The sequence below is a fragment of the Phocoena sinus genome, chromosome 4 (assembly GCF_008692025.1).
Source record: "Phocoena sinus isolate mPhoSin1 chromosome 4, mPhoSin1.pri, whole genome shotgun sequence".
Taxonomy (NCBI): domain Eukaryota; kingdom Metazoa; phylum Chordata; class Mammalia; order Artiodactyla; family Phocoenidae; genus Phocoena; species Phocoena sinus.
Window position 1 is genome coordinate 67,746,782 of NC_045766.1, and position 72,089 is coordinate 67,818,870.

Here is a 72,089-nt window from a genome sequence, read left to right on the forward strand (position 1 = left end):
TGAAATCCTCATTCATTTGCTAGGCCTATAATATATTAAAATTAAACACACACACACACACACACACACACACACACACACACACACACTACCAGAGATTAGAATAAGAATAGGAAACAGTAAATGAATTTAAAGCTAGGTCAATAGAAACTATTTCAACTGAATTATAGGGAGAAAAGATTTTAAAAAAATCAGACCTTCCAAGAGGTGTAGGACAATATCAAATGATCTAACATTACATGTAATTAGAATAACAGAAGAAAAAAGAAAGAATGAAACAAAAAATATCTGAAGAGATAATGGCCATTTTTTCCCCAAAATTAATGAAAGAAAACAACCAGGAAACTCAGAAACCCTCAGGATGAATATAAAGAAAAATACAACTAAGCACATCATAAAGCACATCACAGGTGAAGAGGCTTCCAGTCAGACTACACAATACTAAAGAAAAGCTATCACCTCAGAATTTTACCATGAGCTATAATAAAATTTTAAAATGAAGATAAGTTAAACACTCTCTTGGACAAAAATACAATGAGACATGTTAAGGAAAGTTCTTCAAGCAAAAGGAAAGTAGTACTACTTGGAAATGTGAATCTAAACACACACACATACACAAACACACAAAAAGCAGCATCAACAATGGTAAATATAAGTTAAAAAATTTTTTTGAATCACTAAAAATTATTAACTGTGTAAAACAAATATAGAAAAAAGAATTGGGTTTATAAAACAGAAAATTAAAATGTGTACGATAATACCATAAAGAATGAGAGGGATAACATGGAAGTATACTATTGAAAGATTGTTACACAATATGTGAAGTGGAAAAATATGATTTGAAGGAAGGCTGTGGCAATATAATGATGCATACTATAAATCTATAGCAACAACTTAAAAATAAAACACAGGTATAAACTATAATCCAAAATAAAGTAGAATGAGAGGAAATAAATGAGACAAAAAATCCCAGTTTTTAAGACAGTAGTTTTAAAAATAAGTATATCATGTTAAAAAAATAAAGTATATCAATAATTGCAGTAAATGCAAGTGATCAAAACACACCAATTGCAATTTAGAGATTGTCAGATTGGGAAAAAATTAGCAGAAACCAATTCTATTCCGTTTATAGGAACACATTTTAAATGTAATGGGATAGATTGACTGAAAGGAATATGATGTGGGGAAAGATATACCATGCCAAAAATAATCAAAAGAAAGCTATATGAACATATTAATATCACACAAGGTAAACTTCAAAACAAAGAATTTTATTAGGGTTAAAAAGATAAATTACATAATGATAAAGAGATATGCACCTAATAAAGAGCTTAAGCATTCATAAAGCAAAAGCTGATAGAACTGAAAACAGAAATAGAGAAATTTCTCAATGTACTTGAAGACGTCAGCAAGTCTTCCTCAGTAATTGAAAGAACAAGTAGACAAAAATCATTAAAAATATAGATTTAAACATCAGCCAACTTAACTTAGCTGAGAATTATAGAACACGCCACTCAATAATAATAGAACGCACGTTCTTTTTAAGCCCACATCAAATGTCACCAAAGTAGACAGCTATATTGTCAGTCATAAAATAAATCTTGACAAATTTAAAAGAATTGAAATAAAACAAAGTGTGGTCCCTGAGTACAAAACAATTAAATTAGAAATCAATAACAGAAAAATATATGGAAATATCACCAAATGTTTGGAAATTAAATGACAAATATCTAAATAACCAATAGTCACAATTTTAAAGAAAATCAGAAAAAGTTCCAAATCAAATAAAACCTGAAAACAGAGCATATCAAAATGTATAAAATTTAGCTAGAGCAGTGCTTAGAGGAAAATGTATAGCACTAAATGCTTATATTAGAAGAAAAGAAATATCTATAATCAATAATCTAAGCATCCATGTTAAGAAAATTAAAAAAGATGAACAAAGTAAACCCCCATCAGAAAAAAAAGGAAGGAAACAAAACATAGCCAAAATTAGTGAAATAAAAAGATGAAAATCGAGAAAATCGATGAAAACAAATGCTGATTCTTTAAAAAGACAAACAAAATTGATAAAATTCTAGAATGATCAAGAAAAAAAGACTGAAGAAAAAGAATGCCAGAATTAAGAATAAAATAGAGGATATCATCACAGATTGTACAAATAACAAAAGCAAAAAACAGAATATATAAATCATTTTAATTTAATAGTTTAATGAAATGGACATATAATTTGAAAAATGCAAACTATAAGAGTACACTCAGGAGAAGAAGATAAAATGATTAGCCCTACACCTATTAAAGAATTTGAAATTTTAGTTAAAAACCTTCCCACAAAGGCAACTAATGTCACAGATGACTTCATTGGCAAATTCTACCAAACATTTCAGGAGAAAATAACACAAATTCCATACAAACTCCTCCAGGAAATAGATGAAGGTTGTTATGGGCTGAATATTAGTTCCCCGCCCCCCACCAAATTTATATGTTGATATCTTAACCCCCAATGGGATAGTATTAGGAGGTGGGGGTATTTGAGAGGTGATTAGGTCATGATGGTGGAACCCTCATGAATGGAATTAGTGCTCTTATAAAAGACACCCCAGAGACCTCTCTCATACTTTCTGTCATGTGAGGACACATTGAGAAGTTCATCATCTATGAGCCAGGAAGTAGGCCCCCAGTAGACTCCAAATGGTCAGACACCTTATTCTTGGATTTCCCAGCTTCCAGAACATGAGAAATAGATGCTTGTTTTTTAAGCCTTCCAGTCTACGGTATTTTTGTTTTAACAACCTGAAGGGACTAAGACAAGGGTATAATTCTTCCCAATCATTTTATGAGACCACCATAACTCTCATACCAACACCTAAAAAAATATATTTTAAGGAAGTGAAAAGCCTATCTCCTATCTCCCTCATGAATAAACATCTTTAAAAAGTTTTTGCACTCCAAATCCAGCAATGTAGAAAAAGAATAATACGTTGTGATCAAATAGAGTTTATCTCAGAAAAGCAAGGTTACAATTCACTTTCAGAAAACTAATAACAGAAGGGAACTTCTGCAGCCTGATAAAGGGCAGCTATAAAAACCCTACATTATCATATTTAATGGTGAAAAATGAAAGCCTTCTTCACCCCAAGATCAGGAACAAGGCGTGGATGTTCACCCTCCACTTCTATTCAGTATTGCACTGGCAGAGCTGGCTGAGGCAATAAAAAATTACATACAGGTTGAAACAGAAGATACAAAACAGATTTTCTTCCCAAAGAAGAGAATTTTCTATACATAGAAAATCCTGTTTAATCTATAAAAACCTACTAGAACTGATAAATAAGTTTACCAAGGTCAACATACAATAAGATCAATATACAAAAAGATCAATATACAATAATCAATTGTATTTTTGTAAACTAGGAATGTCCACTTGGAAATTGAAATTTTAGAAATTACATTTATAATAGCATCAAAAAACATCAAATAATTAGTGATACATTTAACAAAATACATACAAGATTTGTACAGTTTTGAAATTTTAAAACATTGTAAAGAGAAATCAAAGATCTAAATGAAAGAGAAACATACTACGTTCACACATCAGAATACTTTTTTTTTTTTTTTTTTTTTTTTTTTTTGCGGTATGCGGGCCTCTCACTGCTGTGGCCTCTCCCGTTGCGGAGCACAGACTCCGGACGCGCAGGCTCAGCAGCCATGGCTCACGGGCCTAGCCGCCCCGCGTCATGTGGGATCTTCCCGGACTGGGGCACGAACCCGTGTCCCCTGCATTGGCAGGCGGACTCTCAACCAGTGCGCCACCAGGGAAGCCCCAGAATACTTTTAAGATGTCATTTTTCCTCCAATTGATCTATAGATTGAATAAAATCCCAGATAGTTCTTTTTTGTACATTGATAAGCTGATCTTAAAATCTATACGGAAATGTAAAGGACCTAGAATAGCCAAAAGAATTTTGAAAACTTCTCGAAGGAAACACAAGAAAAAAATCACTACAAACCTGAGTGAGGGAAAGATTTCTTAGGGTACATAAAGCATGCTCCATTTTTAAAAGATGGCTAATTGTACTTCATCAAAATTAAAAATGCCTGCTCTGTGAAACGAAACTATGAGAATGAAAGACAAGCTACAGAATGGGGAAAAAAATTGCAAAACACAAATCATAAAAATTCTTGTATCTAGAATATATAGCGGACTCTCACAACTGAATATTAAGCAAAAGTTTTAAACAGACGCTACACCAAAGAAGATATACAAAGGGGAAGTAAGTACGTGAAAAGATTCTCAACATCATTAGTTTTTATGAAAATACAAATTAAACACAATAAGATACCAGTATACATTTATTAGAATGGCTAAAGTTTTGAAAATGGCAATGACTGTCCAATGCTAGCAAGGATGCTGAGTGATTGGATCTCTCATACATTTCTGGTGGAAATGCAAAACGGTAGAGCCACTATGGAAATCAGTTTGACTATACCCTATCAAGTTAAACATACACTTGCCACATGATCTAGGAATCCCATTTCTATGTATTTGCCCAGGTGAAATGAAAACATATATCCACTCAAAGACCGCTATATTAATGTTTATGGCAGCTTTATTCATAATCACCAAAAGCTGGAAGCAACTCAAATTTTCACCAACTGGTAAATGAATAAGCAAATTGTGGCACATCCATCCAATCGAACACTCTCATTATTAAAAAGAAACCAAGTGCTGATACATTTAACAATATGGATAAATCTCAGTCAGAAGCATTATTCTAAGCGAAAGAAGCGAGACACCAAAGACTATATACTGTATAATTTCTCACAGCCTTCTGGAAAAGGCAAAATTATAGGGACAGAAATCAGATTGTTGGTTATCAGGACCTGGGGGTGGGGTAGAAGATTGACTGTAAAGGGCAGGAGGGAAATTTGGGAGGCGGGGTTATAGACATGGTCTTTATCTTGATTGTAGTGGAGGCTACATACTGTCTACATTTGTCAAAACTCATCAGACTGTGCACTTTAAAAGGGTGAATTTTGTGTATGTAAATTATCCCTCAATAAACCTGACTTGACAAAAAGCATTAGGAAGTATGGCATAAGAGTGTGGGTAATGGTGGCATTTGCAGTCACGTTGATCTTTACAAAGGAACCCATTTGTATGTCTCAGTGCAATTTTGAGGTTAAACAATGTGCTGGGTCCTTTATCTCTCAGGGTTTGACCAGAGGTAAACACAATAGGAGATTGTATCCAGGAAGCAAAGTGAAATGTCAGTGTTTGTCTCCTAGGTTCCCTCCCCTGTAGATCACTCTTGACTACCTGTGTCCCTTGATGAAATGTTCCACTTCTGCCAGACAAATTTCTCCACTAAGATCCCTCTGTTCTGGGTCCCTGTAATCTCACTTTTAATCCTTCAGGTTTAGGAATACCTGGCTATTAATGGGGGTTCAGTATACTGCATGATACTTTCTGGTTCCTCCACACCTGCCCACATTAAATTATTCTCAAATTTCTCAATTTGAGTGTGCCACCTCTTTCTTGCCAGAATCCTGACTGATAAAGAAAGCGAGATTCAGCTCCTATTCTCATCATCAATTTTAAGCTGTGAGCACTTGGGCTATCCCTTTCACATATTTGAGCTTTAGTTTTCTCATCTGTTATATATGAATAATAATACCTCATTAGCAAGGTTATTATGAGAATTAAATAATGATATAAGTTTTCAGTATTTTTTTTCTTTTTCATGTTAATCTCTTCATCTATTATTGGGTGTTTATTCTCTTTCTATTTCTTCATATGCTTCTATTTTAGTCTCTCTTTTAAGTAACAGAATTTCTTTATCATGTATAAATGCATAAGTCATTTACATAGGGCTTTATAATGTGCAGAAGCCCATATGAATGGCTTAAATGTACCATGGTTTTGTTCCTGGAATAAACTGTTGCTAAAGAACAGTTAAGTCAAACTTTTGAATTAGGTCAACAAAATCCACAAATAGGGTGGAATCTTTGGACTGTCTAAGCAGGGACAGATCTGGAATAAATCAGCCACAGATATCACTTGTCAGCATGCTAAGGGAGGCATTTCAAATAAGGGTAGAAGGTACGTCAAGAATATTGGCTTCTAGTAGCATTATGATGAATCCGTTAAATCTATATTGAGAGTTTCCAGCATGTGGATTCAAGTTAACGTAATTGTTTTATGGCAGTAATGTCTAAACAAGGACACGATTAGGCTGTATTTTTATCTTGACTTGTGAACTATCACTGCCAACTACTCAAATTTCAAGCTTGTTGAGACATATGTTATCCCTGGAAGCCCTTCACAAAAATGAAGCATTTTACTGTCCCACCAATTCAGTGTGCTCCGGTCAGTTCTCCATCTAGATCTAAATTAACCATGTACTAGTTCCTATACAAGCGAGTAGCATTTTAAATGCCTTTTAAAGCAAAACCAAAAAGAACAAATTTATTTCTATTTGTGCAAAAACGTAATCTGATTTGGATTCTCTTTTCCAGCTTTTTAAATAGTGAGACAGAGTGAAGTCGTGGGAAGAAAACTGGGTATGGAATTACGATCCGTGTTAGAAATCTGGCTCTGCTGCTACTTCCTAGCTGTGTGATCTCATTAACTCATGAGACTCAATCTCTTTATCTGTTAAATGGGGATCTACTGGTGAATTAAATGAGCTAATAATCATCTGACAACATATTACCTTTAGGACTTAATAACTTATAATAACTTATTTTTTATAATTCGTGTATGTAAAGTTACAAATGTGATTAGTAGGAAATGGGAATGAAGGAAAATTTCAGACACAAGCAGGGATGTTTTGGTTAAAAGGAAATTAAAATACTGGAGAACAAGAGCAAGATAAAAATGATTACAACGACTACATTTATAGCCCACATGTCCAGTTCAGTATTTATAGGTTTGTTAGTGACAGCCTTCCCAGTATAGCAATGTTAATTACAAAGTAGCTGTCAGTTTCACTGACAGGGCTGCTGCACCTGACTGAGGCTGAAACTACTCACCATTTCCATACATGATCGTTTATTTAAGGGTCCAAAATATACATCAATAAATCAGTTTGCATTTCTGATTTTGTTTCCCTAAATCTTACTTTGAAATATCCTAGTGACTTTCTTTTTAATAAATCTTAGTGCATTTTATTTCCCAAATATGATTTGTAATTATCAGAGCTGGACTAAAACCTCAGGAAGAAGTGATGGGTCTAGGGCTGAATACAATACTAAATGTATACCTAAATTTTCCGGAGCCCATGCTCCTGTTGCTACTTAAATTCCATGGTCAAAGCAGTAGATAGAATAAATATGGAGAGGAAGGACAGGAGAGGGAAACAGAGAAAGAGAGATAGAGACTGGGAAAGACAGAGGGAAAAGGATGAGAGAGAGAGAGAGATTGAGGAGAAGCTTGGGAAAATGTTCAGTGGAAAATCTGTAGAAATGATGTAAGAGAAAGCAAAGGCAGGGATTGGAGTAAGGGGTGTATAACTGAGACTATAAAAACTCAGAGCAAAATCTCACCATCAGAGCTGAGTTTGGGAGAAACTGCACAGACAGGACTCTAAAGTGAGAATCTCCTGATTTTTCACAAGGTAAGTTAAATATAAAAGCTGATAAAGAGTTAGGCTTTTTCCTTTTAACTTTTTAAAAAATTTTCACATACTTTTTAAATGTTTTGATTTTATCTTGATTTAGCTAAAGTCAGAAATGTTTTTGGAAATATTTTCCTCTCTAAAAATGAGTAAAAAATCTAAGATATTTTTGTAATGCAAACTTAGGGTGGAGATAATTGTTTGCTCAGGCATTTTATATTTATTACATTACTTTTGCTTTTCTATTCTATTTTAAAACAGAGAGAAAGGGAACTCAAGATAATAATCCTATAGTGTGTTAGATGTATTAATTTTGCTTTCATCAAATATATCCAGTGTTAGGAAATTCTTAAATGTACAAAGTAGCCTCATTTTAAAAACCTAGCTAGAAAAGAAAGTTTTTCTCTTATCTGTATTTCTATTACAATTGGAACTTAGGAAACATCCCTAAACTAATAAAATTCTGTATTCTATATTCTTCAAACCCATATTATCACCTGATTTTATGGTTACAAAACTCAAATAGGCAAGTATAATATTAATAACATAGCTTAAAGTAGACTTAGATCAATGTCTATTCTTCAATATTTGAAGTGCTCTTACTATTAAGTTATTGAATTAAGAGTTAATCTGAAACATACATTTGAAGTCTGTTTAAGAAGAAATTTAAAATTTTGTTTCAGGTTTTGACCTGTGGAAATAGTGTACACTCAATAAATTCAGTTCTAGCAAAACAAAATATAGCTCCTTTGAATTACAATTATAGATATTATAGGTTTAGGAATGAGATTATTATTTATTTATGAGTTATCTTTCTAGAAATTACATAATTTAAACAATGCTTTATGATGATTTCAGTGCTCATGTAAGCTATAGAATTGATAGCACTATATTTAATGGTCTCCCACAAGCGTCAGCACATTTTGTGTCTTCTCTTTACTTTGGTACTACTCTTCATCACTCTTCATAGAACTTTTCTAAGAAGAGCTTCCTGCAGATATGCATTCATCTCCTCTTTCTAAGTGAATTGTACTGTGGCTTCATTCAATAAGTTATTTAAGGTATTTAAGGTTATTTGCTTTCGCCCTTTATTTCTCAGGGTTTTAAACTGATTCTGATACAACGAATCATGGGCAGTAAAGAAGCAGATATGTTTAGTAGACTAGGTATGGGGACCTCAGGGCTATAATTTTAACTTCTTATTCAAATACTTTCAACGATTTGGACATTAATTAATACAATTAGATTGGTTGAGCTTGTCTCAAATGAACAGAACTCAAAGTAAGCAGTCTCGAAATATTACCCCAACCGTGTCACTATGTAGTTGTGCAACTTCATGCAAGCTTAAGCACACAGTAGGGCTCGACAACATTTTGTTATTATTGAAAGAGATGAAAGAACTAAAAGTGCCAGTGATACTGAATGTGAGAATGACCTGGGGAAGCTCCCATATCAGTCACTTTTCCCTATATTAGAGAATGAGGACTCAGTATCACAGAATCTTGGGGCTAATCCTTAGACATCATCTAACTTAACCTCCTTGCCAATATTTCATCCACTGTGATCTCTCCACATCAGACAATGTTTGCTTAGGTTCAATGGTGTTATCAGAGGAACACACGCTTTGGAGTCAGGAAACCAGCTTTGTAATCCCAGTCCTGTCTTCAACAGCTTTTACTCAGCTTCCTAGGGGCATTTTTCTCTCCTCAGTAAAACTAGAGTCCGTGTGGGTACAAATGATGAGTCACAAGTTCCCTCCTAACCCTAGGCACGTCCCTACACAGGCCAACTCCCATGTGCCTAAAGATCTCTCTGACTAGAGATATTTTTAGCTGAGTCCTCCTTCTTTCTGCAAATAATTTTCAGGGTACCTCTCTGGAGCAGTGGTTAGCATCACCAGCCAGTAATTGCTGGTGCCTTGGCTGGTTTGAACTGGCTGTTGCTCAGCCTTGCCTCTTCTCCCTTAACAATGCCTCATCTGCTCTGGTCTCAGAACAAAGCACCCGCTCCCTCCAGAAACAACCCCTCTTCCATGCCTCCTCCTCTTAATCCATTTTACATCTCCCCTTCATTTCCTCTCCCTCGGACAAGTTAATTACCTCTGAGTCTGGCTCTCTCCATCTATTGAGGGTGGTAAATTCCACAGTTTCTAATGAGAGCCTCCTTCCTTTCTAAAACCCTATGTTCCTATGACACATAAGACTCTAAACATGTGAAAAATGCACCTTTAAAATATCACCTGGGCCACCCTGAGAACTTGGCTGCTGACCCACCAAGTGATAGCTGTGGCTTTCCATGGACCTCTCCATGGACCTTTCCATGGACCTCTCCATGGCTTCCCTGTAGTCCCACTTTGGTGGTTGCATTTCCTTGCAAACTCTGACTTGTCCATCCATGCTGGGGCACTAAGAGGTTTAGGAAGTGACATCTCCTCCTCTACCTCCTTGGCAGTCCATCCCTCCCTGACTGTTCCCATGCTTGTGTAAGGTCTAGTTCCTGTAACAAGCTCCTTAATTCCCATAACACTCAGGCTGGCTCTGCTTCCATGACACAGCCTGACTATGCTACACTGTCAATATTACAAAAACTATGGGAAAATCATGACTGTGACAACATAATTAGTGATTTTTAAAAAAATGTTTAATAGAGATATCTTATGAACTATAAAACAAAATATAAATGATATAAAATCATATTAAAATTCAATTAAAATTTAGTTTTGTTAATATAATTAGAGTTTGAAGAATAATTATGTTTTAAGTATAACAGATTTCTTCCCTTTGTTTTCTTCTCATTATAATATTCTTTATAGTCGTATGCTAATATTTTCATAAAATATTGTGGCTGAAATTAATGATAATGCATAATATACTGTAACATTAAATGTTAAGAGTGATTTCCATTTATAACTCTCTTTAGTAAAATTTCCTTCCCCCAATCAATATTACTTTCTTTATTATATTTTATTTTCTATCACCCTGCTATAATTCTATTTTATTAAATAGTATATATAAGTACAAAGTGGGGTAAAGGGTGAAGGAGGTGGTAGTATTCCACACTACCCTGATGCTAATATATGCCATGTTTAACTGCAGTTATCCAACTTTACCCTTTGAAAGCCTTTTTATACCACATAAAAATGACCTCCGTATCAAATGGCTAAACAGAATGTTTATGTGCAACTCTACCAGCTTTTCCCTATCTCTAGTTTTGAAGATTCTTATTTTTCCCATTATTCATTATTAGAATTAAAGAACAAATTCCCTTACCAGAATTGCACACAATCATACACCAAGTTCTCTTGTCTTTCTAGATAACATAGTTTTACATGAAGAAACTTATAATAATTCAGGGATCTGAGCACAAATTAGTGTTTGATAAGGAGAAATCTGAAACTTTACTGGTATAATGATTAGGGAATTATGATGCATGTCTCGTTCATTAGAATGAGAATCTGTGATGTGAAACATTAATGGACATACCGGGATTTTGGCATGAACTTCATCATATATTACTGTAGGTGTAAAACTTGGGCAAATCTCTTCCCATCTCTAAGCCTAAGTTTCCATATCAATAAAACTGGGAAGTTAATACCTGTCCCACATTTCTGTTTACCTACTACATAGGGCTGCTTCATTCATTCATTCATTCAACACATAATGTTGACTCTCTGCCAGGCGTTATGTTCGGCGCTGAGATACAATAGTGAACATGTCATAGTTCCTACCGTCAAGGAGTTTACAGTAACATTTAAATAGTTTGTTAAACATACATACCTGGGCTTCTTAATAGTGGGATCTTACTAGTGTTATTGTAGGTTTCTGCCTTCTTAACTTTGTGCAAGAAAGATACTAGTAGTATGATTGAGAATTCCAAATAGAAAAAAAAAATTGAGATATTTAACAACAAAATTTTATGATTTTGGAAGGCAGTAGTGTCTGAAAAAGAACAAAAATGTTGTCAGACAGAATAAAATCAGTTAACACATGTATACCAGTAAATAATCATTCTTCCTGATTTTTAGCATTCAAGGAAATTCATTTCAAAGAATTTTTTTTTTTTTTTTTTTTTTTGGCTGTGTTGGGTCTTCGTTGCTGCACGCAGTCTTTCACTAGTTGCGGTGGGCGGGGGCTATTCTTTGTTGCACTGCGCGGGCTTCTCATCGTGGTGGCTTCTCTCATTTGGAGCACGGGCTCTAGGTGCACGGGCTTCAGTAGTTGTGACACTCGGGCTCAGTAGTTGTGGCTCGCGGGCTTAGTTGCTCCGCAGCATGTGGGATCTTCCCGGACTAGAGCTCGAACCCGTGTCCCCTGCATTGGCAGGCGGATTCTTAACCACTGCACCACCAGGGAAGCCCCCCAGGGAAAGTCTTTTTAAAATGCAGGTGTCTGCCACATTAAGAACACCTCACCCATAAACATTTGACTTTATAAGCAATCTGTTTTGGAGATGGGAAAATGTTTATACTTTTACAAATAAGTTATACTTGAAGGAGCATGAAACTGAGAGTCTGACAGCATTACATTGTTGTTCTGGCTCTTCTTCTAACTGGCTATGTGGCTTCGGAAAATTAACTACTGCCAACGGAAGAGCAATGAGAAATGAGAAAGAATACATTCCTGACATTTTCATTTCTTAAAAAAAAAGGAAATGTTAAATTTCTCAGTCTCAATTTGCACCTTCCTTTCAAAATCACACTCAAAATATAAAGCAAATACCCATCACACAATCTACTGAAAATAGCAAATTTCATAAAGAGAATTTTAAACAAACGGCTAAACACCATGAGTATTTCTCAGATGTATTTCTGTGAGAATGATATAGATTATATGTATGCTAGTGACAAAAACTACCAGTTGTAATTCAGTTGCTCTTGGGTGAAAATCCTCAATGATTTTAAATCTAGTATTTGACTTTATGAGGATCCAAAACTAATCCCCACTTCTGAAGTTATAAGTGCCAAAGCCACACTTAGTTCGCTTGTTTGTGGAGCCGATTGCACCATAGGCAGTGGAATTGCAGCACCAATAAAGAAGAGACTCCAGCGTCCAAGTCTCTGCTTTCTAGCAGGAAAGTGTCTCAAGCATCTGGTTGCTTCTCTCATCAATGAAAACTAGACACAAACTTAACACCCTGTTCAAATGTCACTCATTGAAATATCAAGATTATCTGTATCATGTCAAACTGTTATGTATCCTCTTGATTGTTTAACATAAGCTTTGCTGATTGTCTCTATGAATGGCCCCAGATTCCCTAGGTGGTGGTTGAGTATAAGCTTTACTTTCCTTGGAAGGACTTGTCATCAAACACTTGCCTTCAGCTCAGAAATAATCATTTTTATACCATGTAGTTAATCTTTCCATATTATCTTATAGTTTTCAAAATGTTTTCATGCAAAATTTAGAGTCTCCATTGAAAAGTTCACCTATGATAAAATAAGAATAAAAATGATGCAGTGTTTTTTCACAGATACATGTATATCTTTATATGTTTTAATAAATAATATTAAATATGAAAGTAAATGTTTTTATTGCTCTTATCTGGCAAACAAGGCAAATCCATAATGATTTGTGCTATTTGTAAATTAATTAAATAATTTTAAATTAAACAAAATTAATTAATTAAAATGTGAGTTCATAAAATGAGTTTTATTAGACAATTTTGACAGTTTAAGCATCTTGCTCAAGGTTACCAAGCATAGCACGGACACTTATCCCTATCCTTCAAGCCTAATTCTGAGTTTTTCCTCACCATCATAGAAATATTTTTCTGATGATGAATGTCCATTTATTGACTGAAAATTTTTATTTTTAAAATACTCATTAGTTTATCTAAAGATTTTTAGAAAAACATTGTGTGAAAAATATATGTACATATGTGAAAAAATATGTGTATATGTGAAACTGGTGGTGTTTCAGATATCTGAAAATTTCTATTTTCAAAAATTCCTATTTTATAACCCAAATAGGAGCTTTTGATAATAGTGATTTTGTATACACTAATACTAAGACTTGTGAGTACTCTGAAAATATACAAATGATTATTTTCCTTTGATAGACTATTAACTACAAATGCAGAGGAATAAGGAATCAATCAAATCTTTAAATTTTTTAACATTATGTGATTTTTAAAATTTATAACTGATAATGCATTAAATATTGTACAATGCTTTCTTTCTCTGACCCCATAAGAGCAGATATAACTGCTGCATGCTAGGGAATCTGGATCCTCCCTCAGCTCTAACAATGTTTATTTTGAAAGTATGGGGGAATTGAGTATACTATCTTAAGCATGATGAAAAAAAATCCAAGTAAACATTTGAAAGTAAATAGATATAGCATATTTCATCCATTCTGTGCACATTTAACATCTCTGAAGTTGGAATGTCTTACACTTGATAGCATGGCATAATTTAATCGGTAGCATTTTTTCTTTCTTAAAATACATTTATAAAATGGGATTGCTTACCATAAATAAAATCTTAAAATCAAAGATTTGAAGGCCCTGTCTTTTCAGCTAGAAATACTTAAAATTCAAGAGGAGCATATTTATGTGAAAACCTAGATGCAAAATCTTATGTATAGACTCAGCTGATTTGAGGGACAGCAGAAAGGTTTTCCCAGCCAAACCTACACCAACTATTATCATTACCTACATACAGAGTCTGTGCTTCCACCAGAAAAGAGCCGGATTCAGAAACGGACTTTACAAAAGCTAAAAGCAACTTTAGAGGTCAGGGAGGCTAACCTCAGTTTACTCAGTCTAGAGAGGAAAGGGTTTGTCCAAAATCATACAGTGAATTAGCAGCCAAGCCAAGGCAGGGCCTGAGTCTCAGAACCTCTAGATCAGGTCTCTTTCTATCACAGTGAGCCACACAGACTGTGTTAACCACTGCCCCTTTTAGGCCCGTCTTTAAAATAAAAAATGATAGTTATTCTGCTATCTACTATCCTGGAAGCTTTCGTCTATTATCAAAAAGACCTGGGTGACCACGACTTTATGGGGCAGGGTAAAGGGTACATTGAAGAAGAACTTACTCCGTTTTACAGATTTACTGCGGGACCAAGATGATCCACCACTTGCCTAGAAGACCACCCCCGTTTTCAGAGAAAGAAGATTTGGGGAGTGTTGTGTGCAGGTACACACGGTCATTTCCCAATGTCAGAACTAGAGACCCTTCATAACATGTCCTGTTAAATCTCACTTAAATGTCTGCAATGCCAAAGCAGAAGAAGAGGATTAAAAATAATAATTACTTTTTCAAAGTCCTTCATCTTTAATTAAGGCTTTATTTTTAACTTCTGTTGAAAATAGGGTGGATAGAGTCTATCTGGAATAGTTCTAATCAAGAAATTATCCCAGAAGTTATCAAGAATCAACCCCCAAACTCAGTCCTTTTGTGAGTTTCTAATGGTTAGATCTACTATCCCTAAGTCAGATGTTGTTGAAGAGAAATTTCCTTCGTCACCTGAGTGATTTGTTTTTCTTCAACACCAGACCTCAAAGGCAGATAGTTTGGATCAGTGGCAACCAATCTTTTCTTTTTCCCACAGAGCCCATTTGAGAGATCATTTTTCACAGTAACAATGACTCATTGCAGCACTGATTCTCAATAATGCAAACATCTTTCTTCATTTTAACAGACTTCTCATTTAATCCTAGTTTAAATATAATTAAACCAGTTACTTTACTGCTGGACTTTCAGAGCTTAATCTTCTTATAAGGCAGATCCCATGCCCACTGTCTCTTTTGAAGCTCCTCACATTAGAGGAATGTTATTCAAAAATTACTCAATGAAAAGTATAGCTGTACTAAAAGAAATTGCAAACACCTCCATTATCATGTATTCACACAATGAACATCCTTTGAGTGTTCTTTCTGTGATCTGGAGTGTACATGGGGCTGGGTAGATTTTTAGTCATGGGCTATATTTATCCACTATCAACAAAATAGGAAAATGGAGCTGAACCTGGTCTTTTCCTTCCCTCCCTATAATTTCCTCTGTTTCTAATTTTGTAGCAATCAAGTTTCAACTAGTTAATCAAATGTCTTTTGTGTGGCAGGTGCCAGGGTGTTTGTTTTCATTAGTGTACCAAATGCCATATTTAGGAACTTGGCCTTTCCGTTAACTGGCTGCAAGCATGGCTTTAAACCATTAAATGGGTGTATTTAAACTCAGCATTTATTTTTATATCTCCCTATCCAAATAATCAGGATGTGGTTATCTGTAAGATGATACATTATGACTTTTTTCCTATATACACCCAAGCACAAAAATATATGCCTCAGACATAATCATCAATATTACAAACACTCATCATCCTGTACCTTTTATAAGATTGCAGAGATGAAGAGAAAACTGGTTAGTAAAATGTGCATAAAAATAGTTGAAGGCAATCCACATGGGAAAGTTCATAAAATTGAGCAATTTCACACTTTGTAACCTGTTTTTAGCAGGATAAAAAAAAGTGGAAGAAAAACATCACAACGGTAGTTTATCTTTGATTGAATGAAAGAGCTATTTAAAAAAACAGATATGCCAGAAATACGAGCTCATTGTAAAAATACACTTATGTTTTTGACATGTCTTCCCTTTTGCTGAGGGAAGTCAGAGACAGCAGCAAAATCAGAAGGAAGAATGATTCAATGGCTGATTTTCTAAAGAAATAAGTAATGCAGTGTTTGGTTGGTATTTTTACCAGATAACTTTTACATTCATGCTTGTTATTTTTCTCCTGTCTCAATTTAGAGAAATAATCATGATTAGCTGTTTTTAGATACTTATCAAAAAACTCAAATATTAAATATAAGTTTGTCAGAAAGAGAACACAGAATGTACTGCTCCCTTCCAGAAATTGTGGAATACAGAGAAACAGCTAGTGAACAACATTGCATGACTAGATTGCAAAGTAGAGTAATTGATGACATAATGAAGAACTAGTTTAGGCTGCATTACATGAAAATTAAGATTATATTTGATAAATAAATGTTATAGACAATACTAAAATATTTTATATCCGTTTTAAGTATTAATACACATTTAATACAGATGTTACTCTGTCTAGGTCTTATTTGTCTGTATTCTAGCAGATACATTTATAACTAAAATCCACACTGAGGTTTCACAGTAACACCATTTTAAGGAAATGTCATAAAGAAAATCTTGGATCACACCAAAGAGAATGTAGTTATTGAAGAAATATTTAGTAATGTCTCATAAATGTTCTTTCACTTACAAATTATAAATGCTATATGGGATAAAGAGGTTATACATGAATTAATCCAATCCTCTCAAAAAGTTCTTCTGAGGTCAGAATTACTCCTCATTTCACAAATATGGAAAATAAAGCTCAAGTAGGTTAAATGACACACACTCAACGTCACACTATTACTAAAGTAAATATGAGTCAAATCCAGTTCTTCAGATGGATCCTAGGATCCCTTTCTTTTTGCTCCCTGTAGGTTTCCAAATGGTTTTTTTTAAGGCAACAGAAGTTTACTGAAACTTCTCATTCATGAAGGATGGCCTGGGGGACTTCCCAATGTCATGTGCTAAGTGGTGAAGTCAAGCCCGTTCTGTTGGTAGCTCACAGCCCGTGAGCTTCTCCCAGCAGGGCAAGGCCTTCTGCTTTAACCAGTGGCAAGACTGGCATCCCGCAGGCCTGATCTCAGTTGTAGATAAGCTTTAATTGGATTTATAGTTTTTTTTAATGTAAAAATTCATAAATGATATACCTTTGTGCTTACTACACAGAATTAACAAATGTAATCTTTTAACATGTTTGCTTTACTATGTATATAGGGAGAGATAAAAACTGAGTTCCTTATGTTTTCTCCATAATCTCATATACTCCCCACCCTCCCCAGAAGTAATCATAGTCATGAATCAAGTTCCATTGGTTTATATTTTAATTATATGTATAGATTTCAAAATATATGAAATTGCTTTACGTACTTCCAATTTAGGTAAATGGTAGCATGGCATATGTATTGTTCTAGAACTTCTAATCTCCCCTCAAATCTGTTTTTTTAAATCCTTGCATATAATTACACATAACATTCAGGTCATTTGTTTTTAACAGTAGATAACATCCATATTTAATTTATTTGCGTAAAGTCCATAGTATGAATTTACCTCATTCGATCAATCCATTTCCTCTTGAGTAGGGTACTTGAGTTGATTCGTTTTTTTACTACTATCTAAAATGAAGCTATGAACTTTGAGATACATATCTCCTTATAAACTTTGGCCCAGTTTTACTTAATTGTGAGTCTGTTTTTAAAATTTTATTTATCAGAGTTATTTAAATGTTTCAAATGCTAATCTTTCTTTGTTATATCTGTTGAAAATATATTCCATTTTTAATTTGTTTTTTATTGTAAATTGTTTATTGTATTTATCATGTAGAATTTTTCAATTTTGATATAGTGTAATTCGTTAATTTTTTCCATGAGATCTACCTTTTGTATCCTGCTCAAGAAATCCTTACATATCACGGGACATAAAGATAGTCTCCTATTGGAACTGTGATGTTTCTGAAATTTTGAATTGAATTGCTTTTAGACTCAGCACATTCTCTCTTGCTCACCACAAATCCCACCAGGCCTTAGTCTCTCATACCTAGTCAATTTAACACATTTCCCCTTAGGTACATGAGGTTGTAGTCTGTGGATTAGAGAGTCAAAGAATAAAGTTACACAAACTAGATTTTTCAGACTTGGCTTAGAGTTAAATTATGATTATAGCTCTACAACCCCAGTCTAGGTTTCCATGAAAATGAAGTCTTGATAGAATTCATTCTGGGAGATTGACAGCTTCTATTAAGTATTATATAAGTTTTGCAGAGGTGCATTCCAACGTATAGTAGTTGAATAATTTGGTTTATTACCTGCCTATAACAAACTTTATAGACATTTTTGTTTTCTATCTTGCCAGACTAATCAATGTTAACCCTGATGTGTATGACCCTTAGATGCTGGACTGGAGATTGGCAAGTGCACATTTTATCCTGGCTGCGACGTTGGTGGTCTGGAGCTCAGGAAAAGTGCTCTCAGTGGATGTCACAGCAGAGGTAATGGAAACTAGCTTAAGGGACCATACTTCTTTTATGAACATAAGCCATTTTGACTAATGTCAGAAGCAGGTGATGCTGACAAGTAGGGAGAAGGTTTGATAACACAAAAATCAAGTAAATAGGCATTTCTTTCTATACCTTGTCTTCACCATGGATTCAGAGAAAACCAGGTATCTAAATGTTAAAAAAAAAAAAAAAAAAGCTGTAAGTAACAACAAAGATTTGTATTCCATAGACCAAAAACTATAGGAGAAAATTCATTATAATTTCAGCCATATTTATAATTGAATCAATTACATGAAGATAAAGTGCTTTTATGTGAAATTTGAAGTCATTTACATGTCAAGATTTGAGTAGTTGGGCCAAAATTTTATCACTCTACAGATGTTTTCTTGCTGCCAAGACTAAACTACAAAGGAAAAGAAATGTGAGGACATCGCCACACAGAGAAAAGTTAATTTGGCTCATTTGATCTTAATAGAAACATACATTCTTTGTGCTTCTTAAATAACATAAAGTGAGAATCTGAAATGTGTTTTACTGAAGGACAAGTTTTATGCAAGTTTTGTGAATTTTTCCTGATGATTAAGAATATTTTTAAAAAGAAACAAAAATCTACTTTGTATATACGTCAGTTGGAAGAATGAACACATAGTTTTTGGAAGAAGCTCTGAGAGATAATAAAAGATCTCCTCAATTTGCCCTTTGGAGGTTTGCCTCCTGATCTTAAGAGTTTCTTTCTCATGATTATAACATCCTTCCCCTCTTTAGTTTCTATGCTGCCAGGCTTATGTAGGGAAGTAACAGAAGTTGAGGTTTTCTTTAAAGTTGTGGACTTTGAACTATGAGTTACAAAGAGCTATAGAGATTTTTAATGTTTTTATATGATGAAAGTAGTGTTCAGGGATAATTAACTTCATGGCAGTATTCAGGACAGAATAGAAAAAAGAGAGAGAGAGAGAGGAGATAAATAAATTATACGGTGATTGAGAGTGTACACTAAGCAGTGAAGAGGACCTGATATAAATCTCTCCTCATGGGAATCAGAAAGCGCAGGGCAAGAGGGGTTTTCCAGAAAGAACTGGCCAGACTTAGAGCAGATTTCACTGGTTTAGGAAAGAAGGAGCTCAATGACTTTAGGTCTCAGAGCTTTGAGGTGGACTCTAAGTATTGCAAAAGAGAATTGTGTGAGTCAATGATGAAAAGGCTTGGAAAGTACTACCGTTTCATTTTATTGAGAAAAAAATGAAGGGAATAGAAAGAGAATAAGAGAAGTAACTCAAAAATAAAGACAGGAAGTGAAGAAAAAGAGTCTTTCCCAGACCAAGAGTCTGGCAAGAATGTGACTAAAGGAGGAAAGGGAAGAGACCCCTGTAGTTATTAACCCTTCTTCCCACGGGGGAATAGTCTCAGGCTCTTGGGAAAGAAGTAGCATCCCCTGCACAACAAAATGACCCCAGATTTCTAGCAGGAACATTTTCTGAAATGCTGTGACTGCACCTGAGAAAGGAAGACAGACTTCACAAACTGGAAGCTTACACTTTTATGGTTTGGATGACATGCCAAGTGGCAATATGTGTAAACAAACAAATAAACAAGAAATCTGACATGGGACAATAAAGTCCTTGGGATAGCTCTGACTCATCGTAGACACTCATTAATATTTGTTAGTAAATCACATGGGTGGAGATGGTAAGCTCCTTCAGGGCACAGACTGGATTTTACTCATTTTTGGATCTCTTGGGTCTAACGCAGGACCTGCACAGTGGATGTTTAGTGGCTTGAATCAGTAAGGAATGAATGAGTGGTGAAAAGAAAATAACATGAGGTTTAGACTTTTTCAGAATTCATTCAATAAATATTCAGCAGAAATTTACTGAGTACTAACCATGAGCAAAATACTGGGATAGGCATTGAATAGAGCAGATAAAAGACTAATTAGACATAGTCTTTGCCCTCAAGTTACTCACAATCTAATAGGCAATACAAATATATTGTAGCTAATCTAATACAAGGGAAAATGTAATGATGGCAGTGATGAAAGAAGTATAGATAAAGTGCTTTTGGAGTAATAAGGAAGGATGCAGTTGCTACTGGGAAAGAATCTGAAAGAATAATCAGTTATACTAAATATTAGAGGCAGGCCTCCTTTAGAGGAGTTTACCTTTTTTTTTTCTTTGTGTGTATGGGTATGTGTGTGTGCGTATTTAGTTTCCCTTTCATTTCTTTTGGATAAACCTCATCTCTATGTGTTTTTGTCCCCAAAAGTCTTTCTCTCTGGATCATAACTCATGAGAAATCAAGGTTCATGACAGGCATGTCAGCTAAAAATAGCAAAAGCCAAATGCAGATGATTGTATGTATTTTCTTCTCGTTAATGAATGGAATCACCTTTCCTGCCCTATAGGCCTTTGATTCTAGAGTCTTAGACGTTCAGTCACCACCCACAGTCAAGGAAGAGAAATCAGCCACTGATCTGGCAGCAAAACTCTTACTTCTTGATGAACTTGTGTCTCTGGAGAATGATGTGATTGAAACAAAGAAGAAAAGAAGCTTCTCTGGTTTTGGTTCTCCCCTGGACAGACTCTCAGCTGGCTCTGTAGATCATAAAGGTAAACAGAGGTAAGTGAACTCTTAGAGAAGGAACATTTTCATTTTCTAATTCTTCCACTCTGGGTTCAAAAACAGAGAAGTCCACATTAAAAAAAATACAATGAAAACCTTGTAGGTAAACAGATTTAAAAGTGTCTTAGCTAATTTCTGAGTTTAATGGCATCATTTTAGAAATAATGTTTAGGGAGCAAAATAACTGCTACGGTACGCACAAATATTTTTGTCAAAATGTTTTCTGGAGAAGATTCTGTTGCATGTAAATATAAAGTAGTTCTTACAAGACATAACAGCATTTGGGAAGCAAGGGGAAACGTGCGTCCTATGAGATAAATGTTCCGGTCAGTTGCATTTTCTAGTTAATAAAGGTAACCACAATACCATTTTATTTTTACCCTTGTTACACAGCATTCCAAATGATGTGAATAAGTCCCCTCTCCTATACCAAGAAGGCAGTGAAGAGCTCTCAGGACCTGGAGTCAGGACACATATGTTTAAGTCAAATTTCTAAGCATTTCTAGCCATGTGACTTGTGTAAGAATCTTATTCTCTGTGATCCTCAGCTTATTTATCTGGAAAATGGGGATAATTACTTACCTCTATAAAAAATCAAATGAGTACTTTGTAAACTGTTAACTATTATAACAGAATTAGAATAATTAAATCTCTCTTTAATCATTGAGTAAGTGTCAGTACTTTAAAGCAGTCATTCCAAACTTAATTCACTTTCTACCCCCTCAGTATCTGTTCCTCATGCTGTACATTTCACAGCAGCAGTGACACAAAAGATCACCCAATTCCCCAAAGTCTGGAATTTGGGGAATTTACTAGGATCCGTTTTGCTCACCAGCATTCCATTTGCTTACATTAAACGTTCCATTATTCACTAAATTCTCTAAATCCTACTTGTTTTATATGTTTAATATCTCCAGAATATCCTTTTACATTAAGGCTTTCCTAATTCTGGCCTAAATCATCTCTTTGACATGTTTTCTTTCTCCAGTCTTTCCCCATCTCCAGTCTTCCCCCATCTCCACTTCCACCACCATCCTCACCCCTTTATTGGTGAATGCATCCTTTACTCTGCTACCAGGGGGATCATCTAACACAAAAATCTTTTTCTGAGGGCTTCCCTGGTGGTGCAGTGGTTGAGAGTCCGCCTGCTGATGCAGGGGACACGGGTTCGTGCCCCGGTCCGGGAAGATCCCACGTGCCGCGGAGCGCTGGGCCCGTGAGCCATGGCCGCTGAGCCTGCGCGTCCGGAGCCTGTGCTCTGCAACGGAAGAAGCCATAGCAGTGAGAGGCCCGCGTACCGCAAAAAAATCTTTCCATGAAAAGTTCCCATTGCTTACAAGATAAAAGCAAACTCCTTAAGGAAATTCTATGAAAATTTTCATAATCTGGCACCTCTTTTCTTCCTGCACTCATTTCCACATCCTTTAGTCCTGTTTCACTTGGTTACTTGGAGTTCTAGGACACATCACATTTGTTCCTGGTCCGTGACTTTGCTTTTGCTCGATGATTCTCATCAATACAGGATGCAATTTGCTAGACTTCTGAAAGATTCTCAGAGTTACACTAGTAAATAAAATCATCACTTTGGGACTATAATTTATCCAACATGTACTTGAAAAAAATACCACACATGTATTTTGAAATTCAGATCGTATTCTAATTAAACAAATACAAGTTAGTTCCACTTATGTTCTAGGCACTGTGTTGGGCGACGGTGGAATAAAGGAAAATACAGTCTTTGTCCCTCAAAGAGATCACATACCAATAAGAAACATAGAAATATTTATAACAAATTATAACACAAAGCAAGAAGAGAGGCAATTTTTAAAGAAGGTTATAGAAAGCCAAAGGTTAAGTGGAGAAAATATTGTGCCTTCTAATAAATAGTATTTCTTTGATTCCTGGATCTTGCAGTACAGTCTACAAAATAATTTGAAAGTCAACATGTAAACATTTATGTAAATATTTATATATGAATTTATAATAGCATACATAGCATATACACCAAATATTTATTACATAAATCTTATAAATATATATAATCTACATTGAGATTCCATTATACCAATTTCCTTAGGAAGTGTCATAAAGAGATACTATATTAGGAGATATAATCTATCTAACATAGCTTGGCTTGTAAGAAAAGGAAATTGGCAAGCACTTAGTCATTTGAACAGATTTTCACATACAAAGGCTAAAAATAAGCTATTATAAGTGTGTAAAAAATTAGGGAATATTGTTCTCATGAGTACTTCCTGAGGAAGCTACTGGATGAAATTCTTCAAACAATCAAAATGACTGGAGAGGTAACATCATAAGAATTGGTGTGAACGTAACTTTAGAATTAAAGTGTGATGATGGTTACAAAAAAAAAAAAAAAGAGTGCCATGTGTTATAGTTATGCAGTCTGACAATATAGAAACAGCGAAGTATCAAGCAACTCAGGGACAGTAGGGGGAACATATGAAATTTAGAATGAGTTTTTGATGGCTTCGTGGCTATTAACTGAGCATAAAAGGATATTACAACAAATCGTTGCTGTAGACATGGAGAAGAAGGAAAACGTGGAATTTTCTCTTTATAGAAATTGTGAAGAAACAATTAAAGCAATGAAGAAACAATAGAATTAGTAGATGTAGAAATTCTCCTTTATAGAATTATTCCAGCTAATAAATGGAGAAGGAGTGGTAGTATTAGAATGTCTCTATTTTGCAAACCCTAATGAAATGATGGCTCTAGACAGTGATTGTCAGTTTCTGCTAACAACACAAAAGGAAAAATAGTGAGTCATTATACGCTCCCTGATGGAAGAACTCAACACTACCTATATAACAGAATTGAAAAAAAAAAAAATTTCTTGCTTCTAGTTCTACCTGCCAATTTCCAGGAAATATAGAAGACAAAGAAATGACTTCAGAAACATTATAGGGAAGCAAACAGCAATTCAGACTGTAGAAAACAGCAGAATAAATAACCTAGTTTCTTCAATAAATAATTTACAAAGATTTGAAGAAAAACAAGAGATGGAGGAGGGAAGGGATCCAAAAGATCAAAGTAGATTTAAGGGACTTATTAACTAGTCACAATTTTGGGGGGTTCTAATTCAAGCAATGGTCTGTTTAAAAATTAACACGTGTAAAAGACAATTGTGAACGTGCACTGTGGCTACTTAATGATTTTAAGTAATTATTGTCTCTTTTTTATTTTATTTTATTTTATTTGGCTGTGTTGGGTGTTTGTTGCTGCGCGCGGCTTTCTCTAGTTGCGGCGAGCGGGGGCTGCTCTCGTTGTGGTGCTCAGGCTTCTCATTGTGGTGGCTTCTCTTGTTGCGGAGCTTGGGCCCTAGGCGCGTGGGCTTCAGTGGTTGCAGCACGTGGGCTCAGTAGTTGTGGCTTTCAAGCTCTAGAGCGCAGGCTCAGTAGTTGTGGCGCACGGGCTTAGTTGCTCTGCGGTATGTGGGATCTTCCCCCACCAGGGCTCGAACCCGTGTCCCCTGCATTGGCAGATGGATTCTTAACCCCTGCGCCACCAGGGAAGCCCTACTGTCTTTTTAAATATGAAAATGGTACTGTGGTTACATTAAAAATTAGATTTATTGTTATTTAAATATTTAGTTGTAAGTATTTGTCTGGGATTTGCTTCAAAATAATACAGGAGTGGGAATGGAATAAATGAAGCAAGACCTACCATAATCAGTAATTGTTGACTTAGAATGATGCATACCTGGGAGTCTTCTATACTATTCTATTTTCGCCTGTGTTTGAAATGTTTCATAACAAATTAAAGAAATGAAATGAAACTATGAGATAAACAAGAGATTAGACCTGGCAGAAGAGTAAATACATTCACCAAATGATAACGCTAAGAAAATGACTCAGAATATATCACAAAGGTATGCAGAACACAATGAGAAATTATAGCATACAATTTAATCTAATTAGAATTTAATGGTGATAAGTAGAAGAGAATCACTATTTAAAGAAATTATGGGTATTTTTTAATAATTTTCCAAAAATGGTGAAAAAAGATGATTTGCCGAATTCCGTAATAACAGCAAATTTTGACCCAAATAACTACTACTATTTTTGAAAGGTTAATTGGATTAAGAAAAATTATTCTGTTAAAAGGAAGTCAGGTAAGAGATGGCTTAAAAGCATGAACATTCAGGGCATGTTCTTGGGATGACTAAATAGCATGGTGTAGGTTCAGTATCAACCTACAACCTAAGAAGCAAGGTTAAAAATAAAATTGGGAAGGAGAGTTAGGACCAAACAGGGATGCTGTATTCAGCAATCATTCATATTGTTACCCTCTGGACTGTGCAGTACAAAACCTCTATAATCTTAGTCAGTGTCTCTGGAACCAGATTGTGATGGTCCCACTGAGTGTTGTATAAAGAAAAGATATTAGTAATTAATGATCTTCAGAGGTCAAAACTGGTCAATTTTCTTTTGCCTTTTTCTCTACCTTTCCCTTCACCTCCAGCTACTTCCAGAAGGTTGGAAGTGTTAAGGACAGCTACTGCATTTGCACAGAAGTTTACGCATGAGCTTGAAAAATTGAGGATTTCCCCTAATCAAGACTCTATATTTTGTTTCACGACTACAGTTAGAATACAGAGACTCTGCTCCTTTGTACTCTATGGTTTAACAACAAAGGTGACCTCCTATATCAGGATTGTTTTATTTAGCATTTATTTCGAATGACATATACAAATTAATCATTTTCTTTTTTACATATAATTTATGTCTTTTATATTTTTATTTTTGATAGTGGACGTTTTACCCCTTCGAATTAGATTCCAAGGACACTTCTTGTGAGATTTTCCTTCAGGATTCATTTTTTATTCAGGAATTCCTGTTCTTGGTCTTAAAGCAAACATTAAATTTGTCTATTAGAGATTTGGAAAACAATGGGAGATAAGTAATAGATATTGCATAATATATTTCTATACACATTCTTGAGTTTTAATTGAAAAAAATTTTAGATTTCTTTCAAAGTATAATGCTAACTCAAAAAACATTAAATGTTAAATTTTTCTATCATCTGTTGCAAAGATATTTGAGAATCATTTAAATGTATATGATAAAGTCACAGGACTAAAATGAATGTTTTCCTACATTTAGTAGCAAGAATATACAGGTTAGAGTTTTGCAACTATTTTATTAAAAGATTTCTAAAAATTATAGTAATTTTGCTTAGGAGAGCTGTACATGTTATTTGCTGTTCTTTGATTACATTATATGAGATAAGACCTTTGGTCCTTTAGTCCAGATAGTTTTACTACTTCTTTACTTGCTTTTGAATTATTCACAAGGCCAGGATTATCTTGTTACCTTACTATGCATGAACGTATACAAAACAATTTCTTTGTTGCTTACAAACACTTGTGATGTTCATGTATATGCCATCATTTTTTCTCCTTCTCAGGGCATGCATTTTCTATTTTCTCATACTCACCGAGAGAAGGTTATAGGTCTGAGATCCATTTTCCATACTGTAGCCCAAAGATTTCACCCATAACTAAATTTAGGAATTCATAAGCTCTTTCTGTGTCGTGGGCCACTGTGGACCCCTTCTCAGAATATTGTTTTTAAATGGACAAATGTCATGAGTTCAAAGGTTACTAATATATAGAAACAGAATTATCATAATACTTAAAATGAGTTTATAATATGACAACATATATGCTTCTTTATTAAGGCATAAAATAAGATCTAAAAGACATGTCTAAATAACAAGAAATTCAAGTAGTGCTGAACATAAAAACAATTTCAAAGTATCTGTAATGACAAAAATGTGATCCGAATGTATCTGTGATTTCTACTGTGACAAGGGTTTACTTACTACTAACACCTTTGTGATTTGTTCTCTACATTCATAAGTGAAACAAACGCTATATTTCAATTAGAGGATAATGAGACTAAAGGTGTAACATTTCCCATCCATGTTTATGGATCCTTGAATTACATGAGTCCGGATTTTAAAACTCTGTCTCACGCATATGAAATGCATTATTTTATTTTCTATTACTATAAAATATTCAGAAGAGAAAAATTTTTAACTCTGCTTTTGAAAAGGTCCATAAGAGATGGAAATGTGAAGAATGAATGAACAGCTAGGGAGCAAGAAAAAAGAAAACAAACAAACATAAAAAATACCAGGGCAAAGTCCATGTCAGGTCATCACAAAATGAAGCAAAGAACCATCTGTTGTTTCCTATTTTATATCATATTTAACATTTTTTTCACCTGAATATGACACTAGCTTCATTTTCAATTGGATGTGCAAGTTACTTTAATTCTCAGGGCAGGGTTATCTCAACTATGCTTTGAAGTTCAAAGTATTTCTTCATTCGGTTCACTTGTTTAAAGCCTGAAGTTAATGGTCATTCAGCTTATGAAAAATAAAAGGAAGCAGCTATGACCATATCCCTAGCAAAATCGTATCTACTATTTGAATGACACTTTAATATTAGAAGGTATTGGAATTTTTCTAAAGGGTGGTTTCTCTCACTTCTTCACACAACCCTAAAAATGCCTTGTAAAATATTAACAAAAATAATAATACTTTATATTTGAATTTAATTAGGATAATCATTTTCACAACTATTATTGTTTTAATTCTCCCATTAATATTTTGAGGTCAGCAAAGCAAGTAATATCATTGTGTCAGTCGGGGTTCCTGCAGGAAACAGGCAGGAAACAGGAAACATTTGAAATAGGAAAATTTGAGAAGGATTTAGACACAGGAAGACTATTTACAAAAGGCTGGGTAGAAGCAAATCATAATGGATGGCACAACAGCCCAGGACCCTGGTCTGAAGGGTCAGATGCCTTGGGAGAAGCCGTGACCTTCAGTTAGGAGGAAGTGATCTTGCAAGGAGGCAGCGAGGGGAAAATTATCCTGACTTCACTTCCTCTCTCCTTCCACTCTCTCCTGCCAAGGCTTCCCATTAGGCCTGTCCCAAACCAAAGCCAGGGAGCACAGGCACTTTTCCAGGATCCAGAGAGGTTAGTTTCCTGGACTGAAAGCAGGGTGAGAAAAGTCAGAGAGTGTATCTGGAGAACAGATGGAAGACACCCAGCACAGTTATATACATTCTATAGATTCAGGTCAAGAAACACTTTGCTCTCTAACATTGTTATTATAACCACTTAATTGAAAGAGAAGACTCCACAGAACATAATTAGAAAAGCAACTTCATCCCTCACCCACATGCATTCAAACCCATTCAGTAGGAGTTGTTTCCTATCTCTTGTGTAAAAACACAGGCAGGTACTATGACTCTACAGGTCACACTGAAATAATAAAAATTCGTCTCATCGCTTTTATTAGAAAAACAATCATATTTCAGTAATTAAAATAATAAAAATAATATGTTTTAGCCCAAACTATGAATATTAATAATGTTTCTCCTTTTCAAGCTGGAAAGCTGCACTGGGAAGAGGTGTGTGGTCAGTTTGTCCCATCCCTTCCTCTACCACGCTGGGCTGCTTTATGTCTCCTCCAGTACTGGGGATGTGAGTGCAGAGAAGTAAAGAAAAGTCTTACTTGACTGATGCTATCATGACTTGACTTTTGTGCTCTCTGGCCTCAGTAAATGCTCAAAGATGATTCCTCACCATGGGCGGGGTCACTGCATAACCCCCGTAGGGAACATTGACATAAATACAAATACCTTGGCTCCAGCAGCGCTTCTCTTTCAGCAGGTCAGTTTTACTCCTCACCTTTATCCTACCCGCTCAGTTTCTTCATTTGTCACCACCAGCAGTATCCTGGTGCCTCACCCATAACCCCTGGCCAAAAGCCCTTCAGGGAAGTTTCCTTTTATCATTAACCTAGGCCAACTCTACCCACATGCTCGCTCTACATCTGTTCCACAGAAAACCCACATCCTTGACTCTGGTCACCGAAAGTAAAGCTGTTGCTTATATAACCATCTCTTCACTCTGGCATCGAGCCAATTCTTACAGCATCCTGCCCTTTAGATTTCATAGTCTGTTCTGTGAGGTCTACCCTGCTTCAATGGGTATATGTCAAGATTTTCTTGAAGCCCTTTCTCTAAAGAAGAGGGAAATGTTACTGTTCTCCAAAAACTTGCTCCAGAGAAATTCTCCTTCTTTACCTATTCAATATCAATGTTTTTATTGGATGAAGGTTGAGAAAATTAGTTTGTAACAACCTCCTTTACAAATAGTGCATAACTCTAGCACCTTACTTTGGAATGCAAGAGAAAATACCACTGTTTTTTTCTTTTTTCCCCTTCAACTTTTCTAGGCCACAGCCAAAACTGAGATAGAAAGAATCCCATTTTAACATTCTGATACACTGGGTTTTTTTTTATTCCTAACACCCTAAGAAGATATTAGCCCCATTTTATTAGTATATTTTCACAGATATAAAATGATTTCCTTGGCATAATGTAGCTAGAACATCAAGCTGTTGAACTCCAAGTTCAATGACTTTCCACTGAAATAAGCTGCTTATGATAAAGAAATTAAAGTTATATGTGAATAAGGCACTTGTCCAAGGCCAGGAAAAGTGAGATTCACTTAGAATGCATGCATTAAATAAATCATTTTGAAAAACTGTACCAACGGTATATGTGTTTCTGTCCAAAGTCAGACTAAAGTTGAGAATAGCAATTCCAACTTCAATTTGTCAGATATGATTGCACTTCTTGATGACCATGCCAGAGATTAAAGGTGAAAATCCAAACATTTCACCTTTCTACTTCATTGTGAAGCAATGTTGCAGGCTGAGGCCAACCTAGGTATCTCATGATTTTTGCTACTTTTTTCCAGCACTTAATTGTTAATACCCAAAGGAGGTAGTTCAAAATGGGCTCCATTTCATAGTGAAGAACACAGAGAAAGGATTCAGAATGTGGTGCCCTATTTCCATGTTTCCTTCCTCATATTTAAAAGCCTGCCTGTACTATAGGAAATGCCCTTGAGCATTGATCTTGGGTCATTTTTCCCAATAATTGTTCTTTACTGCTTGCCTCTTATACCCCAGCTCAACTCCATGGTAAAGTTCCTTTACCTTTTCTCTCTACCCTAACTCATATATGAAGGTTTGAAACTTTCTCCTAAAAGGGATAATACTTGATTCCATACATGGGCTTTGAAATGTACATTACCTACTCCCCCAAAAAGAAAATTCTAGAAGACATTTTTGTGTAAATACGTTTGCTGGATAGAAGTTTTGAATGTCATCAGACCCTCAAAGAGGCTCACGAGCCAAGCAAATGAAAATCCTTTCTGCCCAATCCTACAGCTCTACAGTAGGTTCCAAATCAAGCATGCCTGGGTTACTTTACAGTGAACCCTTTAAATCTCATGTTTTGATTCCAGCGTTCCTGGTTTATTTCTGAATGCTTATTCATATGGCCCTTTCCTTGGGATAATACTTCAGAAGCTGATATTATGCCCAGTCAGCACCATCATCATAAGTTTAATAGAATCTATTTAACATTGAATTACCACTTTTGAGACAGTACTCCAAAAGTCATAAGTCAACTGTGTGCTAATGAAGTAGCAGTTTCTTTCATCATTCTAAACATATCCCATTTACTTAGTCATATTTCTCAGCCTCGTGTTTCCACGTAGAGAAACTCCAGTTAATGAAAGACTGGCCCCAAGCCCCACCACTTGATTCACTCCTTCTCATAGGAGAAGTAATCACGTACTTGATAGGTCAGTTTGCGAGGAGTAGTTGAGCATGTTCAGCTCATCCCTTTTCTTTCTGTTTTTGTTTGATAATTATGACTGTGTAAATCTGTCTAATCCTCAGAGGAGATGTAAGAAAGTCATTTAAATGCAAATTAAAGTCTTATTCTACATTCAGCTTGATCAAAATGACATTTTGATTTCTCCACATTGATCATTCATATCTTATTTCTGTATTGTTCCTGAAGGTGGACTCAGGAAAAAAGGCATTATGTACTGGCCCCTAAAAACTACATCATCACTCAGACTTAATGTGGTCCTTCATCAGAACATTCTGGAATTTGAATTTGAAAGCCTAATTGTCTCTTTTAAATTTAAACATGACTGTGGACTTCAATGATTTCTCTTTTCATTATTTACAGGGCCTTGCTGAGTCTCCTTCATTTTACTCTGTCTCATACATTAGTTTTTCCAAGCTCATATGTTTATATCTAACTTCCTATAGTCATTTATTAATTCTGTAATTTTAAATTGTGGTAACCAACATTGCAGGACTCAGGGGTCACCATTTGTTTTATTGTTTTCATATGCCCCATAAGTTCTTCCTGGAGCCTCCAAACTTGGCTGTGATCTCTTCTCTTGTGGAATCCCAAAGCACTTTGAATCTTACCGTATTAGATCTCTGTTGCTATGCAAACAAGTTACCCAAAACGTAGCAGCTTAAGACAATAATAAACATTTATGTTCTCACTCAGTTTCTGTGCAGCAAAAATCTAGGAAAAGCTTACCGGGGTGATTGTGGTTCAGGGTCTCTCCCAAGGTTACAGTGAAGAAGTTGGCCAGGGCTGCAGTCATCGGAAGGCTACATGGGGCCTGGGGATATCCATTTCCAAAACGGCCCACTCGTAAGGCTGATGACAGGAAGTCTCAGTCCCTCACTAGCTGTTGGCAGAAGGCCTTAGTTCATTGCCATGTAAACCTCTCTATAGGGCTGTGAGATGAACTTAGGAAATGGCAACTGACTTCCCCTAGAGGGGGTGATCCAACAAAGCAAGGCAGAAGCTGCAATATTTTTCATTACTTAGCTTTAGAAGTCATTTCCACAATATGCTATTGGTTACAGAGGTCAGCTCTGTTCAATGAGGAAGCAGACTGCATTATAGTAGAATTTTGGGGGTTTATCTTGGAGCCTGGCTGCTATACTCACCTAAGCTTTAAAGTATATTTATTTAATTCTGTGTTTTACTCATCTAAATTACTGAACTATTTAAATGAACATTCTCTGTTAGCCATTACTATACTTTCCCTTTTTGCTGTTACTCAATGTTGGTAGAGCTGCATGCCCTTCTTGAAAGGGGCCAAGCATTTTATTGTCCCTTTAAGATGTAACAGCAAACCAGACTATTGTTTTTAGGGAACACCTTCCACACTCTGATTCCTAAGTTTCTTTCCTTGGGACTCAAAACAGTAAGCTGGATCAATAAACATTGTTGTGTATCCTACAATTGGGGGAAGAAATGTTTAAGTTCACATGAAACGACTATTTAAATTAACGAAGGGGCTTCCCTGGTGACGTAGTGGTTGAGGGTCCGCCTGCCGATGCAGGTGACACGGGTTCGTGCCCCGGTCTGGGAAGATCCCACATGCCGCAGAGCGGCTAGGCCCGTGAGCCATGGCCGCTGAGCCTGCGGGTCCGGAGCCTATGCTCCGCAACGCGAGAGGCCGCAACGGGAGAGGCCGCAGCAGTGAGAGGCCCACGTACCGCAAAAAAAAAAAAAAATTAACGAAGTATCTGTTCACAAAATAAGCCTTAAAATTTTTAAAGGCTTGGTTATCATACAGAACATATTCTCAGACCATGACATAATTAAATAAGTAACAAAAGGATAACTAAAAAAGAAGCTACAGTTCTCATTTCATGAGAATAGCATTATCTGGACACCAAAACCATGTGTGGAGAGAACAAGAAAAGAAAATTACAGGACAACTTCATTAATAATTATAGATACGAATTCCTAACAAAAAAATCAACAAAACAATTCCAAAAATATATCAAAAAGATAATACACCAATATCATGTTGGGTTCATCACAAAAATACAGTACAATGTTGATTTGCTTTAGAAAGTCAAATAATAGAACGAATAAAGTGAAGAAATAAAACCATATCATCTCAAAAGATGCAGAAATAGCATTCAATAAAATTAAACATCTATTCATGATCTAAATCACCAGTGGACTAATAACAGAAGGGACCTTTTTTAACCAAATAAGGGACTCCTATTAAAAAATCCTACAACATATATTCTTAAATGATAAGCAACAACAAATCCAATAAATTATTGAAGGTCTTTATGGAGAACATTATAAAAATATATGAAAAGGCATTAAAGATAAGCTAAATAACTGATCTTGGATAGTAAGATTTAATATTATAAACATTTCAATTTCCCCAACTTGATTTATATCTTAGATTCAATACAATTCCAGGTAAAACTGCAAAAGGATTTCCCATGAAACTTGACAAGGTGAATCTAAAATTTATGAATACTTAGGTGTGAGTATAGAAAAAAAAGGAGAAATATGACCCCTATGTCACTCCATAAATAACAAATAATTTTAAAAGGTTTAAAAATATAAATGTGAAAGGCAAAACTGCAAGAGGTTTCAGGACAACATAGGATAATATTTTTGTAACATTAGAGGTGATTTAATGAACAAAATGTAAAACTATTGATAAATTTCAAAACAAAATTAAAGATTTTCATAAAAGACACAATAAAGAAGATTAACCACAAATGGGAAAGGATATTTGCTCATAACTGACAAGGTCTAATATTCAGAGTATAAGAAATTCTCCTACAAATCAATATTGAAAAGAAAAACAAACCAATAGAAAAACAGGCAGCAGACTTAGGTACTTCCAAAAGAAGAAACCCAAGTGGCCAATAAGCAAAGGGAAAGGTGAGCAACTTCATTAGTATTCACAGAAAGCAAACTAAGAACACAATGAGATACAACAACAAATGCACTAGACTGGCAAAATTAAAAGTCCACAATAGGAGGGTTGGCATAGATTTGAAACAATAGGAACTGTCATACACTGCTCTTGGGTGTGTAAATTGGTACAACAACTTTGGAAAACAGTCTGGAACTATGTAATAAAATTAAGTATAGGCATAACTAGCAATTCTACTTCTAAAAATATACTGTAGAGAAATCTTTAAATGTGCATTACAAACATGTGTAAGAAAATTTCTAGCTGAACAGTACATAACAATAACGAAAAAATAAAGAAATACCTCAAATTCCCATCCATGGTAAAATGTATTAATAAGCTGTTGTTTATTCATACACTGAAATACCATACAACACTGAACATAAAAGAACTACATCTACACATGACAACATGGACAAATCTCAAAACACAATATTTGCTGAAAGAAGTCAAGAAGTATTCGCACATTTCTTTCAAATAATATTCTAGAGCCATCTAAACTAACCAAGAGACTTTTGAACAAAACATATAGATTATAAAGAAAATGAAGGGAGATATTAGATCAAAATTCATCCTACAGATTACCTCTGAGACGAAGTCATGGGAGGGATTCAACTTGGGAGGAAGAAAACTGAGGACTTCTAAAGTACTGGTAATATTTTATTTCTTAACTTTGTGCTACTAATAGGGATGTTTATTTTATTTTTTAAACTGAACATAGGTGAATTTATAGACTCTTTGTATGTATGAAGTGATTCTAAATAAAAAGTTTAAATATAAGTTTTATAACAGTTGTTTTAGAATGGTGAACATCTTTAGAATTTGAATTATCAAAGAATATACTTTTATTTATTTATTTATTTATTTATTTATTTATTTATTTATTTTTGCGGTACGCGGGCCACTCACTGTTGTGGCCTCTCCCATTGCGGAGCACAGGCTCCAGATGCGCAGGCTCAGCGGCCATGGCTCACGGGCCCAGCCGCTCCACGGCATGTGGGATCTTCCCGGACCGGGGCACGCACCCGTGTCCCCTGCAGCGGCAGGCGGACTCTCAACCACTGCGCCACCAGGGAAGCCCAAAGAATATAAATTTTAAAGAAAATCCTATTTGGCTCAGGAAGTCTGTATTTTAGTCTGAAGTTTAAAATTATATTTAAAATAATCCATCCTTCTTATATTATTTTAATAGTTATTCTGTATCCTTAAACTACTTTCAGAATATTTTAGAATGGAAAAGGTGGATTGTTTTAAATGGATATATAATATAAGCCATGTCATACTGTTATTTTGTCACAAGAGGGACTAGATAGTCAAAAAGTACGGTTTTTCCTTTTGGTCTTAAAAATATTTTTCTATGTTAACACTTATGCTTTATACACTGTGTATTACTGTCAGTGTATGTATTGTAGATTGTAGTATGGTTATATATGTTTCATATCAGCAAAAATGTTAAGAGAAATACTAGTTTACCATTTTACTTCTGAATAGATAGAAACTGTGTAGAAATTATTTAACTTATTAAGGTATTGTTGTTTTTCGGTAAGTAGAAGTAATAAATAGAATCCAAGTCAACATCCCCTGGTTGCTAATACTTTTTGGATCAAATCTGGGGGAAAGAAGGGAAGGAAAGAGTAGGGAAGAAGGAAGGAGAAAGAGAGTTTATTTTTGCTTTTACCATACCACAACTCCCTCTAGTTTACTTGAGCAGGAAAAGTAGATTAACCATAGTAAAGAAAGAAAAAAAATGTTATTTTCATTTATTTTACCTTGACTTTTGAACATATACATTGGTAGTGTGGACCAATAAATGTTGTGTTCTAATTTATAATGATGCATGAAACCATCATACTTCTCTTTAAAAAAGTAAAAGGATTATTTTTTGTGACACTATCCATTCTGCAGAAGCTTTGGGAGGTCAGTTCACATGTGAGGCACTACTCTTTCCCCAGGTGCCATTTTCTTCCTCTTCTCATCAGTCCTTTGAACACCTGGAAGGGGCTGGTTTCTCACTTCTTCTGCTGCTTGTCTAGGACTTTCCCTGAGCATTTTCCTCCATCCCGGGATGGCTTCTACCTTACCCCTTCCCTGGAGTTATAACGGGGAGTGGTCCATGAAAGAATTTAGGGGCTCAAGGAATAAAAATCACATCAGTTTAATGTTTTTATGTATTAACCATTTATGCTCAGACATCAGCCCTAAATCATACAGACAAATGTATTCAGTTTTTTTTTTTATTTCTATGGTAATAAATTACCACAAACTTCTGGACTTAAACCAACACAAATTATATTCTTACAATTGTGTAGGTCAGAAGTCCAGGATATCCTCACCAGTCACCAAATACCATTCTAGACCAGCGGTCCCCAACATTTTTGGCACCAGGGACCAGTTTCATGGAAGACAATTGTCCCACAGTGGAGATGGTTCAGGCAGTAATGCAAGCGATGGAGAGCGGCAGACGAAGCTTCGCTAGCTGGCCCTCCCCTCACCTCCTGCAGTGCGGCCCAGTTCCTAGCAGGTCCCAGATGGACGGATACCGGTCCACGGCCTGGGGGTTGGGGGCCCCTGTTCCAGACAACTTTGATATGATTGATGGCTAGCTAGTGGGTGGCCCCTAAAATTCCTTCTGTAAGCTGCTATGGGATTTCCCTTTCACCTAGTCTATCAGCAGGATACAGAGGAAGTCAAGAGATTAGCTGGCTGTGCTCCTTGGAGGCTCTAGGGAAGAATTCATTTCCTGCTCATTTTAGATGTTGGCAAAATTTGGTTCCTTTTGATTGTAGGATGTAGGTCCTCGTTTTCTTTTAAGAATGTCTAGAGGCCACAGCATTGCTTGATTTGTGCCTTTCTCCTTCATCTTCCAGACTAGCAATGGTGGGTTAGGTCCTTCTCTGATTGCAGCTCTCTGACCCACTTTTCTTCAGTCATCTTCCACTTTTAGGACTCCTCTGACTACACTGAGCCCACCCAGATAATCTAGGATAATCTTCCCCTCTCAAGGTTTTTATTAATCCCATCTGCAAAGTCCCTTTTGCTATGTAAGGTAAATGATTTACAGATTCTATAGATTATGACAAGGACATCCTTTATGGTGGCAGAGGAGGAGTGACCATTATTTTGACCACAAGGAAAATAACTGCTTAAGTGAGGAGTCTGTAAATCTACTTATGTGAATAAAAAGTATTTTAAAATATCATGAAGACATTTTTCTTTTTTTCCCAACAGTCATTATTTATAATTACATCAGAAGACTTAAAGCACAACTGATATGCAAAGTTTCCTATGACTCTTGACCATTCACTCTATGCTAATTTTATAGCCCAATATGTTTCCCAATTAAATGTCAAGTTGAAAAATATGTAGTCAGTTGATTATCATGAAATCCAGAAGTGAAAACAATAGGCACCACTTAGGAGGGTGCGATTTTCAGAAACTTGAAGAATGGAGGCCGATATGGATAGGTGAAGAATAAGCACTAAGTATTTTTTTTGTTTGTTTTTGGTTTTGGTTTTTTGCGGTATGCGGGCCTCTCACTGTTGTGGCCTCTTCCGTTGCGGAGCACAGGCTCCGGATGCGCAGGCTCAGCAGCCATGGCTCACGGGCCCAGCCGCTCCGCGGCACGTGGGATCTTCCCGGACCGGGGCACAAACCCGTGTTCCCTGCATCGGCAGGCGGACTCCCAACCACTGTGCCACCAGGGAAGCCCACTAAGTTTTTTTTTTCCAGATTTTCCCGTATTGGTCATACTGTTGTCTAAAAGACAGTCCTGTAAGATCATACATACAATGCTATCTACATTGACTAGCAAAACGAAGGGCCAACCCGAGAAGGAAGATAGATGTGAATCAGCAGAAAAGAAGGCTGAATTAGATTTAAAAAAAAAAAAGAATAATAATAACATGTGTCTATTCCTACCAATATCATTTGAGGGTAAGCTCCCCATGAGGTTCACTTCCTATTTTTAATATCCTTGTATACACAGCACTAAGCACAGTACCTGGCATATTGAACACATTAAATAAATATTAACTATCTTCAAATTAATTGTTTTAATTAGAATTAAACAATATTTATAAATTTTTTTATGTGTAAGATACAGTAATAAAAGTCCCTCATGTTTCCATTGTTCTCTATACTTTTCAGAGCTTTTTAAATGAATTATTTACCTAATAATGACATGAGGAACATTGATAAGACCTGGTAGTTAAGGCAAAAACTTGGTGTCAAGAAAAATGAGAGAACTTTGTCCTCTACTATTTGTATAATATTAAATCCTTGTCATGTAACTGGCTCGTTTGTGGGTTCGAAAAGTTGCTAGGCGTTTGCAGATGCCTGTTCCCTTGGTTTGGGTAAAAACTCAGGGCTTGTGAACAGTAAAAATATTTTTAGAAAAAAGTTACCTAGATAAATAGGCATCATTCCCATCTGCTGTAGCCCGTGTGACACTATTTAAGCAGGCAGTGACATGCTGAAGAGCAGGAAATAGGTTTTAACCTGGAGGTCCTGGTGCTCAGCGCAGCTTCTCAAATAAAATACTAAGTGAATATAGGAGAAAATGAGAAACCTGCAGCGTTATGGTAGCAGGGGCATTTGAGCGCCTACTGTGACCTAGGGCCTGAGCCACACTCTGCAAGGATTCATTTAATCCTCACCCAGCATAAGAGGTTGTGGGATCTTAGTTCCCGGACAAGGGATCGAACCCGGGCCCTCGGCAGTGAGAGCGCAGAGTCCTAACCATGGACTGCCAGGGAATTCCTTCAAACGACAGTACAATCTTAAGCAAAGGTAATGTCGTTTCTCTAGTGCTTCAATCAGCCTGGGAAGAGTCTGCTCATCACTGATATCCAAAATTTTGCAGGATGACAAAGGTGGAAAACTCTGCAAAACCACTTCTGAAACCAGTGGTTCTGTACTGAGTTATTAAAAATAATAAAAATTTCCACAGGAGAGAGAGTTATTCAAACAAGTTTAACACTGTGATAAGAGCCCCAGTCCAGTTAACATTGTACCTTGTTGGGTTGTCATAATACTTCCTTAAAAATGTGTTATAAAGAAGGACAAATGAAAAAAGTTATAGTATATAATAAAAGAAATGTCACTTATAAAAAAAAATCCTTGTCAATCTGACAGTACTTAATTATAGGTTTTTGAAAGCAAAGACTACTTCTGACTTACTGATCCCAAGACAGCCACAAAAGGAATCATACAGTACATAGTAAATGATAATAGGAAAAAAAACATAGATTTTTTTTGTAGTTTTTATTTATTTTTAGTGTTTAAATTATTTACTATAATACTGACAATATAATGCAAGTAATTAGAAAGAACAAAAGAAGCTATTGGAAATGTTCTGAAGCAAACCTTTTTTAACTCTTTAAGCTGTTGAATATTGACAAAGTTGTCTTGTGAGGCAATTAGTTCATCACTGAGATTTTCAAGTGATGAGATTTATCATTGCTGGTCAAAAATTGAAGCAGAAATTCTTACATTTGGTGCGAGAATTAACTTTAAGACTCTTTCCTATTCCAAAACTATTTGACTACTGGTAATGTTCTATTTCTTGATCTGGGTACTTATTGTGCTTATAATCTGTATATGTCTCATATTGTTCACTTATAAAATACTTATCCTCTTTTCTCTATGTATGTCAATAAAAAGCCTAACAAACCTGTAAGTCAACTCCCTTCAACTGTGAGATAAGTCACTTATTTACATAGCCTTCTTAGCTTCTCCCTATTTCTATCTTCATTAAGAAGACTGAAAATGTCTTTTAATTCCAAGGCCAGTGTATATTATGCATTCACAGCTCTTGGACCTCTTCTTTAGGATTTTGACTTGATAGCACCAAGTGATGGCAATAACAAATCAAATTAAAATGTTTCTTTTTAAAGAGATAATTTATAGAACATACAAACTGTAAGGCCTCCTGTAGGATTTTTTTTAACTTTATTTTAATAATGAAGTATATTTTTCCCAAAGAATATTTGAGTACATATAACAAACATAGACCATCTCATACAAAGCTTCTCTAGGTAAAATCTGAGTGAAGACCTGAGAGGTACACTTACCCCACATTCAGTCTTGACATCAGCATCCTTTCATCTCCCTCCTTCCCCAGGACAACGATTCTAAGGGAGAGGTTGGGGAAAACTGCTGACCTAGTGCAATCTTCCTCAATTAACAGAGGAATACACTCAAATCTGAAGACGGGAAAGGGACTTACCCAAACTAAACACTCAGCAGATTGTTTCATCTGGGCTATTTGATTTTGGATAAGTTACTTAATTTCTCTAAGCCTAAGTATCCTCAGATGTAAAATGGAGGTAGTCAAACCTACTTCAACAGATGAATAGATAAGAGATGGTGTCTAATGCATAGTGGGTGCTGATGAATGAGAACTATCACAGTTATTCCAACTCCAGAAGAAAGCCCCCAGATTTGCATGAACTAAAAGAGCAAAACTAATGATTGATAACTTGGACTTTAGCTTAAAAATGTTCTTTTTCGCTTGTTTCAGGAAAGTAGTAGATCATCCAAAAAGGCGATTTGGTATCCCCATGGATCGGATTGGTAGAAACCGGCTTTCAAATTCCAGAGGCTAATTGATTCCAATCGTGAGTACAATTTGAAGAAATATAATACCTGCAGGCTTTGATTAACATTTCACAATGGGCTAACTGATCCATCTTGGTTTGTAAATCCCCCTTTTGATTCCTTAGCTTATAAATTTGCTTTTTCAAACGTTTCTGTACTTGATTAGTATATAGATGCTAAATAATTTAAATGACATTAAAAAAACATTCCCAGACCTACTTCACCCTAAAATAAAAGATTTAGTTATTCTCACGGACTTCTATGTAATTATTGAATATTAATATGCAAATAATAAAATTCTAATAAACAATAAATCACTTTCATAAATATAGATAAATGTGTAGCAATCCCTCTACTATGAAGAAGACACATTCTAGTGACACACAGAATTTTGTTGCTAATAACTACATTACCAGAATTATCATCATGAACACAGGAGAGAGAATGGTGTCCCAGAAAGGGTATTAGCCAAGAAATCAGGACATATAATCCAAACCCTGGTTCTGTCATTCATTATCTCATTTCTATCAAGATACCTTATTTCTCTACAGGTTGTACATTTAGATAATAACATAAGGGTATTGTAGAGATTAAATTAGATTCTTGTACTAGTCCCAGAATGTATCAGACACACAATACGTGCAAGTGATAACAGCTTATATTACAGTTCTGAAAATTAACTCTGTGCTGAGTCCTATACTAGTGCTATACATGCATTGTTTAATTTACTCATCATGTTCCACAAAGTAAGTACTGTTACTATCCCAACATCTTGAGAAGCAGTACAGTATAAGGGGTAAAAGTGCCAGGTAGAGAGGTCAGGCTTTTGGGGTCAAATCCCAGGTCATCTATCTGTTAGCTGTGGCAACTTGCTTAAAGTCTAAAAACCTCTTTCATAAAATGAGGACAAAAATAATTTCTACCGGGCTTCCCTGGTGGCGCAGTGGTTGAGAGTCCGCCTGCCGATGCAGGGGACGCGGGTTCGTGCCCCTGTCCGGGAGGATCCCACATGCCGTGGAGCGGCTGGGCCCGTGAGCCGTGGCCGCTGAGCCTGCGCATCTGGAGCCTGTGCTCCGCAACGGGAGAGGCCACAACAGTGAGGGGCCCGAGTACCGAAAAAAAAAAAAAAAAAAAAAAAATTTCTACCACATTGCATTGTCCTGAGGATAAATGAATTGATATACATTAAGCACTTAGAATTGTGCCTGACATGTGTTAAGCACTCAATAATTATTATACAAATAAGTGGAAAGCTTAGATATGTTAATTAACCCACAATGCTACATAGCTAGTAATTGATACAAGTATAATTCAATTCCAGAAAGCTTAAATTGTAAACTTATATTTTAAACAATATATTTAATCACACATATTATATGTTTTAAACACTGAATATTTGTTGCATATAAAATCTAGGCAATGTATTTGTTGCATATAAAATCTAGGCAATGTATTTTCTCCCAATAGGGCTTACAGAGGGTGCATTCTTCCTCGCAAATAGATAAGACAACCCAAAACTGCTTTGACAATTTCAGGCTACAGAGAGAGAACTCTGCTTTCTGCTTTTCTCAAGATAATCCTCAGACCAGTGATGCCCCAAAAGCATCACATTAGCCTTGATCCTCTTTTAATTTGTCATGTCATTTTTTTTCTCCTCATCAAATACTCTCAACCACAATGAAAAGTCAACATTTTACCTCTACTTTCTCATTCTCAGAATGACTTAATTAAAATAAATATTTTTCTCTGTGGAGTCGTCGATCAATTCAGTAAGAAGTTACTGAATGTCCATAAACACGGGAGGACTTACTGAATACAGCCAATATCACTGCCTTTTCAGCAGCACCGTCTTCAAAACTCAGACTGAACTGTCTTTATATCTAGAGATATACCAAGTATGGTCACTCTTGGGGCTGTTAACAATCACCATATTATATTTGAGTAGGAACTAACTGCTATCAAAAATCAAGTAACTCCTTGAAATTAGGGCCACAATCCTGTAGTTTCTTGAAGTATTGAGAACGTTATGACACTGAGGTTAAAATAATTAAGTTCAATTGGTTTCCACATGTGTCCTATCACCTTTGCAACCCTTGGTTATCACCCATTTTAGTATTTCTGAATTCAACCAAAACAGGTTATGATAAAAAAAAATCATACAAGAAGCTCATTTTTCTATAAATTTTTATATGACGTTTTAGACCATGAAAACTCCAGAGAGCTACTAAACTACGAAAAGGCCGTTGAATTAACATAATGTTTTCTGAATCACTGTTGAGTGAAATCCAAATTAGTATATTATGTCCTTCACTTAACAGACTTTACAGAGTATCATGACAATCACTGTCCTTATTATTATAACCTCAAGAGAGTAATATCACAAAAATATATGTTTAGCAAAGAACTTACCATCACATATTTTCTCTTCCTTTTTTCAATCATTGTGTGCTCACCTGCTCAACCATCGTTTCTATTCCTTACTTCCTGCTACTATCACCAAGATTTCTCAGACATTTTTTGACTCCCTCATGTGAAATTTCATGTTTTATATTTATGAGTAATAAAGGCCATCAAAATATATTTCTGATTTCCATTCAACTTTTCAAAATTATTTTTGCTATGTTATTTCTTATTGTCACAATATTCCCTTGAATTAAACAGATGTAATATGTGAATCATTTAACAGATAACTTGAGTCATTAAATAGTGTTCACATAATCATGCAGCTAAATCTTTTGAACATATTCTGAACATTTAGGTTAAAAGAACATAAAGTCTCATTTAACCTAAATCTTTTTTTTTTAACGAATGAGAACACGGGCTTTGAGAGGAAATTGATTTGCCCAAAATTTTACAGACTTTTGGACAAAGAAAGATCCAGGACCCAGTCTCTGGACTTCTAAGCCAACATTCTCTTCATGACCCATAGGGCCTGTGTGCTAAATTGTTATTGCCCACTTCACTGATTAACCATTTCTTAAGGAAACAGAAACAGTATCTCAGACTTTATGAAAATCTTTGTTTCACTTCTGTGGAAGTTGACGTACACTCATTTGGAGCAATTTTATTTGTGGGTTTTCACCTTCTGGGTTTCAATATAAGTCTTCACACTAAAAATGAAACTGATAGTAATCATGGAAGTTTTTCTTGGTTTGAAATCAAGTCTAGATACAGCTGCTGTGTGTTACTTAGTTTCCAGAACAAATGCTAATCTCTTCCCTGATAGGCATTTTGGAAAGGAAGATAATCTGATTTTTACACAATGTCCTCCTCAAATCATTAATGTTTTGGACCCAAGTTTTGAGTTTTTAATAGGCTTCAGTTCTAAGCAACTTGAATTAAGAGTGGTAAAGTTTCATAAGTTCTCTAGATGCAATTAGCAAGTTCTAGGTTGCTGCCGTTGAAATCAGAGTGCCCACTTGATGAAATGTGATAGAAATATGACCATTAATTGTGCTACCCCGGCTGCCACGTGCCTTAAGACTTTTAATAATGTGAGGCAAATGTTGCTGTATTATACTGACAATTTTTATTTTAGAACAATATTGACACACTATCATTCTGATAAATTAACGTAACTCGCAAATAACAGAAATATTGTGTTTAAATACCAGTATATGGTTGGACCCTTTAAAAAGAGCAAGATGTACAATAATTATCAACATGTTAATATAACAATAGAAGTAGTAATCAGATTTTCTTTATCTTTCACTTGTCATGGCAACATCCTTTGAACCAAGACTGAAAACTCAAAATAAATAGAGGTACTGGAAGAATGGAAGTGTGGTTTCAGCAGAAGCACCTAGCTGTTACATTAAAAGTATCCTTTTTTAATAAATTTTGATCTGAAATTATCATTTTGCATTATTGTCTCTGCAATAAAAATATGGTGCATAAATAAAAGCTATAATGAAAATCATGTAATTAGAGTTTTAGTTCTTCTCCACTGAAGTTGATGAGTTTCCCCTTAACTACAGAGTTCAGATTAGTTTAACATTTTCGACTTTCATTTTTGCAGACACAACTTCCTTGGGTGAAATGTCACAGAAATATGGAAGATGCTGCAGTGAAGTTCTTCACACTCCACAATGATTAAACTTCTAAGGAACCTTCTGTAATCCTTTCCAGAGCTTTAACTTCAGTTCATCACATCACAGTATTGTTGTAACTTCAATTAAATTGTGCAGATAATTTCAATGTATGGATATATTTTAAATATATATTTTAGTTATTCATGAACGGTTACTTGGCCCCAAACCTTACTTTTCTAAGAAACACAATACAATGAAACGCTTTCTATGTGCATTTACCATTTACATATATTACTGAAGAATAATAACTGAAAACTGATTTCTTTCAGTAAAATTTAGGTACAATCCATTTGTTCATCATTGGGGAACAAGGAAAGACAATGCTGTATAGTTTCTCTTGAAGTTTTACTTCTCTCGTATCCTTTGTCTGTGAGGCTCTTGGGTAATGATTATGAAACTAGACTTCTCTTATATTCAAATGTCAATCCGGTTCAACCAAATAAAACACAGTCCCAGTTCCAGAAACAAGAGAAAAATGTCTCTGAGCAGAAAAAAACAGCAGTAATTAAGCCCATAAACTTTATTCTCCCAATGAACTAAGAAACACTGCAGGTCAGAGTACATTGACTTAGAACTAGGAAATGAAGGATATTACTCATTTGCCAAGTTTGGCTATCTCATGTCCCCTAACAACTTTCCATTTCTCTAAATTACAACTTATAGTTAATTAAGAGTAGCACTGGCTGATTATGAGAACAACTACACACAGAAGTAACAGATGAAAGTATAGGGAAGTCAAAGAATCACCAAGTAGGAAACCACCAAAGCACTTGGGGCCAATTAAGTTCACCTAATTGTAGCACAGTATATTTTAGCACATTACAATAAACAGTCTTTTTGTTGTTAATCACTCATCTAAGAATCCATTTAATTTGTTTCATATACTGTGTTTAATAAAGCATTGAAGAATATATGAGAATGATTTCTTTAAAAAGATTCAAATTATTTTTAATTGGCCTATGAAAGCATAAGTTTTGGTATTCTGGAAAGCTCAACTCTCAGCAAAACTGTGTTGTTCTTGTAATTTAGATGCATAAGCCCATCGTGCATTGGATATGCTTTCAAAACATAAAGATAACTTATTCCTTGGACCAGAGATTTAGCATAAGTCAGCAGAAATTTTAAAACCCTCTGAAAACACTTCTTTAAACCCTAGTTATCACTGTCAAACAGACCTGATATGTGGGAAGAAAAAAAGTTCGGTCAGCAGAGCAAAGGTTTATTTTAGCCTAAAAAGGAAGACTGTGATGAGAAGGTATAGTCATATCAGAAGAAGGGGAGAGAAATGGGTTGTTGTTGATCTTACCTAAAAATGAATTAACGTACGATCCAAAGAACAAAATAAACTCTGACATAGAGATGAACATATGCACTTAGAATACAAAGTGGTTTTGTGTATAACTTCTCCTTGAGGGGGGAAATGTTCTAACTGCTGAAAAACTTTAAGCTTAGGAAAAAACTGAAAATGAATGATTCTTTTAATTGTAATAGAGGAGCCTTAGCAAAGAGAACTGAATTTTGCGAAATCTCACTGATTCTTCAATTTCTGTTCATAAACTTACATTAGAAAGTTAGTGGTACATGGACAGATATACTGCAGGACTCATTATTTGAAAGAATTATTTAAGTTATAATTGCTCTTGCCCAGCTTTCCCAACTTTCTGATGAATTATAGAAATATGTCTAATTCCTTAGAAGCTCTTTCTTTCCTTTTTCTCCCCTTTGGATATTTGTCAGCTGCTAATCCAACTGGGTACTGTTGGTTCACACTTTGACAAAAGGTATTAAAACCTACTTTAACCTAAAAATTTCTCATGATAAAGATTTAAAGTTGGATTAAACAAATTGATTTCCTATCTTCTATAATTTTTAAATTCAAAATTATGTCTATGGCCTCCATTTTAACTAAAGTAAGAAGTCACAGTGTATCGATTTATACTCTATTCTAATGTGTAATGCATTTGTCTCATAGCATATACACAAGACTTACATGAAGAAAAAAAGAATACACAAGACTTACATGAAGAAAAAAAGAAAAGTGTTTTCTCCACTTATAACTATTTTATTTCATATTTTAACTTTTACCACTACTTTATACAGAGTAGAAAATAAGTCAGCGGTATTCTAGTTTAAAATAAGGCATCCTTTTAACATAGCAGGAAATTTAAGACATAATTTCTGTTAAGAACATGACGAGTCATCTCATCTATTTGTATAACGTATTGTATATTACTAAATCCAGCTATATTTCATTGAAAGTCACCAGCTTAAAGGGACTTTTCAGTTAGTTTCAAAGAAATAGATTACTTTTTATTTTTCTTTGTTCCTGTAAAAATCTTCATACAGCAAACTGTGAATATGGATTTCTGAGTTCTGGTGTTAATTATATAACCAGTTTTTCATGGGGGATATTAATTCCTGGTTACACACACACAAAAAAATATCTAGCAAATTCTACCTTTAATCTACAGATATCTTTAGGGAATTAAACTTCTTAAAGCAAATTATAAAAAGAAAACAAATTATAAACAGATGACTTTCTCTAAAAGGAAGAAGTATCAAAACCTTTTCTGAATGACATTACCCCTAAAGTTTACAAATGCATAAATATTGTTCAACTGCTCCAAAGTTAATAAACGTGAGATGATGAAAACAGGAGTTTTGTTTTCTTTATGATAATATCATGTTTACGTTCACAACAGGTGTAAATACGTGGGAACATTCAGGCATTATTGAGCAACAAATATTTATGTACATTTAAGTGGCTCCTACCAAGTGTATTTAAAGCACTACAGGCATGTTACTCAACTTGGTCAGTTTCGTGTATTTTTAAATTTTTTTTTTAGCTTAAGCAATATTGTTCATTCTAGCTCATGAGATAGTCTTATCTTCAAGCACCACACAATTAACATCATGTAGATAAACTGCATTTCCGCTGTTCTGTGACATAGCGGAATGCCGGTAGGCTCATCTGGCCAGCTAGTCATTGATATTCTTTAATTATAAAGTTACTTCGACTATGCTTCTGTGCCACAACAGGTGGCAAACAAAAATGAAATTGGATTCCCAGCCTTGAATTGATTAAATAAGTTTGCTCAGACGAGATGTAAACAAGAGCAGTTTGATGTGAAAACGTGGGGGAAAAAATGAAGGAAAATCCAGTGAGTTTTTGTTCTGTTTTACTTGACGTTTTTGGTACACTGAGTCTAGTCTCTCACAGACATGCTGAGAGCCTCAAATAATTTCTGATATTGTGGAGGAGGCAGAGATGAGAATTAAAGGACCCAAAAGCAAATTGTACTGTACAAAAATTTTCTTAATATCTATCTCTGAAACTTCTAATACATCTTTCTCCTAGAGTCCGATAAACAATAGATTTCTGCTTCTTATAATGTATTCATTTGGTTGTAGTAGTCTCAGTGACAATTGCCCTAATGAACAGAAAAGAGATAGTAGCCAGCATAATCACAAAAAAAGAGAAAAGACAATGATGCACATTTTCTATAAATTGAGACAATATAATTTAATTTTTCAAGACATTTTCTAAAATATTTTAAATAAATTTAATAAAATATAATTTCTCATATAAATTGGGACAATATAATTTAATTTTCCAAGACACTGTCTAAAATATTTTAATTGATAGCTCAACAGCCTAGTCAGCTCTGGACAAAACTACATGTAGACAATGAATTTATGAAAAGCATACAATAGATAACAGCACTCCCAACTTCAGGTCTACAAAGCCATTCTGATCGTCCCATGCCATTCAAAAGTGCAACTGATTTGTCATCATTATTCACGACATAAGTTTGAAGCATGTAATATGCTGGATAAATTCTGCCACCGTTTCTTTATGCTTGAAATAGCTACAATCTTTAAGCAGTAAAGTGAGTAGATATATAATTTTGTCTAATGTTCTTATCTTTTTTGGCATCCAGAGGAAAAACTTTAGACACAGTATTTCCAAAAGCAAGCTAAAAAATAAACAAAACAAAATCTTTATTAGGAAGATTTTTGATAAAATGGTACATTTGAATAAAATAGTTTATGTACACCTGAGTATGAAATAAAGTTTTCTAAAACGAATGTTCAAATGGTAGTTATTAGCCTCATGTGGATCTTTAAATTAATTAAAATTAAATCAAATGTGAAAATTCAGCTTCTCTATCACACTAGCCAAGTGCTCAGTAATGCCGAGTGGCCTGTAACTACCGTAATGGGCAGTGCAAATTAGAGAATGGTCACATCATCAAAGAAAGTTCTATTGGACAGCACTGTTCCACATTATAATGCATATAACGCAGTTCAGAGAATACAGTAAGACACACCCTTCCATTTAAGAGTTGGGGTAAGTTAAGTCCCAAAGGGGAAGTCACATAAGTAAAATCAGTGATAAATATGCTTCTATTTACTGGAGAAAAAAGAAGGAAGAAAATTTAAAGTTTACTTTGCAGACCACCAAATGATATTTAAATAATTTGATCATCACACTGAGTCTTCACATTCTGATCATAAAGGGATGTTTCAGAAAAATCAAACCAATTTGAACAGCATTTTAATCTTGAAATGAATGAATGCGTCATTTTAAACCTTCTGTGGGTTGTTCCCAATCAATTGTCCAACTTACGTTAGCTTCATCTAATTAATTACAAATTTCTCTAATTTCCTTCAATCTAAATAGTTTATAAAATGAAGACCTTGGGGAGATGGGTCTTCAATTCACTATTGATTAATAGGATGAACAATAAAAATGAGTTGAAAAACTCAGTAAAGACACTCTTTGCCATAAATGATAAAAGTCTATCGGGCTTCCCTGGTGGCGCAGTCGTTGAGAGTCCGCCTACCGATGCAGGGGACACGGGTTCGTGCCCCGTTCCGGAAAGATCCCACATGCCGCAGAGCCGCTAGGCCCGTGAGCCATGGTCACTGGGCCTGCGCGTCTGGAGCCTGTGCTCCACCACGGGAGAGGCCACAACAGTGTGAGGCACGCGTATCGCAAAAAAAAAAAAAAAAAAAAATCTATCTTCCTTGACTAGGTTTCTCTCCCTACCTCCACTCATTCTGTAAACTGTGAACCTAGCACTCATCAGTGCAAACACATAGAGTGTTATGATAGCACTCAGAGTCTACTTTTCATTCCCAAAAGAGCCAGCGTTTTCTTTAAACAAAACCACATTCAAATCCTATGCAAGCAGAAGTTTATTTTCAGACAGTAAACTGAAGAACTTGGCCTGCTAATCCAATCTTCTTTTTATAGTATTTTGGAAAGTCCCTTTCTGCCCTCTGGATATCTTTGAATATCTCAGGCTGGAAGGAAAAAGAAATCTACACATATCCCAGATTTATACCACAAGAGAGGCTCAATGAAGTATGCACTGGAACATAGTTTGGAAATTTTCTGGACAAGTTGAAGGGAACTTTCATGAATGGTATCCCCAGTAGAGCCAGCTCCTCAATGCTTATTTATCATTTATCATTTATGTGAAGGAAAACCCTAGCCAGCATTCTGGTGTCTCTTGATGTCTATCTGGTTAACTCTTGTAATCCCCATTTTTAGCATGATGCTAGGTGTTGGACAGTTATATTTTTAATGAATGGAAGAATTTAGCAGCGGTCGTCAACTATATATTAAATAATTAAACAAATTACAATAATTCACAGTAAGTGTAAGATACTCTTGCTTTAAGCTGAATCTCTGAGTCCATTTTACCATCATACATTGCTATTTATGGTGGACTGTTTCTAGTTATGCCAATAAATACCACACTTCAGATATGATGTGGGTTGTTTTTGTCACCTAACCTGGGCGTCTAATTCATATGTTTATCACCATAAATATTTACTTTGTTCCTACTACATACACATATGTTTTAATATCTCCTTGCTTAAAAACAAACAAACATAAATCTTCCTTGACCCCCCTCAAGCTACTCTAATATCCCAATTTTTACTACCCTTTAGAAAAAATTTCTCAAAAATGTTGTCTGTTGTTAGTCATTCCTGTTGTTTGGTCATATTCTCTTTAACCATAAGTCCACCAGATAATTCTTGTCAAAACCATTAAAACCCTTCCCATTGCTATTCAGATGGAAAATCTCAGTTCTCATTTTACTGGACCTATTATGGCATTAGAAGAGCTGAACTATGTCTTCCTGGAAACAGTTTTTCATCTGACTTCCGAGGCATCTTTTTCTTTGTCGCCTGTTTCCTCGGTAGCTGCTCCTTCTCAGCCTCCTTTGCTAATTCTCTCTCATCTGCCCAGTCTCTAAATTTGGTGTGGCCTGGGACTTGGCCTTGGATGTCTTCTGTTTTATATCTGTCTAGAGTGATTCCCTAGACAGTCTCATCACAATACCACGCAATATTGATATGCAGATAACTGTCAAATTTAGATCTCCACTCTGAGTTACTTTCCTAAACTCAAATTTATATACTTAAATCATTACTGGGAAGATTTTGTTATACATGTCATAACAAGCTCAAAATATCTATGGTAGAGGTAAGATTCTCCAACTGTTCCTTGCATTTCTCCACATTCTCCAGGGGCTTCCCCAACCCCGCTAAGTTAGGTTGAGATCATGTGTCTAATTTTGGCAGGTAAGGGTGCATTTACCTCCATGTTTTTCCTATCCTGCTACAATGACACACGGTGCAGGGACAAAGTGAAGGAAAATAACCAAGGCTTCATGTAAATACAAAATAAATCTTAAACCAAGTTACACCACTGAGATTGTAAGGTTATTTTCTTGATGTGCTCTGCCTAATTTGTGCCAAAATACACTTTGAAAACTTGAAGGAGGGTGGTACTCTAAGAAGAACCTAAGTTATGGTACAGTCTCAGCAGTTGATTAATGGCAGACGAGGAAATTGATATCATAGGCTGGAAACACGAAGAACCATTTTACAAAGTAGCACAGTATGTGGTAAAACTGATGTCTACAACAGTTCAGGTTCAGATTGTGTTCCTCTTGAATTTCTAGAAGAAAAACTAGGAAAACAGAATATTGGCAGTATTTTTAGGTTGCTGTTGGATACACTTAGACAGGTGTTGCAAGAAATAGTGAGCTTAAGAAGAAAATGGTGTCTTTGCAAATAAATAAAAAGAGATAGTTCGGAAATACAAGATCTTGAAATATTGCAAGAGCTGTTTCTGGATCCCAAAACTATAAAATGGGATTTAAAATGACTCTAAGTGAGTGACGCCAGGTAAATATCAATTGGAATAAGGGGCTCAGGGCACAAATCAGATTACATGTATAGCCTTCAAAGTATGTTCCAGATGTCTTCAAGGCAACTCAGTTGGGGATGAGAATGAAAAAGAGTTAAAATTGTTTAAAAAAGATTGTGTGTAGGAAATAGCTGAGAAGCTTTCTAAATTGTTACAAGAACACCATTGGCAAAGAAACCATAAACCCTAGCATACAAAATGTCTTTGACACTTTAAGACCAAATAAACCTTGGGCCTCCAACTTTGTGAGAGTAGGAGGAGACCTGAGAAAACTGTGCAATCCTCAAGAAGGGAATATTCCCCGAGGAGCCCATATGATGTGTCCAGGGATGAAAATGAAAAAGCCGAAAAAGCAAAAACCTCAGAAAGGGTGAAGCCAGGGGAAATAACACAGTGGAAAAAGCACTCCACCTACACACTAGCAGGTCCTAATCAAGAAACCATTCTCCATCTCCAGGGTAAGAAACTTTTATAATATTTGCCCAGTGAGATTTCAGAATTGCTGGAGGCCAGCATTCTTGACGTTGTGTGCCTCTTGTTCTTTTCCTTTGTGAATAAGATTATTGATTGTGATAATCCAGTCCCTGTTCCTCTGCCAATTATTGAATTTTGTCCTTTTAGCTGATAGGTCTGTGAATGAAGAGGAGCCACATTGTATTTGACAAAGATTAGTATCTCCTGGAGGGCTTATTCTTTGTTCTGGGTGCAGCAGTGAAAGGAGTTTGGAGTTGTCTCTAATGGGAGACGGTTGAATATAGCCTATGTGGTTAAGAAAAGATCAAAGGATTGACTGTGGTTGAGGCAGTACTCTCCAAGTACTGTACGTGCTTTCTAACATTTATTAGTCTGTCTTGCCAATATTTTGGTGGCAGCCCAAGTGATTAATTCTAGGCAATGGACTTCAGTAGAAGTGATGCATGTCACAAAACTGAGCTCTGAACTGAGGCAGTTGAGAGCTGGGATGCATCCTCTATCCTTTCCTGTGTCTTGGTAATCTTGGAGGTCGTCAAGCTACAGCAATAATCTAGATGATATAGCCACAAAGTAGAAGAAGGTTGTACTATGTACACTGAACTTTATGATTGGATTTTATTATATTAGGTCTCTGAGATTTAGATTATAATTGGTGACACATCACAGCCTAAGCTATACTAACTATGGAAAGGTCCAGCAAATCTCTATTTCAACTCTTTTCTACCACCAAACTTACCTCGCTTATTAGGATGGGAAGAAGATAGACCACCTATAGCATAAGACATCTCAGCATCCTTTGCCTCCATGAGCTGATCTTTCAGTTTTTCCAGCTGTTAAAAATCAAATATGAAAAGTATTAATCTTTAATAACAGCAATGTTTTTTTTTCTATTGAAGAAGAAGAAAGATAGACAAAGAAAGGGAGAAGGAAAGATGGAAAAAAGGAAGGAGGACAAAGGAACATAAAAGGAAATAAAAGTAACAAATGAAAATAAACAAAAAGAATTAAATAGAAAAATAAAATGAAACTTGCATTTAGAAACTGGCTGGGAAAGGTCCATGACTTAACAGGTGATCAGGAACAAACAGGCTTATGGTGAAGGAAGTCAAATCTGAGTGTTCATTAATGGGGAGCCTGTAAACACAACCTGTGTAGCTGGTCTTGATATTAAGTCACCTATAATAACCAGTCCTTTTCAAGGAGTTCCGAAGAGTTATGTGAATGTTTGGATTTCCTGAAATATTTGTCCCTTCTAGCAGTAAGTGAGAAGTATTTTGATGCCCTAGGGTTCCCACCCAGAGTGTAAGCCATGTTAATTTTTTGCAAGCTCGCTGATTGCCTAAACCCTAAAGACCTAACTCTATCAAAATAGAACTCAGCCTGAGCTACTGCATGCGTCTGTGTCCTAGATACTAAGAATTGATGGGGCATAATTCTCTCTCACAAACAGCCATACAGTTTGTATAATAGTGGATTTGCATGCAGTTGTGTTTGAGAGAGTTAAGAAATCATCTAATCCAATGATTTTCCAATTTTCTTCATAGCAAGGAGTCAGGAGATAAGGTTGCTAAGGGGCTTTCTGTACCGAAGCCAAATGCAGGTCAAGAAAGCAGCACTTCGGGCCCCTCCCTCACCAAACTAGCTGTTTCAAACAGAGCAGTTCCACTTTTTTTTTTTTTCCGGTACGCGGGCCTCTCACTGTTGTGGCCTCTCCTGTTGCGGAGCACAGGCTCCGGACGCGCAGACTCAGCAGCCCTGGCTCACGGGCCCAGCTGCTCTGCGGCATGTGAGATCTTCCCGGACCGGGGCACGAACCCGTGTCCCCTGCATCGGCAGGCGGACTCTCAACCACTGCGCCACCAGGGAAGCCCTCCACTTTTGTATATTTCATTTACTGAGACCACATACAATTTTGTTTGGAAAAAAAAATTTCCACTTTAAAAAATAATAATAACTTTTGAAAACCACCAATCTAGTTATAGCCTCCTATTTTACAGATGAGGAGATTTAGGTCCAGAGAATTTTAATTCTTCCATGGTCTCATATGTAATTGGATAGCTAGGTCTAGAATCCAGATTTCTAGACATTTTATCCCATGATCACTTCAGTTATGGCTCTGTTCTGTTCTCTTTATTTTTTAGTAGAATTTGATTACTTTTTCCCTAGCGAATTACTTCACTCTTCCTCTAGCAGGAATAAAGGTTTTATAATAGAGTATTAATAATTGTAACAACTATTATGTCAAAAGAAAGTGTCTTTTGGTTATTATTAAAATTGAAATTTTAAGTATTTCACATTCTCACCTGGTTAAGTTCTTCCAATTTGTTAGCCAGCTCTATATCTGCAAGACACATTTATCATATGAAAAATGTACATTGCAAGTAATATTTAATTCATTTCAGATCATACATTCAAGGAAGACAAAGGTCTTTTTTGTATGATTTGAGATCACCTACCTGTCCCTAATATAAAGGTCCAAGCATTTTTTCAATGCCTGTAATATTGAAATATAATCAGTAATGTAATGAGCAAATACCTAATTTCTATCAAGCACAGAGTTTTTTTAAATAAACCATAGTTCTAACAAGGACTAGTATTTAGAAATAAGCTAGTTTACTGACATGGGGAAATTCTCATGAAATGATATTAAGTTAAAAAAGCAGGACACAAATCTTATCTATATAATTCAATCAAGAAGGAAATTTCCAGAAATGTTAATATCAACTCCCTCTGGGTTTTACACTTTGAGTATAGCTTTTTTTTTATAATTGTGTTCATTTTCTTCAATGAAAATATCTTATTAATTTTAAAATCCTGTATTTTTAAAGTATTTATTAAGGTATTGTTTTAACTGGTACACTGTCCCATGAATAGACAATTTTTTTATAAGAACAGATGTTTTCTGAGAGGATACCACATTATCATATTGTCACACTATCTCTCAGGTTAGACTTGCTAAGTTTCTGACAATATTTGTCATTTCTTGGAGACCAGTCTGATGCATAATTGTAAATCATATTCTCCTGTTCAAAGAAAAAATAATCTCAGTTGGTGTAGCCTAAATTACCCAATGGTTTCTACTCCAACCATTTCCCAAATTGAAAGAATTTGATTGCAGAAAAAGTGCTAACTTAACTGCCACAAAACCACAGTTAACTTGTGAAATTTCTAGTGGAAACCTGTTTTGAAACGTTTAGTAGCATTTAGTAAATGAAGTAAATGAAGCATTTAGTAAAAATAATATTAACTGTACCAGTGGGAATTGCTTAGGTGAGAGGAAAATACGACTAAAGATAACTATTGAGTAACTAGATAGTTACTGATCTCATTAGGACTCTCAAACTGAACAAAATACGATTTTAATATTTTTTAATAACGCCATTGCTTTTAGCGTGAATATGAGATAAGAAAGACATTTAAGCCTTCAATGCAGCATTAAAATTAGTAATTATTATTTTATTTAATATAAATTAACATGTAGAAAGAACAGGTCAGAAGATGGAACAAATAAAGTTTGACTTTATTCTTAACTCACCAATGTTGGAAGGTCTTTGGAGATCAAAATTTTTATTCAGTAGAGCCAGCAATAGTTCTTCGCGATCTGTATCTCCTTTATCTAGAAACAATTCATTTCCTGTAATAATTACCTCAATGTAGTGAAACCTCCATTTTCAGTCTGTGTCACTGAACATGTTTCTGATTAAATACGTTTTACAGGTAACTATAATCACTATCAATCACTATCAATGTGTATACTCACCAATAAAATGTGTATAGAGAGAGGTGTGTAATCCAAAAAGATGGGCTGTTTTAACGATCGTTGAATGTATGTGAACACTCAAAGAGAGATTGTGAGAGAGAGAGGGAGGCAGAGCTAGAGAATATACCTGGAAGGTTACAGACTAAATTTTACCTGTAATTATTTCTGGGTTAGTAGAATTGCAGGTAAATTTTGCTTTCTGTTTTTTCATCTGTGTTTTTTTTTAATTTTCTACTATTGTGTTTAACATAAGAAATATGAATTAAAAGTTGTTTTTAAAAGAAAAAATAACATTTGATTTTGAGATTTTATTTGATACACATTAAAATATGAGCCTTTTTGTGTTCTGGGAATTGCCTTTGAATCATCCAAGGCAACCCTGTGGAAGAGGTAAGACAGTGCCTACTTTTTCCATATTGATATCTTTCCATCTTTGCCCATTTACCTCCCAGCCTACTCATTGGTCAGATGCCCAGCTATCTCAGCACTCTAAAAACAGAAAAATCACCCAAATTTTCATAAATACTTTAATTCTGGAGTAGAAGTCAGGACAATAGACTTTATTCAAGCTATAAAAAATGAAGAATCAACAAGATTTTAATGCAAACAAAATAATAATTAGTGTGTTATAAACAAAATGAACTTTGTGAGGTGGCCTAAAAAATCAAACCTTTATGGTACAATTTCTATAGGATCATTCTTCCTCTATCTCCTCATAATAATTGATATTGTGTGGACAAAAGGTAGGTTAGTGAGTTTAAAATTTAGGAGTGGGAATATTGTGGTTTCAGTTAGAGAAATGGCTCATAATTTAGCTAAATTCTTCCTTTAAATTTTTTCTCTTTCCCTGTGTCTACAAAATGTCAACTAATGAACTCAAGAAACTAAGTGGCTAATTAAAGGAATGAAAGCTTTGCTGAGAAAGAAAATAAATGAGTTGGGGTAGGTGGCAGCGTCAAAATTTTCTGCATTGACCAAAAACACTTATTGTTGCTCAATTTCCTCAATTTCAAAGTTCCTCAATTTCCATTACTTCACAGACATAGAAAGTATTTGTGAAATTCTAGGGTTTTTTTTTTTCTTTGAGTGGTTAAAATAATAGACTAGCAATGGAATTTTTGCTTAACATCAATTAAACAAGGACCCTCGGAGATAATTTAGTTTAAGAGAAAGACATGACCATGCAATAGTGTAGTAATTTTTTTATTATAGCTGTTCACTAAAATGTTAAATTACAATCTTTAAAATGCTTTAATTGAAAAAAATAAGGAACATTGTGTAGCCAGGTGATAATGATTATTTGTTTCAGAAGGAGAACTGTGATAAAAGAGACAGATTCATTGCCTTCAGTTTAGGGAATTTATAAGACTAGGAGGAAGGTAACTAGAAAAATGATGATCTGAAGCTTTTGTTTGCTTAATTTACAGCCCACTTCTCTGCATATTTAAGTGGAATATTTTTTAAAAAGACAATTAATGTATTTACCATTCTTTACCAGTTTGGTTTCTAGTAATTACACCTGAATGACTGTCCTCAAAAATTCTTGTCACTAACTTTTAAGAAAACCACCTTTTGTAGGAATCTCTGAGGAAAAAGTTTTTTCAAGAAATTAAAATTTTTTTATTTCTAAAGTTAAGTAAGATAATGCCTAAGAAAAATAGCAAATAAGTCTTATTTCTTGTTTTTATTTTTAGTATTAAAACACATATGGCTTTAAAAGAAAAAAAAATGAATGTACTTTTCATCTTTCTTTGAACTAAAAGTTAGTGTTGATAAAGGAGATGTTTGAATAAAAGAATACCCAAGTGCAGATACCCCTTTAGCACAAATGATGGCAAAGTTGCTCAGACATGAGAGAGTGATTACTTTTGCAAATACACAGGAAAAAACTGATTGATTACTACTTGAGATACTGAAGCTTAAAAGACAGTTGTCTCCTGCTTGTCATTTGAATGTGAAGATTTTTAAGGGATATAGACAAGAAACTTTACCAGAAAGAAACCTGGAAACCCCTCAAATGATAATATACCAAAAAAATTAAATTGCCCGTAGCCTTCCTGGTCACAATATTCACTCCTCCACCTTTTGTGGTAGGCAGCTTGTCCAGTTTCAAGCTTATCCACTGAGGCAGGCTTTCATACGGCCCCAAGCAAATGAAAGCTGACAGATTGTGCCATTGGTCTTGCATGACGTCTAACACAGAGGATGGTGACCCCTTGGTGTTCTGTCAGCAGACAAATGCTTATTTGAAAACAATGTGTTAAAAGACTAACGTAAGTCAAACACTTAGTTGCTTTGAAAAATGTGTACATGGAGAGAAGCTCACTCTAATCATCGACAATTTAGATTAGAAAATAATCTTCCCAATAACTAATCTTCTCCATTTATATATAATGAAACTGAGGTCAAAGGGGGTCCCAGAAAGAAACCTTTCCTGTATGTTGCCAATGAAATATACATATCAATATGTGCTATTCTGGGATCAGAGTTGTTATCTAATTATAACCTAGCAAAATGTGTGAGTTGGATTTTACTGTATTTCATATACACATGATATCAGAAGTTACAGTTAACACTAACTAACATCCTAATTTTGCAAAGTCCTTTTTGAATGGCCAGATATTTCCCTCCTCACACATATATACTGTGTTAAGAACACTGAAAATCCTATTATTTCACAGGAAAAACAATGAAGTCCTACCAAGTACAATGATTTTGACTGGCCAAAGACAAAATGTGAGTGCCATGGATAAAATCCAGAATCTTTCATTCCCAGGCTTGTATTTAGGTCTCAGGCTTGTATTTGTTTTTCAAAGGGAAAATCCCTATAAATAAATAATAAGGGTTTCCGCAATTTTATTTCCACTGTCAAAAGAACTGCTCTAATTTTCATTGACTTTTAAAACACATTTGAAGCAAAATGGTCTAGTAAAGTTGAATTAGAGCTGAAAGGGGAAACTTAATCCCTTTTCTCAACCCAGTGTCATGTAAACAAAATTTATTACATTCTGTCTTGGTTCCCCCAAGTAAGACAAAAGTAAAAGGCTATCTCCCTCTTCCTGACAAGGAGATCAGTTAGATGATAGATCACCTCAGAGTTTCAAACTGGAAGAGATATTAAAGAGCAATATTTTTAAGTTACTATCTTTAAAATGTAAAGAAATGTATAAAAGTTTCAATGAGGTTAAGTTGCTTGCCTAATAAATCAGCATTTAATCTAGCTCCACTGATTCCCAGATTAAAAGCTATTTCCACTACAGAATGCACTGAAAATTTTAAAGAAAGATCAAGTTACCATATTACAAGAGCAGAAAATTATTTTCTCTATCGTGGCATATGTTTGTAGATGTTATAAATTAAACTATTTCATTTAATATAAGTACCCTAAGTATGTTAGAAATCTGATACAGTCCATGCGTAACGTGGCTGTTAGCATCGTCCTCCTGAAAGTACTATGTAAATTTCCCCATGCATTACTCTCCCCAAATCTCTTCACACACAGGTTTCTTTCTTGATGTGTTCTACTAGGAACCACTCTCCTTTCAAAAGTAACTTATTAATAATCTCATTGGATGAAAATCTCATTTTTCTTTCCTCAAGATGTATTTTTGAAATATGCATAGCACTATCACTATTTACACATTCTCATCTTTGGTCATGGAATAGAAATAAGAAACAGATGCCCCTGGATTAGAAAAAAAGAATGTAGTTGAAATCAATTTAGTACAGTGTCAGTTGAAATTAATTTACTTGAGAACAGCATCACAGATTACATGTAATTTAAAACAGCAACTACTGAAGGGCTGTTTGATTAAATCATATTGATGTTTAAAACATTATTGCTATAGTGGTAGAAAAATCAAAGCAATGCAAACAGGAAGATAAGGATTATTTACCCACCTGTAGGATTTTAGATTCGTACGTACATACCTTGGATAAAATATGGCAGCCCATGTACCGATTCTAAAAAGAACATTACAGATAAAGTTAAGAGTCCGAAACAAAGAGTGGTTGAGAGGATCTTGTTCATGTTAAAAATCTTCTGCGCTAGCAGAAAAACTGACTATCCAGGTCAAGACGAATATTTCAATGGCTCTGGAATGCTTCAGAGACCACGTTTAAAAGGTGGCAAATGTGCTTCTACTACAAATGATCTGGACAAAGAGAAAAAAACTTATAAAATGTAGTGCACCCTGTCAACATGATTCACTTACTTGGAGAAGTGACAGGTTTGCTACTCAGTCAATGACAAGAAGAACCCAATCAATATATCTCATACTTGCCCATTTCACTAAAAGCATGCATTCCTATGCATGCACACGCACTCAAACACATGCATAGCATAAAGCAAAGACTGGGACTAGAGACCTGTGGGTTAGCTTTTCATAAAAATGAAATGGGAAAAATGCCCTTCATTTGGCTGATTTAGAGCCAAATGTGGTCTTCCGGATAGTAATGTTATTTGCAAGCACCATTTCATTTTTAACCAACCAAACAGATTTGAGCTGGGAAGAGCTCAAATTTGAAATGAATCATAATGGGTACATTAACATCTCACTCTGTTGGAGAAGGATGGTTTCATTTTGCTGCAAGCAGCACTTTTAAAAATTAAGGCTGAATCTAATTAATTCAAAGTTGGCAAGTGTCCCATCAATTACTCTCTCTAATACTTGCTTTAATTGTGTTAGTTTTCTTTTTAAGTCAAAGTCTTTCCATATATCTGTAGTTCCAATTTTATGGCTTTGAAGATGCAACAATGACCAATGGCCTTGGCATTTACTCCTTCTCCCAAGAGACTTAAGGGGTCTTTGCTCTAAAACTGACTTGGTTCCACGTGTGTGAACTGCAGCACATGGTGATGTTAAGCAGATGCAGGAACCAAACTTTTCACCCACTGTTTTAATAAATTTTCTGAATAAAGTCTAAACTACTTAGTTTGATAGGCAGGACTGTTTTTTCTTCACAGACTCATTTTCCACTACGTGTCTTTGTGCATAGCTATATTAGACTTCTAATTCCTGAACATATCCTGCACTTTCTACACTCCAGAGCTTTGCTGATATATTTCTGTATGCATGGATTCTTCATCCCACCACCATTTTACCTTCTCAGTCCTCAAGCCTCTGATCAAATGTCACCAGCTCTGTTTAGTCTTCTGGATCTCTCTCTCTTTTTTTCCCTTATGGCCATAACATTTTTAAAAATTTTTATTGAAATATAGTTGATTTACAGTGTTGTGTTAGTTTCAGGTGTACAGCAAAGTGATTCAGTTATACATATATATTATTTTTTAGATTCTTTTCCATTATAGGTTATTACCAGAGTATAGTTCCCCCTGCTACATATTTCTTTTTAACCTCCTTTGGACTGCTGCAACACTTGGTTGATAAATCTATCACAACTCAAAAATCCATTCTTTTTATTACAGTTATGCATTTGTGTGTCTGCCTCCACTATTAAATTGTCAATACTTTGAGAGCAGTTACTGTTATAGTCATTTCTATTCCTATTTGCAAGTATCAGAGTGATTTAAAGGAAAAATCAGTGAAAACATAGTTGCTGTGTGAATAAATAATAACTGAAATGTGTGGTAATTTAAAGGCAAAATGGGATAATGCTCTTCAACGTTATAGCTAGTTACAAAGCTAAATAAATGAAAAAAATAGTTGCGACCCTTTAAATGTCTGTGTTTTCTTGAGCTTAAAAAGTTAAGAATAAACATTGTCTTTGAAACTTGATTTTAAAAGTTTATCATGTTTCTGTCATTCAAATATACCTTGATGTTATCTATCATAGTTTATTCAGTAAGTTATTTAGATTAGCTTTTTGAACTATTTTCTAAAGATTATATCAATATGGAAAATGGTATATCAGTACCACTTGATGAACAAAGAATATACAAATGTGATGAAAAATAGTTACAAGTTAAATAGTAAAGAAAAATCACATATTAAATATATAGGTAATAAATCTGATAAATCTTATATAAAATATATTGATAAATTTAATAATCCAAAATGAAGAAAGACCTGAGAATAAATTATTCAATGAAATGAGAAAGTTAAATATGAGCGAGCCAATATTAAAGACATGTTTAGCTCATGGTTCCTTAATTTAAAAACACATATATTTTCAAATGTAAATAAGATTGTTCTGATTTTTTTAAATTTTGTTATATAGAACAAGGAATCCCATTTCTTATGGGGTTTGCCTTCTTAAAAGAGGCAAAATAATTGGCTTGCCTTCTCTGATAGGGTTGGGTACTGATGACTTGTTTCTAAACAAACTTATACGTATGACTTTTGTTCCACAACGTTTGTTTCAGGAAATCTGATACAATCGTCTGAATCTTTTCTTCTGTTATATCTTAGTTGATGTTGTCAAGGTGATGAAAAATAAGTTCCTTTTTCATGATCATCCATTCACTGTGGGAACAAGCTTACAAAGCCCTTTCATTAAATCGTTCATCCCTCTCTCCCTAATAATTAAATTATTCTACTAAATTCTTCTCATGAGTGTAGAGCCAAATTAATTGTTCAAAGAAAAAACAAATTTTCGCTATTGATTGTATTGAACAGGTAAATGACGTCAGCATATTTGTTCCTGGAGCCACTAGTATGCACAGTAACACAGCAAGGTTATTGCTGCCATTCACTGAGCAATCATCCCATGTCAGGCCCTGTCCTAAGCACTTCACATACAGTTATCTTATTTAATTCCCACCACAGTCCTTCAATAATTATGTAATTGTCATATTTCACTTTTTCCAGCAAAGGGAGAAAGTTGTGGAGCCAAAAGTGGAACCTAGACCTACCCACTGCAAAGCCACACTCTTAACCCAAGTTGTCTCTTGCCCACAAGTGGGGAGAAACAGAGATGAAAAGTCATTGATTGTGCCAATAATAGAGACCCCAATTTTAAGAAACTTATGACACTTTCACTTTGCATTTTCAAGAGCAATTTTTCATCACTTAAACTGTATTTCAATTATAGCGTATACATAACATTTCTATTTTGTCAGCAAAGACATTGTCAAGTTATAATTTACAGAAAGCTTTAAGATTTACATACACTTTATCTATTTCACATAATGAGTGACGGGAAGAGTCAGGGTCCGTATGGTGACTCAAACACATTTGAATTATTACTTTATGACTCTATTAAAGTCTTGGACTCTCTTTCCAGTAAGTAGAAAAATTGAATAATTTCATTTTGACCTCTCTGACCCTGTTAGTTCTTGGTAAAATTCCTGACATATAGTTAAATGAGTGAATGAAAACAGCAGGCAGAAGGAAGAAGGCAAAAACAGAGACTCTGACATTCTGACAAGTGAGTAGATGGATTTTTTTAAAGAGTTCAGAATGGGCTTTATTTGTCAAAATTAAATAGAAATGTCTATTCAAATACCTTGACAGTATTTTAAATTGAGTTGTTTGTCTTTTTATTCTTAAATTGTAAGACTTCTTTATATTTTGGATACTAGTTCCTTATCAGATATATGCTTTGTAAACATATTTTGTATTCTGTCCATTGGCTTTTCACTTTGTTGATAGTGTCCTTTGAAGCACAAAAGTTTTTATTTGGATAAAGTCCAACTTATCTATATTTTCTTTTATCGTTTTGTGTTTTGAATATGGCATCTAAGAAACCATTGCATGATCAAAAGTCATGGAGACTTATGACTATGGGTTCTTTTAGAGTTTTATAGTTCTAGCTCTAAAATGTAGGCATTTGATCCATTTTGCATTAAGTTTTGCAAATGATGTGAGGAAAATGTCCAGATTTATTCTTTTGCATGTGGGTATCTAGTTATCCCAGCACCGTTTGTTGAAATTTCCCCATTGAATGGTCTCATCATTTTGTCTAAACCAATTGACAAAAAATATGTGGTTTTATTTCTAAATTCTTAATCCTATTTCATTATTCAATTTGTCTATCCTTATATTTACACTACATTGTCTTGACTAATGTAGCTTTCTAGTAAGATTTGAAGTCAGAACGTGTGAGCCTTCCAACTTTTTTTTTTTTTCTGGATCACTTGTATTTCTATATAAATTTTTGGATTAACTTGCCTATTTCTGTGAAAAAAGGCAACTGGGATTCTGATAGGAATTGCCTTGAATTTGCAGATCAGTTTAGGAAATATTGCTGTCAAGTCTTTCAATCCATAAACAAAGGATATCTTTCGAACTACTTAGGTCTTTAATTACTTTCAAAGTTGTTTTGTAGTTTTCAGTGAACAAGTCTTACACTAATTTTATTCAATTTATTTCTACGTAGTTTATCTTTTTGTTGTTATAGTAAATGGAATTATTTTCTTAACTTAATATTTGCATTGTTCATTGCCAGAGTATAAAATACAATTGAGTTTGTATAATGATCTTGTTTCTTGCAAACTTGCTGACCTCATTTATTAGCTCTAACATTTTTGTTTGTTTGTCTGCTTTGCAGATTCCTGCAGATTTTCTATTTAGAAGACTGTGTCACCCACAAATACAATTTTACTCTTTCCTTCCTAATCTAGGTGCCTTTATTCATTTCTCCTAACAATTGTTTTGGCTATGAACTTCAGTATAATGTTGAATAGAAATGGTGAGAGTAGATCTATTTACCTTGCTCCTGATCTTAGGTGGAAAAGTTTTCAATCTTTCACCTTTAAGTATGATCTTAGCTCTGGACTTTTTGTAGATGCCCTTTACCAGGTTGAAGAAAGTCCCTCAACTTTTAGTATGTTGAGTGTTTTTATTGTAACAGAGTGTTGGATTTTGTCAAATGTTTTTTCTCATCTATTGAGATGATCATGTGGTTTTATTCTTTTTTTTTTTTTTTTTTTTTTTGCGGTACGCAGGCCTCTCACTGTTGTGGCCTCTCCCATTGTGGAGCACAAGCTCCAGACGCGCAGGCTCAGCAGCCATGGCTCACGGGCCTAGCCACTCCGCAGCATGTGGGATCTTCCTGGACCGGGGCACGAACCCGTGTCCCCTGCATCGGCAGGCAGACTCTCAACCACTGCACCACCAGGGAAGCCCTGGTTTTATTCTATTACTATGGTGTATTACATTGATTGATTTTTGTGTGTCAAATGAAACTTGTATTCCTGGGGTAAATTCCATTTGTTCATAGTGTTTGATTCCTTTGAATAAGTTACTAGATTCAGTTTGCTAGTATTTTATTGAGGTTTTTTACATCTATATTTATAAGGCATATTGTTCTATAATTTTCTTGCTGTGTCATTGTCCACCTTTAGTATCAAGATAACACTGGCATCATAGACCTAATTGGGAAGTGTTCTTTTATCTTTTAATTTTTTAAGACTTTCTGGATGGAGGAGTCAAGATGGCAGAATAGGAGGAGGCAAATTTGCCTCTCCTCACAAGTACATCAAGAATACCTCTACAGATGGAACAGTTCTCACAGAGGACCTGCTGAACACTAGTGGAAGATCTCAGACACCTAAAGGTACAAGAAAAATTCCCACACAACTGGGTGGGATGAAAGAAAGAAAAAAAAAAGAAAAGAGGAAATGGGAAGGGACCAGCACCCCTGGTGGGGAAGTGAAGGTGAGGAGAGGTCCCCACACTCAGAAAAGCCCATTCACAGCAGGGAATTCAGCTGAGACAGCAAAGGACCTTCAGGGGATCAGAGAGGAATGCAGCAATCGGTCTGTGGAAGGCAGGACAAAGTAAGAACTGCACATATGGTCCATGCCACAGCCCTGCACACCTCCCAGACTGAGTCATGTGTCTCCTGGTGCGGAGGGGTACTGGGTGCTGGAAAGTAATACTTGGAGAGTGGGCCCAGGGAGGGGACTGCTGTTGGCTGTGAAGAGACGGTCTGAAGGGACAGGAGTAAGGAGTTCTACAGCCAGGAAAGTTTTTGGAAGAAGCCCGGTCCACTACCGAAGCAAGGTGCCGTTGTTGAGTGGCGCATAAGGGGTGGGGCTGCTATTGCAAACCCCTCCTCCACCCACTATCTCCATGGGCATGGGGAGGGGCACCCTTCAAGCCAAGGCCTCCTCTGACTGCACAGGCTCCGGCGGGCTTGCACATGCTGCCCATGCCAAGGCCTCCTCCAGAATCAGACCTGGGCACCCCAGTCTGAGACGGGAAGCCGCCAGTGCTGGCAGGGGCTGAGTGCTAAAGTGTGGGGTTATGAGAGCAGATCCAAGTAGAGGACCACTGTTGGCTGTGCAGACAACCTGAGGGGATGGGAGTGAGGGGCTCTGCAGCTGGGAATGTTCCTAGAGGAAGCGTGGTCTGCCTTGGAAATGAGGTGCCATTGTTGAGTGGTGTTCAAGGGGTGGCACCACCACTGCAACCCCCTTCCTGACCTACCAGCCCCTGCCTTCACGGGCACTGAGAGGCACTCCCAACAGAGCGAGTGCTCCCCAGTATGTTGCAACTTCCTGCCAGTCTCTGTCACCGGCATTTTACGCACACCCCAGTTGTGCCCACCTTATCCCTACCCAGCCTGAATGAGTACGTGCCCCAATGAGCTGCTGCTTTTGACACCTCTTGCCTGGGTGGGGAACAGAGGCCTGAGGGTGATGCACATGCAGAGGTGGGGCCAAAGCCAAAGCTGCACCCCAGGGGTTGTGAAACTAAGGAAGAGGAACCGAAATCTCTCTGTGCAGCTGTATAAGCCATGGATTAAATCCCCATGATCTGCTTGGTAAACCCTGTGTCTGTGGAATACTTGAATAGATAACAAGTGCTCCCACAACTGACACTGGACTAGCTTTAGCAGCTGACTTTGGGGAAAAGTACACATGGGAGTTGGGCGAGGTTAGAGTCTGTGCTGCGCCCACAGTGCTCATAACAGTTCCAGAGACCTAGAGGTATTTAAGACCCAAGAGTGGATGCGAGGGTTGGCTGTGGCTCATTGTGAGTGCAAGGATATTGACAGCAGAGGCCTCAGGAAAATATTATTATTACTATCATTATTTTGTTTTGTTTCATTTTGTTCTCTTGTTGGTTTTGGGATTTTTAATTTATTTTTCTTTTCTTTTTAAAAATTTTTATTAGATTTTTATTTTTCTATTTTTATTTTATTTTTTTGTTGCTTTGTGTTTTATTTTTGGTTTTGGTCTTTGTTTTGTTTTTTGCTCTTTTTGTTCATTTTTGTGTTTGTTTTATGTTTTCTTTATTTTAGTTTGCTTCCTGTTTTTGTTTTGTTTTTGTTAATTTTGTTTTTATTGCTTATTTTGGTTATGGGGTTCCTCTGTTTGTTTGGCTGTTCTCTTGTTTTTTGTTTTCTTTGGGTTTTTTGTTGTTTTTGTTGTTGTTTGATTTTGCTGTTACCATAGGTCTTGGGTTTTGTTTACCTGTTTGTTTTCTTTCTTTTTTTTTTTCCTTTTCTTTTTGGCCAAACCATGCAGCTTTCCAGGTCTTGGTTCCCTAGCCAGAGGTTGGGCTTGAGCCTCCAGGGTAAGAGCACCGAACGCTGGACCTCCAGAGAATTCTCAACCCCAGGGAATATTAATTGGTGTGAGCTCTACCAGAAGTCTCCATCTCAACACCAAGACCCAGCTCCACCCAACTGCCTAGAGGCTCCAGTGCTGGACGCCTCATGCCAAACAACCAGCAAGACAGGAACACAGCCCCACCCATCAGCAGACAGGCTGCCTAAAATTGTACTAAGCTCACAGACACCGCAAAACACACCACCTGATGCGACCCTGCCCTTCAGAGGGACAAGACTCAGCTCCACATGCCAGAGCTCAGGCACCAGTCCCTCCCACCAACAAGCCTACGCCAGCCGCTGGACCACCCCAACCACAAGGGGGCAGACACCAGAAGCAAGAGGAACTGCAACCCTGCAGCCTGCAGAAAGGAGACCACAAAAACAGTAAATTAGGCAAAATAAGATGACAGAGAAATATGTTGCAGACAAAGGAGCAAGGTAAAAATCCACAAGACCAAATAAATGAAGAGGAAATAAGCCATCTACCTGATAAAGAATTCAGAGTAATGATAGTAAAGATGATCCAAGATCTCTGAAAGAGAAAGGAGGCATGGATTGAGAAGACACAAGAAACGTTTAACAAGGACCTAGAAGAACTAAAGAAAAACAGTGATGAACAACACAATAACTGAAATGAAAAATACACTAGAAGGAATCAATAGCAGAATAATTGAGGCAGAAGAATGGATTAGTGACCTGAAAGGTAGAATGGTGGAAATAACTGCCATGGAGCAGAATAAAGAAAAAAGAATGAAAAGAAATGAGAACAGTCTCAGAGACCTCTGGGACAACTAAACACACCAACATTCGAATTATAGGGGTCCCAGAAGAAGAATAAGAGAAAGAGAAGGTGTCTGAGAAATTTTTGAAGAGATTATACTTGAACACTTCCTTAACATGAGAAAGGAGATAATCACCCAAGTCCAGGAAGCACAGAGAATCCCATACAGGATAAACCAAGGAGAAACACACCAAGACACATATTAATCAAACTAACAAAAATTAAATACAAAGGGAAAATATTAAGAGCAGCAAGGGAAAAGCAACAAAGGAATCCCTATAAGGTTATCAGCTAATTTTTCAGAAGAAACTGCAGGTCAGAAGGGAGTCGCAAGATATATTTAAGTGATAAAAGGGAAAAAACATACAACCAAGATGACTACCCGGCAAGGATCTCATTCAGATTGGACGGAGATATCAAAAGCTTTACAGACAAGGAAAAGCTAAAAGAATTCAGCAGCAACAAACCAGCTTTACAGCAAATGCTAAAGGAACTTCTTTAAGTGGGAAACACAAGAGAAGAAAAAGACCTACAAAAACAAACCCAAAACAATTAAGAAAATGGTAATAGGAACATACATATTGATAATTACCTTAAACGTAAATGTATTAAATGCTCCAACCAAAACAGACTGGCTGAATGGATACAAAAACAAGACCTGTATATATGCTGTCTACAAGAGACCGACTTCAGACCTAAGGCCACATACAGACTGAAAGTGAGGGGGTGGAAAAAGCTATTGCATGCAAATGGAAATCAAAAGAAAGCTGGGGTAGCAATACTCGTATCGGACAAAATAGACTTTAAAATAAAGACCATTACAAGAGACAAGAAAGGACACGACATAATGATCAAGGGATCAATCCAAGAAGAAGATATATCAATAGTAAATATTTATGCACCCAACATAGGAGCACCTCAATACATAAGGGAAATGCTAGCAGCCATAAGGGAGAAATAGACAGTAACACAATAATAGCAGGGGACATTAACACCCCACTTACACTAAAGGACAGGTCATCCATACAGAAAATTAATAAGGAAACATAAGCCTTAAATGGCATATTAGACCAGATAGGCTTAATTGATATTTATAGGACATACCATCCGAAAGAAGCAGAATACACTTTCTTCTCAAGTGCACACAGAACATTCTCCAGGATAGATCACATCTTGCGCCACAAATCAAGCCTTGGTAAATTTAAGAAAATTGAAATTGCATCAAGGAAAAATTGATAATCAATTACAGGAAAATTGAAATCAATTACAGGAAAAATACCCTGCAAAACATACAAACACAGTGGGGCTAAATAATATGCTACCAAATAACCAATGGATCACTGAAGAAATCAAAGAGGAAATCAAAAAATACCTAGAAACAAATGACAAAGAAAACACGACAACCCAAAACCTAAGGGATGCAGCAAAAACAGTTCTAAGAGGAAAGTTTATAGCAATACAATCCCACCTGAAGAAACAAATAAAAGAATCACAGAAAAACCCCTAACCTTACACCTAAAGCAAGTAGAGAAAGAAGAGCAACCAAAACCCAATGTTAGTAGAAGGAAAGAAATCATAAAGATCAGAGCAGAAATGAATGAAATAGAATTGAAGAAAACAATAGCAAAGATCAATGAAACTAAAAGCTGGTTCTTTGCGAAGATAAACAAAATTGATAAACTTTTAGCCAGACTCATCAAGAAAAAAAGGGAGAGGACTCAAATCAATAAAATTAGAAATGAAAAAGGAGAAGTTACAACTGACACCACAGAAATACAAGGCATCCTAAGAGACTACTACAAGAAACTCTATGTCAATAAAATGGACAACCTGGAAGAAATGGACAAATTCTTGGAAAGGTACAACTTTCTAAGACTGAACCAGGAAGAAATAGAAAATATGAACAAACCAATCACAAGTAATGAAATTGAACCTGTGATTAAAAATCTTCCAGCAAACAAAGTCCAGGACCAGATGGCTTCACAGGGGAATTCTGTCAAAAATTTAGAGAAGAGCTAGCACCTATCCTTCTCAAACTCTTCCAAAAAATTGCAGAGGGAGGAACACTCCCAAGCTCATTCTACAAGGCCACCATCACCCTGATACCAAAACTAGACAAAGACATCACACACAAAAAAGAAAATTACAGGCCAATATCACTGGTGAGCATAGATGCAAAAATCCTCAACAAAATGCTAGCAAACAGAATCCAACAACACATTAAAAGGATCATACACTATGATCAAGTGGGATTTATCCAATGGAGGCAAGGATTCTTCAATATATGCAAATCAATCAATGCGATACACCATATTAACAAACTGAAGAATAAAAACCATATGATCATCTCAACAGATGCAGAAAAAGCTTTCAACAAAATTCAACACCCATTTATGATAAAATCTCTCCAGAAAGTGGGAATAGAGTCAACCTACTTCAACATAATAAAGGCCATATATGACAAACACACAGCAAACATTATTCTCAATGGTGAAAACCTGAAACGGTTTCCTCTAAGATCAGGAACAAGACAAGGATGTCCACTGTCACCACTTTTATTCAACATAATTTTGGAAATCCTAGCCATGGCAATCAGAGAAGAAAAAAAATAAAAGGGATCCAAATTGGAAAAGAAGTAAAACTGTCACCGTTTGCAGATGACATGATACTATACATAGAAAACCCTAAAGATGCCACCAGAAAACTACTAGAGCTAACTGAATTTGGTAAAGTTGCAGGGTACAAAATTAATTCACAGAAATTGCTTGCATTCTTATACACTAATAATGAAAGATCAAAAAGAGAAATTAAGGAAATTATCCCATTTGCCATTGCAACAAATAGAATAAATTACCTAGGGATAAACCTACCTAAGGAGGCAAAAGACCTGTACTCAGAAATCTATAAGGTACTGATGAAGGAAATGAAAGATGACACAAACAGATGGAGAGCTCTACCATGTTCTTGGATTGGAAGAATCAATATTGTGAAAATGACTATACTACCCAAAGCAAATTCAGTGCAATCTCTGTCAAATTACCAACAGCAGATTCAATGCAATCCCTATCAAATTACCAACAGCATTCTTCACAGAACTAGAACAAAAAAATTTCACAATTTGTATGGAAACACAAGAGACCCCAAATAGCCAAATCAATCTTGAGAAAGAAAAACGGAGATGGAGGATTCAGGCTCCCTGACTTCAGACTATACTATAAAGCTACAGTAATCAAGACAGTATGGCACTGACACAAAAACAGAAATATAGATCAATGGAACAGGTTAGAAAGCTCAGAGATAAACACATGCACCTATGGTCATCTAATCTAAGACAAATGAAGCAAGAATATAAAATGGAGAAAAGACAGTCTCTTTAATAAGTGATGCTTGGAAAACTAGACAGCAACATGTAAAGGAATGAATTGAGAACTTTCCCTAACACCATATACAAAAATAAGCTCAAAATGGATTAAAGACCTAAATGTAAGGCCAGGTACTATAAAACTCTTAGAGAAAAACATAGGCAGAACACTCTTTGACATAAATTGCAGCAAAATCTTTTTCGAGCCACCTCCTAGAGTAATGAAAATAAAAACAAAAATAAACAAATGGGACCTAATGAAACTTAAAAACTTTTGCACAGTAAAGGAAACTATAAACAAGACAAAAAGACAGTCCTCAGAATGAGAGAAAATATTTGCA

General features: G+C 35.6%; 2 protein-coding genes across 2 annotated transcripts; one reads left to right on the forward strand and one right to left on the reverse strand.

Annotated features, from left to right (window-relative positions):
• Positions 1-7,553: 7,553 nt before the first annotated feature.
• OSTN (osteocrin) lies at positions 7,554-45,591 on the forward strand. Its single transcript, XM_032630943.1, has 5 exons — positions 7,554-7,619; positions 18,593-18,691; positions 21,102-21,316; positions 40,511-40,607; positions 44,606-45,591. The coding sequence occupies exons 2-4, from the start codon at positions 18,593-18,595 to the stop codon at positions 40,593-40,595; spliced, it is 399 nt and encodes a 132-aa protein (XP_032486834.1). The 5' UTR covers positions 7,554-7,619; the 3' UTR covers positions 40,596-40,607; positions 44,606-45,591.
• Positions 45,592-48,601: 3,010 nt separating this feature from the next.
• UTS2B (urotensin 2B) lies at positions 48,602-60,173 on the reverse strand. The gene is made up of 5 exons (XM_032629295.1): positions 60,074-60,173; positions 55,919-56,017; positions 54,687-54,724; positions 53,120-53,213; positions 48,602-48,655 (listed from the first exon to the last, which is right to left on the reverse strand). Exons 1-5 carry the CDS (start codon positions 60,171-60,173, stop codon positions 48,630-48,632), a joined length of 357 nt encoding a protein of 118 aa, XP_032485186.1. The 3' UTR covers positions 48,602-48,629.
• Between the last annotated feature and the right edge of the window lie 11,916 nt (positions 60,174-72,089).

What these genes read in the sequence shown, in the direction of transcription:
- OSTN (XM_032630943.1), top strand. Translation starts at nt 18,593, where the DNA reads ATGCTGGACTGGAGATTGGCAAGTGCACATTTTATCCTGGCTGCGACG. An exon ending in CAGTGGATGTCACAGCAGAG is followed by an intron (nt 18,692 to 21,101) that starts GTAATGGAAACT and finishes CCTGCCCTATAG; the next exon opens with GCCTTTGATTCTAGAGTCTT. An exon ending in GATCATAAAGGTAAACAGAG is followed by an intron (nt 21,317 to 40,510) that starts GTAAGTGAACTC and finishes CGCTTGTTTCAG; the next exon opens with GAAAGTAGTAGATCATCCAA.
- UTS2B (XM_032629295.1), bottom strand. Translation starts at nt 60,173, where the DNA reads ATGAACAAGATCCTCTCAACCACTCTTTGTTTCGGACTCTTAACTTTA. An exon ending in GCTGCCATATTTTATCCAAG is followed by an intron (nt 56,018 to 60,073) that starts GTATGTACGTAC and finishes TAATTATTACAG; the next exon opens with GAAATGAATTGTTTCTAGAT. An exon ending in AATTGGAAGAACTTAACCAG is followed by an intron (nt 53,214 to 54,686) that starts GTGAGAATGTGA and finishes GATTTTTAACAG; the next exon opens with CTGGAAAAACTGAAAGATCA.